Below are 60,948 nucleotides of genomic sequence, written 5' to 3' on the forward strand. Positions count from 1 at the left end.
CTGTTCCCTCAACCAATCCATGGCATGATATTATCTACCAGTTGGGATTCCGACACCGTCATACCGACTGCCAGCATTCCAATCAGTGAACATGCAGAGATAGGTAGTGAGCAGCTGGGGAGGGAGGTTAGGCTTTGGGGCAGTAGGGTTAGGTAGTCTAATGGTCTCTACCTGGTGTAGTATGTATAGGCGGGTCTACCTAGCATAATGTGTGTAAATGGCTCTAGCTGGCATAATGTCTATAAGCAAATTTACCTGGCATAATGTTTAAAAAGGACTCTACCTGTTATAAGTGACTCTACCTGGCATAATGTGTATTTGTGACACTACCTGGTATAATGCGTGTTATGAGCTCAACCTGGTGCATAATGTGTATAAGTGACTCTACCTGGCATAATGTGTATAAGTGACTACCTGGCATAATGTGTATACACAAAACTACCTGGTATAATGTGTGTTATGAGCTCTACCTGGCATAATGTGCATAAGTGACTCTACCTGGCATAATGTGTATACACAAAACTACCTGGTATAATGTGTGTTTTGAGCTCTACCTGGCATAATGTGCATAAGTGACTCTACCTGGCTTAATGTGTGTTATGGGCTCTACCAGGCATAATGTTTACAAAGGGCTTTACCTGGCATAATGTGTGTAATGGGCTCTATCAGATATAATGTGTACAAGGGGCAGTACCTGGCATAATGTGAATAAGTGTAGCTACTTGGCATAATGTGTACAAGGAGCAACGCACTACTCCTTAAATATCTATACAGATACAAGCGACCGGTCTAAGATGCCAAGATGCTAAGGATGCCAAACTGAGATTTTTATCTTGGGCCCACACCAACCAAAAAATAGGCCAATATGTGTGTTTTTTCCTGTTGGGGCCAAAGTGTTCTTAGTCAGTGCATCTGTGCATGCGTATGATGACTTTGTACAGAGTTACATTAAGGAAAGTAGAAACATTGAATTACTCACATTGAAGGCCATACTCGGATGATCTGCACCTACTGCAGCATAGGGCTGGTGAAACTGTAAGGAAGGCTGCAACTGCATTAAACTCAGAATCAGGCCCTATAAGAAAGGATTCTGCCACCCTTGACTCACCCCACCCCCTCAACTGACCCCGCCCCTATTAGAGCTGCATCCATCAATTTTCCAGGCTGGTTTTCCATCCCAATCCACCCCTGGATATCAGCACACGTTATGTGCCCTGTTACCGCTTCTCTCCACCATATTTAAATGAAAGTATATGCTTTCCATACAATAAAGGTGCCGCTGAGGAAGGGACTTCCCATTCACTTCAGTGAAACATGGCAGTGATGAAAATAAGCCTGGCATGCCATGCTTCATATGCATCGCAATTCCACTATATGCAGCAACAACATAGCGGCACACACGGTGGTGTAAATTCATCCCAGTCACCCCGGAGGCAAGATATATATTGCCCCCCCCCCGCACACACACACACACACACACGCACACACACACACACACACACACACACACAAAAGCTTATATAACCATATATAAAATATATATTTCTGTTCGACTTTGTAAACCACTTTGCCGAGGTGAATTATTTGCGAGTGCCGCCCGTCTGCCTGCTGTATTTGGACTCCCCTTCAAGGAGTATCCAGGGAAGGCACCGGGTACGTTTTCACGTTAAGGAGTGCTACCCTGCAGCCGTGTATATGTTCAGAAATATATATATATATATACAGTATAGAGTGAGAGAGGGAGAAAACCCATATATTTCAGAACCCAGCCACAGAAGCAATATCGTTAGCTTTCAAGTAACTGAGTTAAAAAGGCAGGGGAGGAGAGGTGCCCCCTTTAGAGCAAGAGCCCGGCGGCAGATGACTCCATTGCCTCCCAGAGTTCCACCACTGGGGACACATTTGCTGATACTGGTGCAGGATGCTGGAACCGCATCTAAAACAGCAGATAATCCCTTGTCTCACTGGAGCTTAGGTGTACTGTCTTCCACTGTGGCACCACATAACTAAGATACATTTATTTGCCCTTCATTGAATGAAGTTCAATGTACTATAGAAGCAAAGTAAGCCAGAGGTAGAGCTTAAGGCAAGGGTTCCAAACTCTGGACTGCTAGGATGCCTTTATGATTCCATGAACATGCATTGGTAGGTTAACTGGATTCTGGCAAAATGAACATATTGCAGGCATATGCATCAATTTTCATGGATGCTCAAGGGCCCGAGCACCCACTGAAATTGCTGAGCATCCATGGGCCCACCGCTCTGCGTCCTGCTACCGGGCCACCGCTGATTTCTGGCCATGGCACCTTTATTGTCAGATCCACCGCCCTGGAGATGCAAGACATTATTCAGGGATGGGAGGAGTGCATTCCTCACTGTGCATCTGTGAAATACTCCACGGGGACAGGTTAGCTCTTTAGATCACCCGGCGGCTGGAGCATGCACACTACACACATACAGATAGAGCCATCCTCATCTAAATTCCTTTAAAAGGCATAAGTGAGCCCGAGCTGTCAGACTTTATCCTATGCTAATCCCCTACTGTATTGTTATATGTATTGTATTGCAGCTGAGAACAATAGGCCTTGGCTCACCATGGCTATCCAGAGAAGGCTAGTTGAAGAAGGTTCCATCTGTAGAAGACTCTGCCCAGCGCCATTGCAGCTGATAGGGTCTGCCCGGCGCCATCGGTTTATTGCCTCCTTAGAGATGACAGCGTCTGCCCAGTGCCATCGGTACGTACATTGCATCCTACTAGTCTGTCAGGGAACAAGTTAATCTGGTAACATTTAAGGCAGATGACAGAACTTGTACCTGTTTCTGTATATGTGTCAAAACTCACAGCAATGAGATACCTTTAGACTGAAAGTTTAATAAATTGCCAGTTGCCTGATTGGCAGTTACTAAGAGAAGTGTGATGGTCTATGCATGAAAGGTTGTAAAAGGTGAGGTATTACTTTTAGTCATTTTCGGCTCTCACCATGCAGTTTAATGTGATTTTTCGCTCATATATTGTGGCATAATGTGATTTTTGGCTCGTTCCTTGGGAATTTTGGCTCATGCCATGTGGCATAATGTGAATTTTGGCTCATTACATGGGAATTTTGGACCTAATTCAGCTTCATTTGGAACGAGGCCAATTTGGGCAGACTCTAGCAACAAGCGGCTTTGGCGAGTTATACACTCACCAGGCCGTTCGTTGCAGGGAGGAAGGGCTGGAGGGGCAGTGACAGTGCTGGACCATGGGAACGGCCACCGCTTTATGGGTGTCCCCATGAAAATGCAGGGCGGAACGCATAGGTACGTGGGCGGGTCGATGCCTGCCGGGGTGGGCGGATGATATCACAGGATGTCAGTTGCCTGCCCCCTCTTCTTCATTGCACTCGTCAGTTTTCTCTGCCTTTTATTTTTTCATAATGTGTGGCATAATTTAAAGTACATTTTATAGAATGTTCCCTGGGATTGCACAAATACATTCCCCTGTACCCCTTGTGGGCCAATCCAACCCTGAGCAGTTGTAAACCCAATTGCTGGACCACACACCCTCCCCATAGGACATGCCCCTTTTTCATGAGGCCACACCTCTATTTAACAGGCTTGAGCTCCCACCAGCAAAAACATAAATTGGCTGATTGCAGGCCTGACCAACCAGTGGCTCTCCAGCTGTCAAGCAGCTACAAGTCCCAGCATGCCCTGCTACAATGTTGCTGTTGGGGATGCTAAAACTGTAGCAGTGTATGCTGGGATGTGTAGTTTTACAATAGCTGGAAAGGCACAGGTTGTCCAGGCTTGTACTAGTGTGTATGTGTGTGTACTCCTAGAAGGGTATTTAGACTGTAAGTTCCAATGGGACAGGGGCTAATATGAATGCTGTGTATTCCCTGAGCAGCATTGTGTCATTTTATTCCACCCTCAGCATGTTGCATTCATAGAAACAATGGTGAGACCCTCTTGAAGGAAAAATAATTGTAATTTGTACTCAGCAATGTAAGTAATTAGCTTGCCAAGGTCAGACTAAAATTCCCAGTGATTTTTATTGGTACCATTATTCTAATGTTTTTACAATATCTCATTGTTCTGATATCCCTTTTTAAATTATATTTAAACCCAAAAGGCCAATGATCTGTATAAAATACAGTCTGGAGACAAACAATTTTCCACAATTTATTTTGTGCACCAACACACAAAGAGCTACCATGTAACTTGTCCTGAGATTTTTGCTTCTGGGAGAGAAACACTGAATAAGTCATTAGGCCGTTGTCGGGATCCCAACTGGCTGGACTCAGACAGCGGGGCGAGCGCAACAAAGCCCCTTGCTGCGGCACGGTGGCTCTCTACGCTGGCCACCTATTTTATTCTCCCTCTATGGGGGGGGGGGGGGGTTGTGCGCACCACGACCGTGTGTGTGTGTGTGTGTTTGTGTGTCAGCGGGGAGGTCGGATGTAAACGCCAGGACACATAGAAGGGCAGCATAGCCCAAAATAAATATGACCGCCGTGGGCGCCGCATATAGGATGATGCGCTACTGCCTGGGGGGGGGGGTGTCAGCGGGGAGGTCGCTAGGGGGGGGGTTAACGCTACTGCCCGGGGGGGCGTTACTGACCAGGTTCTATTGCCACACTGAAGTCCGCTCGCGGCCGCGGCCTGGACACATAGAAGGACGGCATAACCCAAAATAAATATGGCCGCCGCATATAGGATGACGCCAGCACCGGCACTGATAGCACCGGCCCTGGCACGGTCGGCGGCCCAGGCAGGTGAAAATCTTGACCAGCCCACTGGGAAATGGCCCGGTTTCCCGGTGGGACAATCCGCCCCTGTCCACATTGACATGTATCAGAGCACTTTCTTCCTTTAATAAACAGACTTTTAAATCACATTCATTGACAGTAAGGGTTGGATTGGTGTATGACAGGAATGTAAGGGAAATACCCTGTGGGATGCACTCATCTTTTAACCACTTCAACAGCAGAAAGAGAAAAAAATTATTGTTGTATATGGTGCACAAATATATCAGGGTTGCCTACCCTCCCGGGCCCCCGAATTGCAAAGAGTGGTGTGGCCATGAGGACACGGTCACAGTGGCCATGCCCTCACACTGGATGATCCGCCGGCCACCCTGCCCCATCAGGGCCCCGCCCTGCCTCAATTAACTGCCTGTCAGAAAGTAGGCAACTATGAAATATATAAATTATAATAATTCCAAAGGCAGAGATTAAAAACAGCTAATTAAATTCCACTAAAGTGAAAAGATAGATTTAGAACATTGATAAAAATCTGCTGCACACAGATAATCCACATTAAACAAAGAGGAAGAGTAGTCTGGCTGAGTGTAGTCATAAACTGATGCACATTTTGCTGTAAAATTGCTTTTTCACTAACCTGACGACATTGCATGTTATGGTACTGGATTGCCGGTGTGTTAGATGAGGAAATCTGTTCTGCAGAAGTGCAGAATGGATCTTGACTGATTCCTGCCCCTTCTGCCAAGGCCAGCTCGAGGTACGTTGAGCACTGAGGGGTACATTTATTAAGCTCGGTGAAGTGATAAAGTGTCTGGTTTTTATTACTGGCCAATCAGCTCCTACCTGTCATTTTTCAAACCAAGACTGTAACTTCACAGTTAGGAGCTGATTGGCCGGTGATAAAAAACAGACACTTTGGGGGAAATTTACTAATATGAAAAACCTAGTTTTTCGTATTAGTATTTCCCCTACAACTGCATACGACTGTTTCAGTCGTATGCAAAGTCGTGTTCTGGAGGGGAATGTACAAAGCAGTCAGATACGACTGCTTTGTAACCCTCCGATGGTGTAACCATTCGTATTAGCTGGCCATATATACGGCCGCTAATACAAATTAGTAGAGGCAGTCTGCACGGATCAGTCAGATCCGTGCAGGCTGCAGTGTGTAAAAAAAATAGAAAATTAAATTAAAAAAAACAGCGTGGGGTCCCCCCCACAGCTGTAACCAACAAATAGGGGTTCCCCGATTTTTAACAACCAGCCCCAGGCTCCAGGTCCGGGGCTGGTTCCCAAAATACGGGGGACAAAATGACTAGGGGTCCCCCGTATTTTAAGAACCAGCCCCAGGCCTAACCAGCCAGCAGGGTAATGCCACAGCCGGGGGGAGACTTTTTATACAAGTCCCTCCGGCCAAAGCATTAACCCTCTAACCAGTCAGCCTGGCCAGGGGCCCTGGGGGAGTGGGGACCCCCCCAATAAAGGGGTCCCCCCCCTCCAGGACTTACCTGACCAGGCTTAAGCCTGGTGCTGTCCCCGGTGACCCTGGGCTGTGGTCACCGGGCTGATCTTGGTGTAAAAAAAAAGATGATTAAACTATTGTTTTAAACTGTAAAACTGTAATTCCCAGCAAGCCTCCCCTGCAAGCTGGGACTTGGAGAACCACAAGTCCCAGCCTGTGGGGCATTAAAGGGCCCGCTGGCACTTGTAGTTCCACAGTAAAAAAAATAGTTAAATAAATACACACTGACACCTGAAAAATAAAAGTTTAATACATACATTACACACACACTGATACTTACCTATCTTGATCCCGTAGGTAGGTCCCAGAGACTTGATCCGGTGCCTTGTCCTGGTTCCGGATTCATGTCGTCATTCTTCATCATGTCGATCTTCATGTCGGCGTCGGCGTCAGGTCCGGGTCCGAAGAAATCCATGGTGGACCTGTGGAAGGAAATCCAACTCACCCAGGTCCTAGATGGAAGTTCTTCTGGCTTGGTCCGACGTAGTCCAGGCCTTCCTTCTTCTTCCATCTTCTTGCTTCTTATTCACGCTGACGGCGACTCCAGCAAAGCTCCCCGACTGTCAGAGCCGCAGAGATCCTTCCTCCTCGGCGTCTGTACTAAGAATGAATTCTGGCCAATCAGAAGCCGCCTAGCGGCCAATCAGGGGCCAGGAAAGTCGGCTCCTGATTCAAAATCATGCCACATGCAACTAAAATGCATATTCAAAATTCGCCCTTACCTTACACAAGACACTGCAAAAACTCTAATCCATGCTCTCATCATCTCACGCATTGTTTATTGCAAAAGTCTCCTTATTGGCCTTCCCCAATACAGACTCTCACCACTACAGTCCATCATGAATGCAGCTGCGAGGCTAATCTTCCTAGCCAGACGTTCATCATCTGCAAAGCTACTCTGTCAGTCACTTCATTGGTTACCTGTATTCTACCGTGTTCAATATAAAATTATTTTACTTACACACAAAGCCATAATCCAAACTACACCAACATACATCTCTTCTCTTATCTCAAAATATCTTCCAACCCGACCTCTACGCTCCTTTCAAGATCTGTGTCTCTCATCCACACTCGGTACTCTCTCCCATTCCCGATTGCAGGACTTTCTTCGGGCTGCACCCACTCTGTGGAATGCTCTCCCAAGCACAATAAGACTCTAGTCCAGTCTCCAAACCTATAAGTGTTTCCTGAAAACTCATCTCTTCAGGCAAGCTTATCAAATTCCAGAACCAGTCACGGAACCTTGCATTCTGGTGGAATTGATACAATAAAGAATACAGTATCTATACTTATATATCAATGCTTATTTCCCTATAGATTGTAAGCTTGCGAGCAGGGCCCTCCTACCTTTTTGACTGTCTGTAAATACCCTGTTTGTTGTATAACTCTCTCCTTTTGTAAAGCGCAATGGAAAATGCTGCGCTATATAAGAAACTGTTAATAAATAAATAAACAAATATAAAGGAATGGGTCATTGTGCTAAAAGGGGTTATAGAGGGATGGGTCAGTATTTGTTTGGGTTAGAGAAGGCTGAATTTATAAGCCATAATGGGTTTTAGAGTGATGGGTCAGTGTGCTCTAATGCAGGCATGCCCAAACTGTGGATCTCCATCTGTTGTGAAACTACACATCCCAGCATGCCTTGCCATCATTTTAGCATTCCCTAATATCAAAACTGTGGCAAGGCATGATGGGACTTGTAGTTTCAAAACAGCTGGAGGGCCAAAGTTTGGCCATGCCTGCGCTAAGGGGTTAAAGTGGGATGTGTCAGTGTGTTATAATGGGTTATATAGAGATAATCAGTGTACTAAAAGAGTTTATAGAGAAGTGGATCCAGTGTGCTGTACGGTGTTATATAGGAATGGGTCATTGTGCTATAATGCGTTATTCAGAGACAGTCAGTAGCACTGGCTGTTCCGACATCTGGAGCTATCGATCTCAGCAGCTGCAGGTGTTGTTTTCCCATTCACCCCATAAGGGACAGCCGTGTCTCTGGCTGCAGTGGCTGCCGGCTCCAGGTTGCACGGGAGATCTCGTGGTTGTAGCAGGATCTCATGCATGCCCAGTGAGCCGGCCAGCGGGAGAGACACATCAAACTTAGCACTAGGCTAATGTTCTGTGCACTCTAGGAGGGATCGCCAGATGGGGGAGTTTTCTGCTGCACTCCCCAGATTTGGCATCTAAGGCGTGGTTCCCAAACTGTGTGCCGTGGCACCCTGGGGTGCCTTGGGGGGCTTGCAGGTGCACTGTGTTGGTGGTCCAGGACCAGTTCAAGTTTTTTATGTCCATTATAATAGTTAAATTGTGGACAAACAGAAGTGAATCCTGTCCATTACCACATAACTGACCCTAAAGCTGGGTACACATCTATACAATCCCTGTTTTCTTGCGACCGTTCGACTGACCGTAGATGCGTCAAACCATCCACAAACAACAGCCGATACGCGCATACACACCTGTACAATTTTACTTGCGACGTCCGATGTGCTCCCATCCAAACATTCGCAAGAAAAAGATTGTACCACCGTACACACTCTCTCGATTTGGGCTATTGACACGATATATATATAAACAAAATTATCATAATGGGCTGGGTTAAGGGCATACCAAAACAAAGAGACGTGAGTACAGAACCTTAACAAAAGTTGGGGTACGCGTCTACAGTCAGCCAGCAGGGTGACTATGGACAGATACGGCAAACTGCTATAAAGATGGGGAAAGCGTCTACAGTCAGCCGGCAGAGTGACTATGGACAGATACGGCAAACTGCTAAAAAGACGGGGGAAACCATTCTACAGTCAGCCGGCAGGGTGACTATGAACAGATATGCAAACTGCTATAAAGACGGGGGGAAAGTGTCTACAGTCAGTTTGCGGTATCTGTCCAAAGTCACCCTGCTGGCTGACTGTAGAATGCTTTCCCGTCTTTATAGCAGTTTGCCGTATCTGTCCATAGTCACCCTGCCAGCTGACTGTAGACGCTTCCCCCGTCTTGGGGTGCATGTATATTATTATTATTTCTTTAAATACACATGGGGAGAGGTGAACGCTTCTTGTGCTGTAGGAGAGATCATGCAGCTATGGAACGCCCACATGGGCATTCCAGCTTTGGCAGTATAGTCACAAGAACGGCCAGCATATCGGTCGAACGTGCGTACACACTCCACTTTTGTTCCGATATGGGCCCGTCCTGTCGGATGAAAATTAAACAGCACTGAACCTTCGACCGACCGAGTATGGACGGACAAGACCGTTTTTGGCTGTTTATTGATCGTACAGAGTGAGTCGGGACAGCGTACACACCTATAAAATTGAACAGTCGTCCGACCCAGAATGGAAGAACAGCCCGACGATTGTATATATGTGTACCCAGCTTAAGGATGAGATATAAATACAATTTATTTAACTTAATATTTGTTTCTGACTTTCTCAATAAGAAACCTTTAGCCCAGGGTTGCCGCGAAAACATTTCTGATGCTTCGGGTGCCGTGATTGGGAACCCCTGATCTAATGTACTGATCTCACCGCTACTGCTTCCTGCTCTTCTCTTCCTGTCCCATAGACGGATCTGCCCCACATACAGTACTGTATTTGCAAAGTCCTGATTTAGATCTAATACATCGCTGTCATCTCTGTGTTATTTCAAGCGAAACATGTCTTCATCTAAACATAATGTCAGTGTGATAGATTACATTAATTAGAAAATTAATACTTTGCAATAACAAAACACTTACATAAATGTGTAAAAGTTTATTTAATATCCCAATGCACTTCTTAAGACTACAATTTCTTCTGGAATGCATAGAAAGAACATTTGTTCTAAATAAATAACAGTAAATTCTACTATTATGTTTATCTTAACAAGATCTAAATTTAGTAACAATCTAAATAGTAATAAAACTCTCTATCAACTGATGCACTCTACACTTCATTCACACAAACTTAATCTATATATAAGACATAAAGCAGGCATGTCCAACTATGGCCCTTCAGCTGTTGTGAAACTACAAGTCCCATCATGCCTTGTCACAGTTTTGCTATTAGGGAATGCTAAAACTATTGCAAAGTATGCTGGGATATGTAGTTTCACAACAGCTGCAGGGCCATAGTTTGGACATGCCTGACATAAAGACTGGACAACTGAATTGGCATTAAAGATGTCAGCTTTTTAGTTGAAGGGATTTAAAATTTTAACTTAAAATTGGCAATAGTACCCCTTATGAGGACAACAACTCACAAGAGAAAGGCCATCTGCATGGCATGGGCCATCTCAGGTGAACCAAAACAAATACCTTTTTCCCTAAGAACCACAGCCACCATAATACCAGAGCAAACCCAAAATCTGAGAGTCGGCTCCTGATTGGCCGCCTAGCGGCCAATAGAATCATTCTATGGAGAGGCGCGGAAGATGAAAGATCTCTGCGCCTCTCACAGTCCGAAGCGGGGAGCTGCTGGAGTCGCCGGCAGGTCACAGAAGATGACAGGACTACGTCAGATCAAGAGGACAGATCTTCACAGGAGGACCTGGGTGAGTTGGATTTCCTTCCACAGGTCCCCATGGATTTCTTCGGATCCGGATGGAAGCCGACAGACGCCGCCGACATGGACATCGACATGGAGCCGAATGCCGACATGGATCTGGACCAGGACAAGGCACCGGACCAAGACCCAGGGACTTACCTACGGGCTCAAGATAGGTAAGTATCAGTATGTATGGGCTTTGGATGTATTAAAGTTTTATTTTTATTGTGTGTCAGTGTGTGTTTATTTCACTATTTTTTTTTACTGTGGAACTACAAGTGCCAGCGGGCCCTTTAATGCCCCACAGGCTGGGACTTGTGGTTCTCCAAGTCCCAGCTTGCGGGGGAGGCTTGCTGGGACTCATAGTTCCACAGTAAAAAACAATAGTTTTTTATTCAATTTTTTTACACTCAAATCAGCTCGATGTCCACCGCCCAGGGGCATCGAGGACAGCACCAGGCTTCAGCCTGGTCAGGTAAGTCCTGGAGGGGGGACCCCTTAATTGGGGGGGTCCCCACTCCCCCAGGGCCCCTGGCCAGGCTATAACAATAGAAGAGAAAAAAGGTGAATCAGTTTGACTGGGATGCACTCCTGTTCCACAGTAATAAAATATTATTTTTACCTATAAAAGGTGTACACTTTATTTGTTAACGTATTTGATTGTTTTTTATTAAACTTTATTAAGAATTAGTAGGTCATCATTCTGTAATGGTGCTGGATAATACAGTTTGTCAATGATATGAGACCTTCTCCCCTGGCCAGGCTGACTGGTCAGTAGGGATGAATGCTTTTGCCGCAGGACCTTATATAATAAGTGTCCCCCGGCTGTGGCATTACCCTGCTTGCTGGTTTGGCCTGTGGCTGGTTCTTAAAATACAGGAGACCCCTAGTCATGTTGTCCCCCATATTTTGGGAACCAGCCCCAGACCTGGAGCCTGGAGCTGGTTTTAAAAAATCGGGGAACCCCTATTTGTCGGGTTTCCTGATTTTTTAATACCGGCCCGGCTCTTTCAGCCTGGTGCTGGTTACAGCTGTGGGGGAGACCCCACGCCGTTTTTAAAAAAATATATATTTATTTTTTAGTTGTTTTTTTTTTACACCTTGCAGCCTGCACAGATCTGACTGATCCGTGCAGACTGCCTACACTAATTCGTATTAGCGGCCGTATATACGGCCGTTAATACGAATTAATATGACATCGGAGGGTTACAAAGCAGTCGTATTTGACTGCTTTGTAAATTCCCCTCCGGAACACGACTTTGCATACGACGTATGCAGTCGTATTCATTCGTAGCAAGAATACGAATACAATTTTTTGTTTTCGTATTCTTAGTAAATTTCGCTCAATATACCAAATTACTCCAACATACATTTGTTCACTTATCTTTAAATATCTCTCATCATGACCTCTTCAAAAGATCTACGTCACTCATCCACACTCATTAATTGCTGTCATTCATAATTGCAGGACTTTCTTTGGGTTGCTCCCACTCTGTGGAACCCCCCCCCCCCGCCCCCCAAGCATAATAAGACACTCCTTTAGACTCCAAACCTTCAATCATTCCCTACAATTCACCTGTTAGCTTATCAGATTCTGAAACCTTCATAAACTTTCCTATTCAATTATATCCTCACTGTACAGTACAAACATATCCTCACTTTTTTCACTTTTTTACTTTCCCATCATCTTGGCACTAGGCCAATACTGATGTTTGACCATATCATACAGTGCAGCAAGAACCTTAGCAACCTGGTAGACCATTATGCAATAGATAGCACCTATCCTTATGTATCCCTATAGATTATAACCTTGCGAGCAGGGCCTTAATATCTCTATGACTGTCTGTAAGTATCCATTTTGTTTTATCACTGTTTCCAATTGAATGCAAACTCGAATTTGCTGTGCTATATAAGAAAATGTTAATAAATACATAATACAGGGTTGCCGACTTGTAATCTTCTCCCGGAGAGGAGACTTTCAGCAGGAGTTCGGGGGGTGGGGCATGAGCGTGGCATCGAGGGGCTAAATGACGCGATTATGACACTTTAGCCCTGCCCCCTCCATGGAGATCGGCAAATCAGGTTAAATGCAGCATTTAGGGGGGAGGATGCCGCAAACAGGGGGGGGGGGGGGGGGGGGAGCGGCGGTCCCCCAGAATCCTGGAGGGTTGCCCACCTTTCCGGGGGTCGGGAGGGGGACCCGATTTTCGGAACCGTCCCGGCCATTCCGGGAGGGTAGGCAACCCTGATAATCAGAATTCTTATTATGTTATTATTATTATTTCCCAAATTTGCAATAAGCTGTTATGTTTAAAACTTTAGTACATAATATATATTTACTGTTTAACACGACAGACACTGGACATCACTGCAAATATTTTACACAGACAATATTCCTAAACTCAACTGGGGGAAATAAGTTTAAGATTTTATATAATGATGTTTTGGGGCATTTCTAGAAAGAATCGGGTACTTGTTTCCTAGCACGGCGCCCACGATATTAAGTCGTACGACATAGAATTGCATCGCATGCCATACACTCGATGCAATGCGATTTAAAATTTTACTAAGCCCCTATACCAGGGGTTCCCAATCTTTTTTGAATCACGGCACCCTAGAGTATCAGATTTTTTTTTCACGGCACCCCTATGCCAAAACAAAATTAATTAGATTGGGTTTATATACGATTCCTAGGGTCAGTTATGTGGTAAAGGGCAGGATTTGCTTCTGTTTGTACACATTTTATGATTGCAGCCACCTGCACTGGTTTTGCTCATAAATAATTAACCATTAATCATTTGAGTTGGTCCTGGACCACCAACCCAGGGCACCCCTGCATGTGTCCCGAGGCACCCCAGGGAGCCACGGCACACAGTTTGGGAACCACTGCCCTATACGATTTTTAATTAAATAAGCACCTTAACGGGGGCTTACAATGTTAAATGCACCCCCACGCCACCCCCACTATCAACGTCAACCCGAAGCGTGGTGAGCGAGCAAGGGGCGGCGGTACGCGTCCTCCGACCTTTTCATACCCCCACTATCCACGTTGGCGTAGAGTTGATTTTATATAGTGTGGTGAGCGCAGCGAGCCACCGAGCCCGAAGCGTGGCGAGCTTCGTATACCATTGTATATGCCATACAATGGCATACAATGCGATGGTATATTTAAAATTGTATAACATCGGCTGCCATCGCGTAACATCTATGGAAGTCGAGTTACACACACGCCATTTTAGGATAGTATGGCCGGCATTTTGGTTCGCAGAGTTGCGCAAATAAAGTTTCCATACCCGAGTATGTGTGACAAAGTGGACCAGAAGAGTAGCCATACTATCACACATAAATTCATAAATACATACTGACACTAAGTAAAATGTAGTTAAAGGTTTAGAGCGCCACACATAGCTTAGTTAGCTCTGCATACATCTGTCTGTATCATGTTTAGTATCGTTCCGTCCCGTTCATTGTGCGAAGTATTCCGGTCATTGCGAATATTTCGCAATATACACGAGTCGATAGTTATGGACATAATCCATATTCCAGGGACAGTTTCTGTTAAAAGAATGTAACAAAGAAATCCAGATGAAACCAGTTCTTATCACTGCTGACGCCGAAACCACCAAACAAAGGACTCTTAAAGTTCACTCCCCTGGACCTAGCCAAACCAGTGTATCATCTTACCCCCCAATCACAGCTGACCTGACATTCGACCTCTGACCAATGAGAACAGCCTTTGACCTCCCCTTTCTGACCCTATAAGATAGGCAACCCAGAGCAGCCAAAGTCTCTTCGGCACATCTACCTTTCCCTGACTTACCACCGGACTATAGTTCATCCCTGAACGATAGTGAGCTCTGACCGGACTACACTTCGCATATTTGATGAGAACGGTAACGGTTGCATTAACGGTATTTATCCTTATTGTATTGGTTGGCTGATTGTGTCTTGTATCTGTTTTCTTTCCCCCTAGCTGAGTCTGTTTAGTATTCATTGTTAGTATATTGTATTACTTGTTATACCTGTTTATTCTTATTTCTGTAACCCCCCTTTGTCCATTAGGGACTTAAATACAACCTTTTTACGGAGTCCTTATCTCCTTATTTCTATACAGTGGTCGTGTCTGTTTATTCGCATAATAGCGATAAGGTATATTACGGACACTGTCCGATAAGGTATATTCGCAGATTAGAGACAAAGTACTGCGAAGGAATTTCTGTTTAAGGTATTGGTTCTTGGTGTACATAATACAATAAAAGGTACGCTACGCTGCGCTACGCTGCGCTACGCTTTGTTCGCACGTAGTTAGGTATAAAGGGTACGTTGGTTGCGGACTTATTACGTAACCAGCGCTTTTCACTTATTGTCTCTCTGGTCATATTTAATCGTCATTAACAATTGAGGGCTCGTCCGTCCGCTCCACAGTCCAGAACTCAGTACCAGGCGTGCGACTCGACCTATACCAGCAAAAGGGTGGAAGTATTTATTTGTTTCCATTGCTGGATAGGCCGAGTCCGCGGCGGTGCGGGGTTCGGGAAGTGCTAGCGCTGAACCCGGAGTACAATAAGTGAAAGCCACGTGTTTTAAAGTATATCATACCTAAGTGTTTAGTAAACTGTACTTCTGCCTGCCACAAGTAGTTTAACGGGGTATAGTGTCTTGGGTTGCTTGTTTATTACAGTATAAGTACCACGTGCGATAAGGTTCGCACACGTGGAGTCTGTGTTTATTATAGTACATAGAGGATCCCCTCTGTGCAAAACTATAACTTTTATTGTTAGTTACTGCAAAACCAGAGACTCCGCCACGTGGCGACAAGCCCTGGGCCTTTTGCAGTAACGTAAAGCGTCTATTGTGTATTACGCAAGGTGCGCGCGCACGTGCCCATATCGGGAAATTTTCGCATCTTTGTACGTGATTTACGGATTAAGTGCGGGATTTATTTCGCATCTTGATACGTAACTTTCGGACGGAGTTAAGGGATTTATTCCACATTTAGGCGCAATTACTGCGTATAGCGAAACCCGAGTGCAACCTTGCAAATACACTATAGAACACGTGGGTGGCCGATTCATCGGCGGCCTGTGAACAGCGCATGTACACACGTGGCTGTTCATTGGTACTGCACATGCAGCACACATAGGAACTCAAAGGTGAACAGTATTAAACCACTAGCCTTATTTAAAACAGTATAGTAATATACTGTGGATGGGGCGGTGATTTAATAAAGAGAAAAATAAGTTTTTTTTCTTTTGTTCATTTTTTCATAAGCAAGCAACTCAAGCATTATTTTAATAGATTCCTATAGCGTATTATAAGGGATTTATACCTGCATAAGTATCTAGTGAAAAGCTACCGGCCTGGGAAGATTTTCTGTACAGAAATATTTCAAATATATGCATAAGACCAAGGTGTAACCAGCGCCCAGTGTGAAAAATAACTGAGGCGAACGGGTGTGTGACGACACGACTCAAGCGCAGTGTAGTCCAGTGTAGGACAGTCCAGGTAGGACAGGGTTCACGTGACGACGTGCCCATAGGAACTGCCCCTTCAGTGGAATTAATTCCGCTAGGAGGGTACAAGAAGATACATCGGAACGCACTTGTTTCCGATTAGCTACTTTAGAAATCCAATTTTTGGGGGTATAGGAAAACAAGTTTGTTATACCCTGGAAAAATTGTGCCGCACCAAGCAAGTTGGCTAGAAGTTCGCTGCTAGTTGAAAGACTTGGTGATTGAGTATCGTACCTCGTATCCTTCGCACCTGCTTGACTGTGGGATGTTCTAGGAAGCTGTAGAAGTGAGTGTTTGGGGAGCTCTCAGATAATTAATAACCCACCGATATCTATTAAGCTGTGAACGTTTATTCCTGTAATTATGGGTAATAACGGGTCACGCTGTGATAACGTGCATGTTAGGGAGGAAGCAAGCCGGCCAAAAGGATCGGCTGCTTTTATTATGTGCAGGAAGCACGGTGAACTCGCAGTTGTTTACCAAAATAAATGGAGAAAAATGACACAAGGCAGCAAGTTAGAATTTCCCAGTGTTGGTAGCTTCGATCCGGAAATCTTATCGGCAGTAAAAGATGAAATATGCCTACTCTCCAGTCGTAAGGAGAGAGTGAAGCATATAGATATTCTTAAATTGTGGCAGAAGGAAGGACAGGAACAATGGGGAAGCAGAGGTCTGGCAATACCTGACACAATTAGCCAAAATATAAATGCAACCGCTGCCATAATAGAATCAGCTCCCCCACCCCCATATGTGCCGAAGGGGATAATGACTCATAAGAAAGGTATAAGTAATAATGTATCCGTTGCTAACCTGTACCCTGTCTTATCCCCTTACAAGGAAACCCGAGAGGAAAACGAGCAGCTGTTGGCACTGGCCGTCTCTCATGCAATTAATATGATTGAGGGAAAAGCTCAACCCGCTGTTGAGGCCCCATCACAGGAGGAGGAGACGGCTGATGCCAACAGCATAGTATTGGACTCAGGTAATGATGCACCACACAGCGCAGACACAAATGACTCCCAAGCAGGTCCCAGTAATGCGAATGTGGTACAAACATATCCTATGCGCACACTGGAGGTTCCCTATGGTAAGGCAGACAGAGAGGGTGTGATACCTACCAGAAAGATGACCATGCTAAACCCATGGACACGGTTAGAGCTGCGGTCCATCATTACAGATTTCCCTGACCCAAGGAAAGATCTGGCATTGTGCCGGAAATTTGTAAGGGATCTAGGAAACTCTGATGAGCCCACCAACAAGGATTGGAGAATCATGTTGAGGGCCTGTCTCCCCACTCACATTGACATCCCGAAATTCATTCAGGATAGTGGATTGAAAGTGGACAAGGAGATAAATGATGAGATCAACCAGGAAAATATACGCCTGATTAACTTACAGTTGGGAGTATATTTTCCTGCGGCAGTAGAATATAGCAAGATTTTCACCATCAAACAGAAAGATGGCGAAACTGCTGCTGATTATTTTACAAAGGCCTTACTGGAGGTATCAAAGTACACTGGTGTCTCCGAGCCTAAGGACGACCCCCACCTGAGGGAGATGATTGTCTCTGTGCTGGTGGAAGGGCTTAGGGAAAACCTGAGAGCCAGAGTCCAAACTTCTTTTCCAAATTGGCGTGGAATGACAGTGGATGCCCTACGGGAATCTGCTGTGGACCACGACCGCAACATTAAGAAGCACAGGGAACTGCAAACTGACAAACTAATGATGGTTAGCATCCAAGCCCTTACTAATGCCCCAAATAAAGCTGCATACCAACGAAACACCAGGGACACAGGTAGAAAACCAATTATCTGTTACAACTGCAATGGGGAAGGTCACTACTCAGCTCATTGTAGGTTAGGAAACCCCAGGAATTATCAGACACATAAGCGAGAATGGGAATCTCACAAAGGTGAGACACAGAGATACCCAGCCCCTAGACAATGGGAGGAGACAGACAGGTCACGCAACATGCCTCCTCCCCATCTGATGGCTGACACTGTGCTAAGGGCAACCCAGGTCAGACAATAGGAAACAGGTCATACCTGTATCCTACTGCCAGTTAGATTAACTCAACACCTTAGAGAGGAACCTCAGGTGAAGGTTGATATAGCTGGAGTAAGGCAAACCTTTTTGGTTGATACAGGGGCGGCCAGATCTGTTCTCAACACTCCTCTTCATTTGGGTTTCACTAACCAATCAGTAGCGGCAATTGGGGTAACAGGAAAAATACAACATTACCCACTGACGAAACCAGCGGAGGTTACAATCGGGCCTCTGCATACCAAACACTCTTTTCTGTTGGCTGCAGCGGCCCCGACTAACCTCCTAGGTAGAGATTTACTATGTAAAATGGGATGTGTCATCTATTGCACTCCCGATGGGGTATTCCTAGACACTCCTAAAAATCTTACACAAGAAGTGCAAGATATGCTGGACAGTCCTCAGAGGCTAATGTTGTATTCCACTGTTGTAGAATCAAATCCATCTAGGGTAGCTGAAATTACAGCACAAATACCGGGTTCCCTTTGGACTAAAGATGGACAAGACGCTGGGCTAATGGCAAATGTAGCTCCAGTAGAAATCCGCTTAAAAGAAGGCAGGATAGCCCCAAAAATACCGCAGTACCCTTTAAAACCTGAAGTTGAGCTAGGAGTATTCCCAGTGATCCAACGATTGCTCCAACAGGAAATCCTAGTTAGAACTTCCAGCACGGCCAATAGTCCCATCTTTCCTGTAAAAAAGAGCGGGGGGAGGGGCTACAGACTAGTGCAGGATTTAAGAGGGGTAAACAAAGTAGTTGAGAGCCAATTCCCCGTAGTGCCAAACCCAGCTGTCATCCTAATGCAAATCCCACCTCACTGTACTCATTTCACAGTCATTGATTTGTGTTCAGCGTTCTTCTCCGTCCCTTTGCACCCTGACAGCCAGTATCTGTTCGCCTTTACTTACAGAGGAGTACAGTATACCTGGACACGACTCCCCCAAGGATTCATAGACAGCCCCAGCATCTTCTCCCAGGCCTTGCATGATTGTTTACAATCCTTTCAACCCATGAGTGGTTCGATACTGATACAATATGTTGATGACTTATTGTTGTGTTCTGAGTCACTGGAGTCATCAGTGGATGACACTAGACAGCTGCTGATGCATCTCTCAGAGACAGGACATAAAGTATCAAAGGATAAGCTGCAATTATGCCAGACCAGGGTTAAGTATCTGGGCCACTGCCTTACCCAAGGGCTGAGACACCTCACCGACGACAGAATCCAAGCGATTCAGAACATGGTACTGCCACAGACCCAGCATCAGATCCGTACGTTCCTAGGCATGTGTGGATACTGTCGCAATTGGATCCCAGGATTCTCTATTCTGGCATTACCACTGCAAGAGACGGTTTCCTCAACTAAGCCAGATCGGGTCTCTCATACTGAGGAATCTGAGCTGGCTTTCGAGGAACTAAAGGTGAGCCTAACAAAGGCCCCAGCAATTGGGAATGCCGGATTATGGGAAACCCTTCGAACTGTACGGAACTGAATCAGGTGGGTGTGCGGCAGGAGTACTTGTACAAAAACATGGTGATGCCAACCGACCAATAGCGTACTACAGTGGCCAGCTGGACACAGTAGCACGCTCACTCCCAACTTGCTTACGAAGTGTGGCTGCAATAGCACAACTAGTAAGTAAGAGTGAGGACGTAGTGTTGGGACACGATTTAACTGTTCATGCTCCCCATGCTGTCTCTGCCCTCCTAAATTCTGCCCAAACACGTCATGTGTCCTCAGCACGGTTCACTAAGTGGGAACTGGCGCTGATGGCCCCAGTAAATATTACCATCAAAAGATGCAACACACTAAACCCAGCCACATTCCTTCCTCATGTGCCCTCCAAGGCACAAAGGGTGGAGGGTGATGGGAATGTTGCTGAATATGGTAAAGCAGAGTTTAGTGAGGGTGAGGACAAACATGATTGCATGACCTACCTGAATCAGACCTTCACAGCACGTCCTGACATAAGCGACAGCCCATTAAGTGAGGTAGACATAACCTTATTCACAGATGGTAGCTGTCATAGACAGACGGACACGGGAGAGCTGTGCACAGGCTACGCAGTAGTAGATGGAGAAGGTATTGTGGAAGCTGAACCCTTGGGACCACCTCACTCAGCACAAGTAGCGGAACTGGTGGCACTGACCAGAGCATGTGAACTGGCCCAAGGAAAATCAGTCAACATATATACCGACTCCAGATATGCTTTCGGAGTAGTCCATGATTTTGGAGCCCTATGGCGCCTCCGAAATTTTATGATGGCGGCTGGCACACCAGTGGCGCATGCGACATATATTAGGAGACTTCTGGGAGCTATTCAGCTTCCAGACAGAGTGGCTGTTATCAAGTGCAAAGCTCACACATCAGAGAAAGACCCGGTGTCGCTTGGTAACAGCCGCGCTGATGAGGCAGCGAAAAGGGCCGCATGCCCTGTAAATATTTTCACCCATCCTACCAACCTTTGTACACTGAACATGGTATCCACATCCAAACTGATAGACATGCAGAATTTGTGTTCCCCACAGGAAAGAGCAGTATGGAAGTCGAAGGGATGTGGCCAAGAGTCCACCGGACTTTGGAGAGATGGACACGGGAAACCAGTGGCCCCCAAGGCATACCTTCCTAGTCTAGCCGAGGCGGCCCATGGGCTGACACATCTTGGGAAGGAAGGTATGTGCAGGTTGGTAAAGGCCTACTGGTGTGCACCAGGGTTCGCTTCTCAAGCAGGTAGAGTGGCAATGTCATGCCTCACCTGCTTGAGGAAGAACGTTGGAAAAGCCATCCCAACAGAGCCATCCCACATCCCTCCTACAGAAGGCCCTTTCCAGGTAATACAAATCGACTTCATACAGTTACCACCCTGTAGAAATTTGAAATATGTATTGGTTTGTGTTGACATGTCTTCCAGCTGGGTGGAGGCTTTCCCCGCTGCCTCCAACACTGCTACTTTTACAGCAAAGAAAATATGTCAGGAGTTTGTCTGTAGGTATGGTATCCCAAAGGTCATTGAGAGTGACAGAGGCACTCATTTCACAGGAGAGGTCTTCCAAATCATGTGTAAACTCCTGGGGATTAATAGTAAACTTCATACTCCATATCGTCCCCAGGCGAGCGCCAAAGTTGAGAGAATGAATGGTACTATTAAGAACAAATTGGGTAAAGTGATGGCTGAAACAGGGTTGTTATGGCCAGAGGAACTGCCTATTGTGTTGTATAGCATTAGGACCACTCCCAGGACTCCGCTCAACTTGTCCCCCTTCGAGATATTGTTTGGTCGGCAGCCACACATCATGATAGACCCACAGGATGATCTAAAATGTAACAATGAGCTAACTGTACAGTATATCCTAAAGCTAAACAAACAGCTAAGGGAGCAACAAAAGCAGCTGAAGTTACTGAACCCTGATATGCCTACCGAGAATTGTCATAATCTTAAACCAGGAGACTTTGTTATGATCCGAAATTTTTTACGCTCAGGTTGTTTGATAGACCGTTGGGAAGGACCGTACCAAGTTTTGTTGACCAGCACTACATCAATTAAAGTCGCAGAGAGAGAGACTTGGATACATTCGTCCCACTGCAAGAAAGCCAGTAACCCAGAGTCCCAGTGTGCAGAGAGCGAGAGAGAAGAAGTATCGCTAGAAGCATTGTTTCGGGAACACTGAGAAGCAGCCAAGGTCGAGCAACCTGAGCGAACAAAGGTCTAAGAGCAGAGCAAAATCAAAGTCCCCTGGTAGAGATGATGGAAGGACTCCAAGCAAAAGGTTCACAGTTATGCATATATGTCTTTGTTTTCTTTCTGTGTTCTTTTATTCACCCAAAGATACTCGGTGGCTGCCACAGTCTAGAGCGATCGGAGCGGAGTTCTGACAGTGTAATAATGGACCCAGATATGGGTGAGGTAGAATCCCTAAACCAGCTTGAAACTTTGCCCTTGACAGGAGAAGGTAAAAGGTATGAGGGAAATGTAGTTCAAGGGCTATGTGATGAGTTATTGTCTGGTGAGTACTGTGTCTGTAGATATTATCAACCTAAAATGGAAGAAGAATGCATCCAGCAATGTCAGTCGACAAGTAAGGCAACTACAGGCCGACATCCTTTGAGTGATTACCACTCACTAGTGGGTAAGGTCTTAAACCAAACAGAATGCTGGGTGTGTTCACAAGTGTTACATAAAAGGAGTAGTGTAGGCCTAGTCCCATACCCGCTTAATATTTCAGAGATAAGCGTATTAAACAAGGGGAGGCCATTGGATAAGAGATACCTGTATACCAGGTCCCCTAGTCTTAGATTACACCCATACCAAGTGGATAAATCCCTGGTATGTATGAACTTCTCGAGTTCCAGAGCGATTGGTACTTGGGAAGTGACATGGCATAACCAGACAATAACTTACTCCCAGCGTCCAGATGGAGAGCCTATTGACAAGGAATTGTTGTTAAAAATCCGAACCAGTGGGAGACATTATAAATATGTTTACACGGTGAAGAAAAGTAAAATGATGGCCGGCAGAGTATCAGCCGGCTACTGTAATGTAACCCTACAGCCAGAAATCTGTAAGGAACAAGTCAGGGAACAGGGGACGGGGATGTTCTTATGGATAATGTGTGACAAGATCATGAAATACTCTGTCCCTTATTTTCTCCCTGACGATGTTTATTATATTTGTGGTAGGAGGGCGTACAAATGGCTCTCCATGAACTACGTTGGTATTTGTTACTTAGGCAGAGTGTTACCTGAAGTGATGACCCTCACACATGATGAGATGATGAGCATACACAAAGGTATTTCTCCTCCTTACACTCATACCCATTATGACCAAATCCATAAAAGGGATTTAACCATTAGGAAAGAACCCCTAGCTTCCGAAATGATACACGAGTCGTTCGGTATCCAACTCCTCATTGCTTTAGATATCACCCATACCGCCAGAGGAGTCATAAATTTTAAATATATACAAGCATTAGCCAGCTTGGTAGATAACATCACTGAGATTTATGATGACACTTTTAGATACACTGGGAAGGAGTTGCAAGCATATAAAAGAGAGCTAGTCCAACATCGGATGGTGCTGAACTATCTGACAGCTATGACAGGAGGATATTGTGTCACCCTCTCTACACAGTTTGGGGTGAAATGTTGTACATATATCACCAACAATACTGAAGACCCAGAAGAAATCATCGATCATCGGATGGATGAGATTCTTCAGCTTAAATGGGAATTTAGAAGGGAACATAATATCAGCCTGGCAGAAATAGGTAACAAAGTTAGTGAATGGACCTCCTGGTTGAATCCAATGCACTGGTTCTCTGGTTTAGGAGAATGGGCGCAGGGGATCATAGCTAGCATAGGAAAACTCCTTCTGTGTATCGGTGGTGCCATCATAGTCTTTGTGCTATTGTTCAAATGTTTAAAGGTGGTGACCCGGGGAAAGACAAAACGTACCGAAATCATGAGTGTAAGAACGAGAGATACCGAGGAAGACCAGGGTTTGGTATATGACCCTAGAATCGAAACCACCTCCCTTTAAAGAAACCATATTTGTGAACGTGTATATGTTGTAACCACCCTTGTTTTTATTTTTATCCCAAAATTGTACATTATCCTTCGTGACCCTGAGTAGATTGTTCGATAAATGCGGCCCATCGTTTATCCGTGATCCCGGATCGGCCAAGAGCAGATGGTTTACTCCCCTTATATGTTTAATTCATGGATCCCAATTTCTTTGTTAGGATTATGAATTTCTGTATTATCGTGTGAAATGTTTTGTATTGTAACAGTTTTATATTTACTGTTAAAGGGTGGACTATGGAAGTCGAGTTACACACACGCCATTTTAGGATAGTATGGCCGCCATTTTGGTTCGCAGAGTTGCGCAAATAAAGTTTCCATACCCGAGTATGTGTGACAAAGTGGACCAGAAGAGTAGCCATACTATCACACATAAATTCATAAATACATACTGACACTAAGTAAAATGTAGTTAAAGGTTTAGAGCGCCACACATAGCTTAGTTAGCTCTGCATACATCTGTCTGTATCATGTTTAGTATCGTTCCGTTCCGTTCATTGTGCGAAGTATTCCGGTCATTGCGAATATTTCGCAATATACACGAGTCGATAGTTATGGACATAATCCATATTCCAGGGACAGTTTCTGTTAAAAGAATGTAACAAAGAAATCCAGATGAAACCAGTTCTTATCACTGCTGACGCCGAAACCACCAAACAAAGGACTCTTAAAGTTCACTCCCCTGGACCTAGCCAAACCAGTGTATCATCTTACCCCCCAATCACAGCTGACCTGACATTCGACCTCTGACCAATGAGAACGGCCTTTGACCTCCCCTTTCTGACCCTATAAGATAGGCGACCCAGAGCAGCCAAAGTCTCTTCGGCACATCTACCTTTCCCTGACTTACCACCGGACTATAGTTCATCCCTGAACGATAGTGAGCTCTGACCGGACTACACTTCGCATATTTGATGAGAACGGTAACGGTTGCATTAACGGTATTTATCCTTATTGTATTGGTTGGCTGATTGTGTCTTGTATCTGTTTTCTTTCCCCCTAGCTGAGTCTGTTTAGTATTCATTGTTAGTATATTGTATTACTTGTTATACCTGTTTATTCTTATTTCTGTAACCCCCCTTTGTCCATTAGGGACTTTAATACAACCTTTTTACGGAGTCCTTATCTCCTTATTTCTATACAGTGGTCGTGTCTGTTTATTCGCATAATAGCGATAAGGTATATTACGGACACTGTCCGATAAGGTATATTCGCAGATTAGAGACAAAGTACTGCGAAGGAATCTCTGTTTAAGGTATTGGTTCTTGGTGTACATAATACAATAAAAGGTACGCTACGCTGCGCTACGCTTTGTTCGCACGTAGTTAGGTATAAAGGGTACGTTGGTTGCGGACTTATTACGTAACCAGCGCTTTTCACTTATTGTCTCTCTGGTCATATTTAATCGTCATTAACACATCGCATCGCATACCATCGTATGCCTTATGGTCTGCGATGCGATGGGCGCCGTGCTAGGAAACAAGTACCGAATCTTGTTGAAATAACCACATTTAGAATCACTTTGAGAAAGACATTACTGTTGCATTGTGATTGATAAAGCTATTTTGACTGATTGAACAGCTCACCGCAATGCATTCAACCTTGAACTTTAGGGGAGGATTAGACCATTACCCAATCACTGTAGTTCCTTAAATGCTTTCAAATCTATAGTCACAGCCTGTAAATTTCAAACATATGATTAGAACAGTGGCACGTACCATAAATTCTGTATTGTAGCACAAAATCTTAGTCCAGAACATCAGAGGGGATTTGAGGTGATTACACATTTGATCCAATTTGAGTTTATATGTTATTCCCATTTGCTGATGATGAGGTTGAAATCATTTCAGCAAATATCTCTTCTATGTTCAATATCTATACCTTGTGGGTCTGATTCAGATTCAAAGGCAGTGGGAAAAAAATCACGCATCATACCAATGGGACGTAAGGTATATTGCACATGCAAATGCAGTACGAGTCCTATGAGACCGGAAGACTGACACAGGATAGGTTACTGAGTGTTTATCTACCAGACAGAGGCAACAATTCATCCCAATTGCCAGGAGGTAAGTTGGACTTTGATACCCGCCCTAAAAAAAAAGGGCACCAGTTATGCTGTGTGAGAAGGGATGGTGGGTGAGGCTCAGACTCACAAACATTCAGAAAAAGCATTCACCGATGCATCCCATCTCACAGTCCAGCTGCAGGTGCACCTTCGCTTGCTGCAGTACAGATTGAGTGGTAACAGGTGGGAACCATACTGTCATCTATTGCTGGTGTTAAGAGTGGCTCCTGGGATAGAACAAATTAACAATGCAGAGTTTGCTATGGAGTTTAACACTGAAATAAAAGTTATTTTATTGATCAAAAAACGGCTATCTCCTATACTATAACCACCAAAGGTTAGGACCCAACCTAGTTTAAACTAAAGGTTAAGAATTTATGTTATTCCTAAAGGTGTTATCAGTTCACCGGAGAAGGTCACATGACACACAAATATATCCCCTGCCTTATATTACATTATTTCATAAACCTTCCATATACCAAATGGAGGATTCTACATATATGCATAAATATAAAACTTTACTATCTTTCCCAAACTCAGCGTATAGGAATTTTTGAGCATTTAAAATAACCTAATTATATCAAACAACTAAATCTTAACAGGAAGTGATGTCACTCCTTTCCCATATAAATAGTGATCAGATTTTCAAGGCTTAGCTTAAGACCATTACTGTGCAAATGAGCTATAGGTTAAGTGTTATATTGTCAATTTAAATATGTGTGTATTTGTATTGTTAATGTATAAAAGATAGGTATATCAACTATATAAAAATATATGTTGAATAATTACCAGGTGGATAGCCTGTCACCACCTCTTGTTGGGAGACAAGTCAGCAGTTCGAGACCTATTTGGTCTGTTTAATTAGTTCCACATTTTTTTCACTTTCTTAACAATAATACCCCTTTCTCACTGCAAGGCAAATTCATGGGTCTAGCATGTCCACCTGGTAATTTGCCTTTTAACACAAGTTTTTGAACGGGTCAAATTTTGAACGGGTCAAACCATGTCGAAATTCCCGGGTCTCCAACCCTTCTTTTTACCCGTGTTTGAGATCCGTGTATGCAGGCACAGGTTGACCGTTCACACTGCCAAAAAAACGTGTTTAAAGGCAAATTACCGGGAGTTTGCCTTAGCAGTGAGAACGGGGTCTGGTGCTGCAATAAAATACCGGGTAAAAGCTGTGTTGTTCAGTGTGAACACGGCATTAGAGAAAGAATTATAGTATTAAATTTAACTAATGAAGTTATTTTGACACCTTGTAGGATCACACCTAAACGATTTCCAACCTGGATGATATAATAATATACTCTAACAGGGATTGGTAATTTATTTCTATCACGTTGGTATGTATATTCTTACCCTTTCTTTAGAATAAACTTTACCATGTCGCATTCAATTGGAACTTATCTATATATATTTCTATGCTCTATACGTCTATGCCTTTTATTAAGAAATGAATCCACTACGGAACAGAATCATAAGTGACCTACTTCCATTGTTATCATAGGTATGTACATTGACCTATCCCTCAATTATTGAATATGGTTATCAAAAAAGTGGAAATTCCTTTTTAATAATTGTATATATTTTGTAGGCCCCAAACCAAATTATTTCTAAAACTCAAGGATCAGACATTCCGATATAAATATTTTCTTCACTAGAAGGTACTCATTTTTCTTATTCTTCTTATATTCTCACACCCATAAAAATATGTTTCTCACCTTCATCACCTTCTCCACCTCTTCCTTAATTCTGGCTGTTCAGAAATAATGTAAAAGTGCTGATTCGCAGCAATAGAGGAACACACTGGTCTTGATACTACCCACGATATTTTTGCTCAAGCTAGGCAGGGCCTTCTGATAAGTCTCCTCTTGATAACATGGTTTTGCCACCTAATCCTATTACTACGTTTGATACCAGTTATCAGTGTATGAAATCACAATCACTGGACTTGATTATGCGGTACTCTTTACCTAGAAGGGCGCCCACGATTTTGATCGTGGGCATCGTAAGGGAAAAAAATCGCGTCGGTCGCATCGCATGCGACCAAAAAATCGCATGCGATGCGACCGACGCGATGACCGCGATTTCCCATAGGGAACAATGTTAAATGTCCCAATTGACCCAATTTCCCATAGGGAACAATGTTAAATGTCCCAATTGACCCAATTTTCCATAGGGAACAATGTTAAATGGCCCACAGAGTCCAAATAGGCACCCTGAAGTGTGAAATGGCCCCCCCAATTGTTAACGCTACCCCACGATCAACGTCAACCCGAAGTGTGGCGGGCGCTGCGAGCCCGCGAGGGGCGGCGGTACGGGTCCTACGACCTTTTCATACCCCCACTATCCACGTCGGCGTGGAGTTGAGAATAGAAAGTGTGGCGAGCGCAGCGAGCCACCGAGCCCGAAGCGTGGCGAGCACAGCGAGCCCCGCGAGGGGACGCAGACAGCTTTGAAGCCCGCGAGGGGACGCGTATACCTGTGAAGGTGTCCGCGTCCCCTCGCGGGACTCGCTGCACTCGCCACGCTTCGGGCTCGTGGCTCACTGCGCTCGCCACACTTTCTATTCTCAACTCCACGCCGACGTGGATAGTGGGGGTATGAAAAGGTCGTAGGATGCGTACCGCTGCGCTCGCCACGCTTCGGGTTGACGTTGATCGTGGGGTGGCGTTAACAATTGGGGGGGCCATTTCACACTTTAGGGTGCCTATTTGGCCTCTGTGGGCCATTTTACATTGTTCCCTATGGAAAATCGGGTCAATTGGGACATTTAACATTGTTCCCTATGGAAAATCGGGTCAATTGGGACATTTAACATTGTTCCCTATGGGAAATTGCGGTCATCGCGTCGGTCGCATCGGATGCGATATTTTAGTACATGCGATGCCCGCGATGGCCGCGATGGGCACCCTTCTAGGTAAAGAGTACCGATTATGCTGCAAAATAAATGTATATGATTGTTTTTTTTAAAAGAAGATTTTATTAAAAATGTATAACGTTCTATCCAGCTAATTGTTGTAGTTTTACTTACAAGGTTTTTTTTGAGCCGGTGGTGGAACATTTATAGGCGCACTCTATATACTGTAAACAGGGGGGACTTATAGAGTTGCAGCCTTCATATTCATGGCGCAGGGAAAGGGTCATTGGGTGGCCAGGCAGCGAGAAAGCTGCAGTAGTGTTGCAGACAACATAATGCATGATTGTGATTACCCTGCATTCACCAATCTTCAGGTCTAAAGACATAAAATGTTTCCTGTTCTCAAGCATAGGGCCTAATTCAGACCTAATCTCAGGACAATTTAGTTTTCAAAAAGAAAAAAATATGTGCACTCCCAGTGGGGCAAACGTAATATGTGCACCAATGTCTCCCCTAATGCATAATGTTTAGGTGTCGTCAACTGGGCTGCTGGTTATTATCTTGCTATCATCAGGGGCGAATTTAGGAGTCAGGCCGCCCCTAGGCACAACATTTTTGGCCGCCCCCCCCCCCCCCCCCCCCCTCTATTTTAATATAATCATTATTAAGGTATAAGTTTTTTTTTTATATATATATATATATATATGTGCCACTGACTGCATGCCGTGCGATGCGAGTCCCGATACGATCTGATCGCATCGGGACTCGCATAGCACGGCAAAGCTACCCGTGTGTACACACCATAATACATCATAAAACGGGGAAGTATAAAGCCACCAGCATCTAGTCTTATAGTCCTATCTACTATCCAGTTTTGTGTTGTTTTATACAGCATGCACTGGGTGTGTTTGTGTTTATTGTATTTTTTGTATTCCAGATGGCAATGTGTTACAAGCATTGAAACTTCGAACTAGTGATACAGTGAGCGTTGTATATGTGTGTATATATATATATATGTATATATGTATATATATATATATATATATATACATATATATATATATATATATATGCATACACACACACACACACACACACACACACATACACATCAACCACTGTAATCACAACATTGCACATAACATTATCCTCAGGCTAAGCAGACCTTGCATCAGATCCTTATGTGTTTACTTACATTGAAATTAATTCACATAATATGGTAAAATAAAGCAATTATATAATATACACCTGTATCCATCCACCTCCCTTTAATGCCTCATGTCACACCTATTTCTATTTCTTCCAGCTTTCATAGCTTTTATTCTTTCATACATCTCTCACCCATTGCACCTCTCCCTTTCTCCTTTCTCCTTCCCCCTGACTGCCCTACACCTCTCCTCTCCTCCCCCTCCTCTAATGTACCTCTCAATTCCTCTTGATCTCTACACTGAATGTCTAACTACAGTACCTGACTTTCAGCTACACCTTGCTGGAACATCTGTAAGAAGATCCACCTGGGCTGTACACGGGTACAATCAGCCAGCAGGGGCGAGTCATTTTTTTCATGCTTTGCTCCAGGCAGTGGCAGATTAAGCCTTTGGGGGGCCCGGGGTACTTTAGAGCGGGGGGCCCCCTTGCACTTGTCATTACTGGCCGCACACTGCATGGGCGAATATTATACTGTCAAAACACAGAGTAAAGGCAGAATAAACTTGGTCAATGGTTACCTGCAGGGGATATATATTATAAGGGCACGGTAGTGCCCTTATATTAAGGCTGAATCCAACGAACGGATTTTTCCCATAGGGAACTTTTCGGATGGGGGCATGGTGTTTGAGGGACTGCACCTCAAAAGTGACTGGGCGTACTGAGCTGAAATTTGGCACGTACGCGTAGAATCGTCAACCGGTGCTGCGTGCCAAATTTCAGGGCGAAATATTAAAAAATGACCAATTGGGAGCGATCTAAACTTCCAACTGTCAGTTTTTTTCTGACACTCCAGAAATGACAACTTGTCACCCATGTTAGTCTATGAGTGTTTTTTTGGGAAGGCATAACTCAGGGTAGAGGAACAATTGAGACTTGGGGTTTGTTTTATTAGGTAGATATTGTCCCAGTGGAGTGCCTTTTGGGGTTGAGGATTTTCAGATAGGTACAGTTTTTTTATAATTTAGTGAAACATGCCCCATTATAGAGATAGGAGCTCCAACTTGTTGCGCATGCGCAGTACATAGTTGCCAGCAGCAGGGGGAGTACACAGACAGGCAATCAATACGTTGTGCGCTCGAGACAGGAGCAGTAAAGTTTTCCCGCCCAATAGGACTTGATATAAGGGGCGCAGAGGAGGTCGTGCAGAGTGCAGACAGAGCAAGGTCTGCTGAGGAGAGAAGTGGGCGCAGGAGCGGCGCTGCGTGGGTAAGTACCTCAGGCTCACACAGCGTGGGTTACCGGTGCCTGTGTGTGGGGGCAGTGGCGTCCCTACCCAGGTGCGGGGGGTGCGGGCCGCACCGGGTGTCACCAGTCTCTAGGGTGACACCCAGTGCTCTGAGTCTCGGGCCCCGGCCCTGGCTTAGTCAGTCACTCTCAGTGACAGACAGCCAGGGCAGCGAGCGGCGCATAGACCGGGAGGGGGGAGGGAGCCGGGACTACAAGTCCCAGCACTCTAGCAGCAGCACCTGACCCGGGCCGCACAGCGCAGTGCACACACACAGTGGGGGGAGAGGGGGGCGGGTCGGCATAGCATGATGCGCACTGCGCATCATGCTATGCCGACCCGCCCCGCTCTCCCCCTGTTGTGTGTGCGGTGCGGTGCGCCGGGCGAATTGCGAGGGGCGGCTGGCGGCGGCGTAGAGCGGGTGCCTCACTCCTACTGTGTGGGGATTGCCACCCCAGGGGACGGAGGGAGGCACCTTGTTTGGGCGCGCACAGCGCAGCAGGACCACTGACACTGAAGGGGGGAGAGGGCGGGCGCGAGCGGCGCATAGACCGGGAGGGGGGAGGGAGCCGGGACTACAAGTCCCAGCATTCTCAGCACCAGCACGTCTATCTAGCAGCAGCACCTGACCCGGGCCGCGTGTGTGTGTCCTCACTGTCCCCGTGTGTGTGTCCTCACTGTCCCTGTGTGTGTATCCATGTGTGTGCGTGCCCCTCACTGTCCCCATGTGTGTGCGTGCCCCTCACTGTCCCCATGTGTGTGCGTGCCCCTCACTGTCCCCATGTGTGTGCGTGCCCCTCACTGTCCCCATGTGTGTGCGTGCCCCTCACTGTCCCCATGTGTGTGCGTGCCCCTCACTGTCCCCATGTGTGTGCGTGCCCCTCACTGTCCCCATGTGTGTGCGTGCCCCTCACTGTCCCCATGTGTGTGCGTGCCCCTCACTGTCCCCATGTGTGTGCGTGCCCCTCACTGTCCCCATGTGTGTGCGTGCCCCTCACTGTCCCCATGTGTGTGCGTGCCCCTCACTGTCCCCATGTGTGTGCGTGCCCCTCACTGTCCCCATGTGTGTGCGTGCCCCTCACTGTCCCCATGTGTGTGCGTGCCCCTCACCGTCCCCATGTGTGTGCGTGCCCCTCACCGTCCCCATGTGTGTGCGTGCCCCTCACCGTCCCCATGTGTGTGCGTGCCCCTCACTGTCCCGTGTGCGTGCCCCTCACTGTCCCGTGTGCGTGCCCCTCACTGTCCGGTGTGTGTGCCCCTCACTGTCCGGTGAGTGTGTGCCCCTCACTGTCCGGTGTGTGTGTGCCCCTCACTGTCCGGTGTGTGTGTGCCCCTCACTGTCCGGTGTGTGTGTGCCCCTCACTGTCCGGTGTGTGTGTGCCCCTCACTGTCCGGTGTGTGTGTGCCCCCCCCTCACTGTCCCGATGTGTGTGTGCGTCCCCCTCACTGTCCCGATGTGTGTGCGTGTCCCCCTCACTGTCCCGATGTGTGTGCGTGTCCCCCTCACTGTTTCGATGTGTGTGCGTGTCCCCCTCACTGTCCCGATGTGTGTGCGTGTCCCCCTCACTGTCCCGATGTGTGTGTGTGTCCGTCCCCTCACTGTCCCTGTGTGTGTGTGTGTCCCAGTGCACCCATGTGTACGTTGTCCCCCCCCCCCAGTGCACCCGTGTGTACGTTGTCCCCCCCCCCAGTGCACCCGTGTGTACGTTGTCCCCCCCCCCCCCAGTGCACCCGTGTGTACGTTGTCCCCCCCTAGTGCACCCGTGTGTACGTTGTCCCCCCCCCCAGTGCACCCGTGTGTACGTTGTCCCCCCCCCCAGTGCACCCGTGTGTACGTTGTCCCCCCCCCCAGTGCACCCGTGTGTACGTTGTCCCCCCCCCAGTGCACCCGTGTGTACGTTGTCCCCCCCCCCCAGTGCACCCGTGTGTACGTTGTCCCTCCCCCCAGTGCACCCGTGTGTACGTTGTCCCCCCCCCAGTGCCCCCGTGTGTACGTTGTGCCCCCGTGTGTACGCTTATGAGTAATGTGCAGGTACTCTCCGTGCGGGACAGAAAGGGTTACACAGTATGTCTGCGTCCCAGAGCTCCTGGTATATGTATAATATATATGTTTGTCAGTGTACCCCTTGTATATGTACAATATATATATGTTTGTGTCATTGTGTCCCTGCTATGTATGAGTGCATGGGTTTGTCTGTGTACCCCTGGCATGTATGTGGGTGTCTGTGTACCCCTGGCATGTATGTGGGTGTGTCTGTGTACCCCTGGCATGTATGTGGGTGTGTCTGTGTGCCCCTGGTGTGTATATGTGCGTGGGTGTCCCCCCCCCCCCCCCCGTTTGTACCCTGTGTCCCCCCCCCCCCCCCCCGTGTACGCTGTGTGTCCCCCCGTGTGTGCGCTGTGCCCCCCTCCTATGTGTGCGCTGTGCCCCCCTCCTATGTGTGCGCTGTGCCCCCTCCTATGTGTACGCTGTACGCCCCCCCCCCCTTGTGTGTATGCTGTGTCCCCCTTTCTTCATTGTCTCTACTTCTGCACAGGACACGTGTGCTGCTCTGTGCCGTTCCAGTCCCGGCGCTGGCTGCTGGAGGAGAACAGAAGAGGAGAACCGTGCGGTGTCAGCAGCAGAAGGTTATGAAGCTCAGGAGAGTGCACTGAAGAGCGGAGGAGGGGAAAGAAGACTGCAGGGAACCTGGAAGCAGAGGTCCGGACAGGATGAATGAAGAGTTGCGGAGAGGTGAATCATCCAGAGTGTCCCCCAAAAGCAGCCTCCTTTGAAGCACAGTGGGCCAGGTTAGTAGCTACTACATACACCCTAACCATACACCTCCCCCCGCTGTGCCCCTCCCCGTGTGTACGATTTGCCCCCCCCCTGTGTGTAAGATTTGCCCCCACCCCCCCTGTGTGTATGCTGTGCCCCCCCTGTGTGTATGCTGTGCCCCCCCTGTGTGTATGCTGTGCCCCCCCTGTGTGTATGCTGTGCCCCCCCTGTGTGTATGCTGTGCCCCCCCTGTGTGTATGCTGTGCCCCCCCTGTGTGTATGCTGTCCCCCCCCTGTGTGTATGCTGTCCCCCCCCAGTGCACCCGTGTGTAGTACGTTGTCCCCCCCCCCAGTGCACCCGTGTGTAGTACGTTGCCCCCCCCCAGTGCACCCGTGTGTACGTTTCCCCCCCCCCCAGTGCACCCGTGTGTACGTTGTCTCCCCCCCCCCAGTGCACCCGTGTGTACGTGGTCCCCCCCCCCCAGTGCACCCGTGTGTACGTTGTCCCCCCCCCCCCGTGCACCCGTGTGTACGTTGTCCCCCCCCCCCAGTGCACCCGTGTGTACGTTGTCCCCCCCCCAGTGCACCCGTGTGTACGTTGTCCCCCCCCCCAGTGCACCCGTGTGTACGTTGTCCCCCCCCCCCAGTGCACCCGTGTGTACGTTGTCCACCCCCCCAGTTCACCCGTGTGTACGTTGTCCACCCCCCCAGTGCACCCGTGTGTACGTTGTCCCCCCCCCCAGTGCACCCGTGTGTACGTTGTCCCCCCCCAGTGCACCCGTGTGTACGTTGTCCCCCCCCAGTGCACCCGTGTGTACGTTGTCCCCCCCCAGTGCACCCGTGTGTACGTTGTCCCCCCCCAGTGCACCCGTGTGTACGTTGTCCCCCCCCAGTGCACCCGTGTGTACGTTGTCCCCCCCCAGTGCACCCGTGTGTACGTTGTCCCCCCCCAGTGCACCCGTGTGTACGTTGTCCCCCCCCAGTGCACCCGTGTGTACGTTGTCCCCCCCCAGTGCACCCGTGTGTACGTTGTCCCCCCCCAGTGCACCCGTGTGTACGTTGTCCCCCCCCCCAGTGCACCCGTGTGTACGTTGTCCCCCCCCCCCCAGTGCACCCGTGTGTACGTTGTCCCCCCCCCCAGTGCACCCGTGTGTACGTTGTCCCCCCCCCCCAGTGCACCCGTGTGTACGTTGTCCCTCCCCCCAGTGCACCCGTGTGTACGTTGTCCCTCCCCCCAGTGCACCCGTGTGTACGTTGTCCCCCCCCCCAGTGCCCCCGTGTGTACGTTGTGCCCCCGTGTGTACGCTTATGAGTAATGTGCAGGTACTCTCCGTGCGGGACAGAAAGGGTTACACAGTATGTCTGCGTCCCAGAGCTCCTGGTATATGTATAATATATATGTTTGTCAGTGTACCCCTTGTATATGTACAATATATATATGTTTGTGTCATTGTGTCCCTGCTATGTATGAGTGCATGGGTTTGTCTGTGTACCCCTGGCATGTATGTGGGTGTCTGTGTACCCCTGGCATGTATGTGGGTGTGTCTGTGTACCCCTGGCATGTATGTGGGTGTGTCTGTGTGCCCCTGGTGTGTATATGTGCGTGGGTGTCCCCCCCCCCCCCGTTTGTACCCTGTGTCCCCCCCCCCCGTGTACGCTGTGTGTCCCCCCGTGTGTACGCTGTGCCCCCCTCCTATGTGTGCGCTGTGCCCCCCCTCCTATGTGTGCGCTGTGCCCCCTCCTATGTGTACGCTGTACGCCCCCCCCCCTTGTGTGTATGCTGTGTCCCCCTTTCTTCATTGTCTCTACTTCTGCACAGGACACGTGTGCTGCTCTGTGCCGTTCCAGTCCCGGCGCTGGCTGCTGGAGGAGAGCAGAAGAGGAGAACCGTGCGGTGTCAGCAGCAGAAGGTTATGAAGCTCAGGAGAGTGCACTGAAGAGCGGAGGAGGGGAAAGAAGACTGCAGGGAACCTGGAAGCAGAGGTCCGGACAGGATGAATGAAGAGTTGCGGAGAGGTGAATCATCCAGAGTGTCCCCCAAAAGCAGCCTCCTTTGAAGCACAGTGGGCCAGGTTAGTAGCTACTACATACACCCTAACCATACACCTCCCCCCGCTGTGCCCCTCCCCGTGTGTACGATTTGCCCCCCCCCCCTGTGTGTAAGATTTGCCCCCACCCCCCCTGTGTGTATGCTGTGCCCCCCCTGTGTGTATGCTGTGCCCCCCCTGTGTGTATGCTGTGCCCCCCCTGTGTGTATGCTGTGCCCCCCCTGTGTGTATGCTGTGCCCCCCCTGTGTGTATGCTGTCCCCCCCCAGTGCACCCGTGTGTAGTACGTTGTCCCCCCCCCCAGTGCACCCGTGTGTAGTACGTTGTCCCCCCCCCCAGTGCACCCGTGTGTACGTTTCCCCCCCCCAGTGCACCCGTGTGTACGTTGTCCCCCCCCCCCCCAGTGCACCAGTGTGTACGTTGTCCCCCCCCCCCCAGTGCACCCGTGTGTACGTTGTCCCCCCCCCCCCAGTGCACCCGTCTGTACGTTGTCCCCCCCCCAGTGCACCCGTGTGTACGTTGTCCTCCCCCCCCCCCCCAGTGCACCCGTGTGTACGTTGTCCCCCCCCAGTGCACCCGTGTGTACGTTGTCCCCCCCCCAGTTCACCCGTGTGTACGTTGTCCACCCCCCCAGTGCACCCGTGTGTACGTTGTCCCCCCCCCCAGTGCACCCGTGTGTACGTTGTCCCCCCCAGTGCACCCGTGTGTACGTTGTCCCCCCCCAGTGCACCCGTGTGTACGTTGTCCCCCCCCAGTGCACCCGTGTGTACGTTGTCCCCCCCCAGTGCACCCGTGTGTACGTTGTCCCCCCCCCAGTGCACCCGTGTGTACGTTGTCCCCCCCCCAGTGCACCCGTGTGTACGTTGTCCCCCCCCCAGTGCACCCGTGTGTACGTTGTCCCCCCCCAGTGCACCCGTGTGTACGTTGTCCCCCCCCAGTGCACCCGTGTGTACGTTGTCCCCCCCCAGTGCACCCGTGTGTACGTTGTCCCCCCCCAGTGCACCCGTGTGTACGTTGTCCCCCCCCCAGTGCACCCGTGTGTACGTTGTCCCCCCCCAGTGCACCCGTGTGTACGTTGTCCCCCCCCAGTGCACCCGTGTGTACGTTGTCCCCCCCCAGTGCACCCGTGTGTACGTTGTCCCCCCCCCCCAGTGCACCCGTGTGTACGTTGCCCCCCCCCCCAGTGCACCCGTGTGTACGTTGTCCCCCCCCCCCCAGTGCACCCCTGTGTACGTTGTCCCCCCCCCCCAGTGCACCCGTGTGTACGTTGTCCCCCCCCCCCCAGTGCACCCGTGTGTACGTTGTCCCCCCCCCAGTGCACCCGTGTGTACGTTGTCCCCCCCCCAGTGCACCCGTGTGTACGTTGTCCCCCCCCCAGTGCACCCGTGTGTACGTTGTCCCCCCCCAGTGCACCCGTGTGTACGTTGTCCCCCCCCCCCCAGTGCACCTGTGTGTACGTTGTCCCCCCCCCCCAGTGCACCCGTGTGTACGTTGTCCCCCCCCCCAGTGCACCCGTGTGTACGTTGTCCCCCCCCCCAGTGCACCCGTGTGTACGTTGTCCCCCCCCCCCAGTGCACCCGTGTGTACGTTGTCCCCCCCCCCCAGTGCACCCGTGTGTACGTTGTCCCCCCCCAGTGCACCCGTGTGTACGTTGTCCCCCCCCCCCAGTGCACCCGTGTGTACGTTGTCCCCCCCCAGTGCACCCGTGTGTACGTTGTCCCCCCCCAGTGCACCCGTGTGTACGTTGTCCCCCCCCCCCAGTGCACCCGTGTGTACGTTGTCCCCCCCCCGCACCCGTGTGTACGTTGTCCCCCCCCAGTGCACCCGTGTGTACGTTGTCCCCCCCCCCCCAGTGCACCCGTGTGTACGTTGTGTCCCCCCCCCAGTGCACCCGTGTGTACGTTGTCCCCCCCCCAGTGCACCCGTGTGTACGTTGTCCCCCCCCCAGTGCACCCGTGTGTACGTTGTCCCCCCCCAGTGCACCCGTGTGTACGTTGTCCCCCCCCAGTGCACCCGTGTGTACGTTGTCCCCCCCCAGTGCACCCGTGTGTACGTTGTCCCCCCCCCAGTGCACCCGTGTGTACGTTGTCCACCCCCCAGTGCACCCGTGTGTACGTTGTCCCCCCCCAGTGCACCCGTGTGTACGTTGTCCCCCCCCAGTGCACCCGTGTGTACGTTGTCCCCCCCCAGTGCACCCGTGTGTACGTTGTCCCCCCCCCCCCAGTGCACCCGTGTGTACGTTGTCCCCCCCCCCCAGTGCACCCGTGTGTACGTTGTCCCCCCCCCCAGTGCACCCGTGTGTACGTTGTCCCCCCCCCCAGTGCACCCGTGTGTACGTTGTCCCCCCCCCCCCCCCAGTGCACCCGTGTACGTTGTCCCCCCCCCCAGTGCACCCGTGTGTACGTTGTCCCCCCCCCCCCAGTGCACCCGTGTGTACGTTGTCCCCCCCCCCCAGTGCACCCGTGTGTACGTTGTCCCCCCCCCCAGTGCACCCGTGTGTACGTTGTCCCCCCCCAGTGCACCCGTGTGTACGTTGTCCCCCCCCAGTGCACCCGTGTGTACGTTGTCCACCCCCCCAGTGCACCCGTGTGTACGTTGTCCCCCCCCCCCAGTGCACCCGTGTGTACGTTGTCCCCCCCCAGTGCACCCGTGTGTACGTTGTCCCCCCCCAGTGCACCCGTGTGTACGTTGTCCCCCCCCAGTGCACCCGTGTGTACGTTGTCCCCCCCCAGTGCACCCGTGTGTACGTTGTCCCCCCCCAGTGCACCCGTGTGTACGTTGTCCCCCCCCAGTGCACCCGTGTGTACGTTGTCCCCCCCCAGTGCACCCGTGTGTACGTTGTCCCCCCCCAGTGCACCCGTGTGTACGTTGTCCCCCCCCCCCCCAGTGCACCCGTGTGTACGTTGTCCCCCCCCCCAGTGCACCCGTGTGTACTTTGTCCCCCCCCCCAGTGCACCCGTGTGTACGTTGTCCCCCCCCCCAGTGCACCCGTGTGTACGTTGTCCCCCCCCCCCCCCAGTGCACCCGTGTACGTTGTCCCCCCCCCAGTGCACCCGTGTGTACGTTGTGTCCCCCCCCCAGTGCACCCGTGTGTACGTTGTCCCCCCCCCCCCAGTGCACCCGTGTGTACGTTGTCCCCCCCCCCCAGTGCACCCGTGTGTACGTTGTCCCCCCCCAGTGCACCCGTGTGTACGTTGTCCCCCCCCAGTGCACCCGTGTGTACGTTGTCCACCCCCCCAGTGCACCCGTGTGTACGTTGTCCCCCCCCCCCAGTGCACCCGTGTGTACGTTGTCCCCCCCCAGTGCACCCGTGTGTACGTTGTCCCCCCCCAGTGCACCCGTGTGTACGTTGTCCCCCCCCAGTGCACCCGTGTGTACGTTGTCCCCCCCCAGTGCACCCGTGTGTACGTTGTCCCCCCCCAGTGCACCCGTGTGTACGTTGTCCCCCCCCAGTGCACCCGTGTGTACGTTGTCCCCCCCCAGTGCACCCGTGTGTACGTTGTCCCCCCCCAGTGCACCCGTGTGTACGTTGTCCCCCCCCCCCCCAGTGCACCCGTGTGTACGTTGTCCCCCCCCCCCGCACCCGTGTGTACGTTGTCCCCCCCCAGTGCACCCGTGTGTACGTTGTCCACCCCCCCAGTGCACCCGTGTGTACGTTGTCCCCCCCCCCAGTGCACCCGTGTGCACGTTGTCCCCGTCCCCCCAGGGCACCCGTGTGCACGTTGTCCCCGTCCCCCCAGGGCACCCGTGTGCACGTTGTCCCCGTCCCCCCAGTGCACCCGTGTGCACGTTGTCCCCGTCCCCCCAGTGCACCCGTGTGCACGTTGTCCCCGTCCCCCCAGTGCACCCGTGTGCACGTTGTCCCCGTCCCCCCAGTGCACCCGTGTGCACGTTGTCCCCGTCCCCCCAGTGCACCCGTGTGTACGTTGTCCCCCCCCCTCCAGTGCACCCGTGTGTACGTTGTCCCCCCCCCTCCAGTGCACCCGTGTGTACGTTGTCCCCCCCCTCCAGTGCACCCGTGTGTACGTTGTCCCCCCCCCCAGTGCACCCGTGTGTACGTTGTCCCCCCCCCCCCAGTGCACCCGTGTGTACGTTGTCCCCCCCCCCAGTGCACCCGTGTGTACGTTGTCCCCCCCCCCAGTGCACCCGTGTGTACGTTGTCCCCCCCCCCAGTGCACCCGTGTGTACGTTGTCCCCCCCCCCCAGTGCATCCGTGTGTACGTTGTCCCCCCCCCCAGTGCACCCGTGTGTACGTTGTCCCCCCCCCAGTGCACCCGTGTGTACGTTGTCCCCCCCCCCCCAGTGCACCCGTGTGTACGTTGTCCCCCCCCCCAGTGCACCCGTGTGTACGTTGTCCCCCCCAGTGCACCCGTGTGTACGTTGTCCCCCCCCAGTGCACCCGTGTGTACGTTGTCCCCCCCCAGTGCACCCGTGTGTACGTTGTCCCCCCCCAGTGCACCCGTGTGTACGTTGTCCCCCCCCAGTGCACCCGTGTGTACGTTGTCCCCCCCCAGTGCACCCGTGTGTACGTTGTCCCCCCCCAGTGCACCCGTGTGTACGTTGTCCCCCCCCAGTGCACCCGTGTGTACGTTGTCCCCCCCCCCCCCAGTGCACCCGTGTGTACGTTGTCCCCCCCCCCCCGCACCCGTGTGTACGTTGTCCCCCCCCCAGTGCACCCATGTGTACGTTGTCCACCCCCCCAGTGCACCCGTGTGTACGTTGTCCCCCCCCCCAGTGCACCCGTGTGTACGTTGTCCCCCCCCCCCAGTGCACCCGTGTGTACGTTGTCCCCCCCCAGTGCACCCGTGTGTACGTTGTCCCCCCCCAGTGCACCCGTGTGTACGTTGTCCCCCCCCAGTGCACCCGTGTGTACGTTGTCCCCCCCCCCAGTGCACCCGTGTGTACGTTGTCCCCCCCCCCCAGTGCACCCGTGTGTACGTTGTCCCCCCCCAGTGCACCCGTGTGTACGTTGTCCCCCCCCAGTGCACCCGTGTGTACGTTGTCCCCCCCCCAGTGCACCCGTGTGTACGTTGTCCCCCCCCAGTGCACCCGTGTGTACGTTGTCCCCCCCCAGTGCACCCGTGTGTACGTTGTCCCCCCCCAGTGCACCCGTGTACGTTGTCCCCCCCCCCCCCCCAGTGCACCCGTGTACGTTGTCCCCCCCCCCCAGTGCACCCGTGTGTACGTTGTCCCCCCCCCCCCAGTGCACCCGTGTGTACGTTGTCCCCCCCCCCCAGTGCACCCGTGTGTACGTTGTCCCCCCCCCCCAGTGCACCCGTGTGTACGTTGTCCCCCCCCCCAGTGCACCCGTGTGTACGTTGTCCCCCCCCAGTGCACCCGTGTGTACGTTGTCCCCCCCCCCAGTGCACCCGTGTGTACGTTGTCCCCCCCCCCAGTGCACCCGTGTGTACGTTGTCCACCCCCCCAGTGCCCCCCTGTGTACGCTGTCCGCCCCCCTGTGTATGCTGTTCGCCCCCAGTGCCCCCTGTGTACGCTGTTAGCCCCCCAGTGCCCCCGTGTGTACGCTGTTAGCCCCCGTGTGTACGCTGTTAGCCCCCGTGTGTACGCTGTTAGCCCCCGTGTGTACGCTGTTAGCCCCCGTGTGTACGCTGTTAGCCCCCGTGTGTACGCTGTTAGCCCCCGTGTGTACGCTGTTAGCCCCCGTGTGTACGCTGTTAGCCCCCGTGTGTACGCTGTTAGCCCCCGTGTGTACGCTGTTAGCCCCCGTGTGTACGCTGTTAGCCCCCGTGTGTACGCTGTTAGCCCCCGTGTGTACGCTGCCCCCGTGCCCCCCGTGTGTGTACGCTGTCTCCCCCCCATGTACACTGTTCCCGCCCCCCGTGTGTATGTTGTTCCCGCCCCCCGTGTGTACGCTGTGCCCCCGTGTGTACGCTGTCCGCCCCCCTGTGTACGCTGTCCGCCCCCCTGTGTACGCTGTCCGCCCCCCTGTGTACGCTGTCCGCCCCCCTGTGTACGCTGTCCGCCCCCCTGTGTACGCTGTCCGCCCCCCTGTGTACGCTGTCCGCCCCCCTGTGTACGCTGTCCGCCCCCCTGTGTACGCTGTCCGCCCCCCTGTGTACGCTGTCCGCCCCCCTGTGTACGCTGTCCGCCCCCCTGTGTACGCTGTCCGCCCCCCTGTGTACGCTGTCCGCCCCCCTGTGTACGCTGTCCGCCCCCCTGTGTACGCTGTCCGCCCCCCTGTGTACGCTGTCCGCCCCCCTGTGTACGCTGTCCGCCCCCCTGTGTACGCTGTCCGCCCCCCTGTGTACGCTGTCCGCCCCCCAGTGCCCCCCTGTGTACGCTGTTAGCCCCCCAGTGCCCCCGTGTGTACGCTGTTAGCCCCCGTGTGTACGCTGTTAGCCCCCGTGTGTACGCTGTTAGCCCCCGTGTGTACGCTGTTAACCCCCGTGTGTACGCTGTTAACCCCCGTGTGTACGCTGTTAGCCCCCGTGTGTACGCTGTTAGCCCCCGTGTGTACGCTGTTAGCCCCCGTGTGTACGCTGTTAGCCCCCGTGTGTACGCTGTTAGCCCCCGTGTGTACGCTGTTAGCCCCCGTGTGTACGCTGTTAGCCCCCGTGTGTACGCTGTTAGCCCCCGTGTGTACGCTGTTAGCCCCCGTGTGTACGCTGTTAGCCCCCCAGTGCCCCTGTGTGTACGCTGTTCGCCCCCCCCCCCCCCCAGTGCCCCCGTGTGTACGCTGTTCGCCCCCCCCCCCAGTGCCCCCGTGTGTACGCTGTTAACCCCCGTGTGTACGCTGTTAACCCCCGTGTGTACGCTGTTAGCCCCCGTGTGTACCCCCCGTGTGTACGCTGTTAGCCCCCGTGTGTACGCTGTTAGCCCCCGTGTGTACGCTGTTAGCCCCCGTGTGTACGCTGTTAGCCCCCCAGTGCCCCTGTGTGTACGCTGTTGGCCCCCCCCCCCAGTGCCCCCGTGGGTACGCTGTTCGCCCCCCAGTGCCCCCGTGGGTACGCTGTTCGCCCCCCAGTGCCCCCGTGGGTACGCTGTTAGCCCCCGTGGGTACGCTGTTAGCCCCCGTGTGTACGCTGTTAGCCCCCGTGTGTACGCTGTTAGCCCCGTGTGTACGCTGTTAGCCCCCGTGTGTACGCTGTTAGCCCCCGTGTGTACGCTGTTAGCCCCCCAGTGCCCCTGTGTGTACGCTGTTCGCCCCCCCCCCCCAGTGCCCCCGTGTGTACGCTGTTCGCCCCCCCCCCCCAGTGCCCCCGTGTGTACGCTGTTAACCCCCGTGTGTACGCTGTTAACCCCCGTGTGTACGCTGTTAGCCCCCGTGTGTACGCTGTTAGCCCCCGTGTGTACGCTGTTAGCCCCCGTGTGTACGCTGTTAGCCCCCGTGTGTACGCTGTTAGCCCCCCAGTGCCCCTGTGTGTACGCTGTTCGCCCCCCCCCCAGTGCCCCCGTGGGTACGCTGTTCGCCCCCCAGTGCCCCCGTGGGTACGCTGTTTGCCCCCGTATGTACGCTGTTCGCCCCCTGTGTGTACGCTGTGCCCCCTCCCGTATACGCTGTGCCCCCCCTCCGTGTGTACGCTGTGCCCCCCTTCGTGTGAACACTGTGCCCTTTAATATTAAACCACCCCATGGTACCGCCGGGACTGAGACGCTTCCACAGCCTGCGGACCAGATTGAAGCGCTTCCTTGAGATGCCTCCGCCACCGGGAAAGCAGAAAGAAGCCACCCTGGTCATCAGAGGAGCAGCTGCACCCAGGTAAATACGTCCCCCCACTGTCCCTGTGTGTACCCTGTCCCCCAGTGCCCCCGTGTGTACGCTGTCCCCCCAGTGCCCCCCCGTGTGAATGCTGTGCCCCCCGTGTGCACTGTGCCCCCCATGTGTACGCTGTCCCCCCAGTGCCCCCGTGTGTACTCTGTGTCCCCCCCCAGTGCACTTCCGTGTGTACGCTGTCCCCTCAGTGCCCCGTGTATATGCTGTCCCACCAGTGCCCCCCCCCATGTGTACGCTGTCCCCCAGTGCCGCCCCCCGTGTGTACGCTATCTCTCCAGTGCCCCCCTGTGTGTATGCTGTCCCCCCAGTACCCCCCCGTGTGTACGCTGTGCCCCCCGTGTGTACGCTGTCCACCCAGTGCCCCCCGTGTGTACGCTGTCCCCCCAGTGCCCCCCGTGTGTACGCTGTGCCCCCCGTGTGTACGCTGTGCCCCCCGTGTGTACGCTGTCCCCCCAGTGCCCCCCATGTGTACGCTGTCCCCCCAGTGCCCCCCCCCCCCGTGTGTACGCTGTCCCCCCAGTGCCCCCCCCTGTGTGTGCGCTGTCCCCCCAGTGCCCCCCCCCCCGTGTGTACGATTTCACCCCAGTGCCCCCCCCCGTGTGTACGCTTTCACCCCAGTGCCCCCCCCGTGTGTACGCTTTCCCCCCAGTGCCCCCCCATGTGTACGCTTTCCCCTGCCAGTGCCCCCCGTGTGTATGCTGTGCCCCCATGTGTACGCTGCCCCCCCAGTGCCCCCTGTGTGTATGCTGTCCCCCCAGTGCCCCCCGTGTGTATAAGCTGACCCCCCAGTGCCCCCCGTGTGTATAAGCTGTCCCCCCAGTGCCCCCCGTGTGTATAAGCTGTCCCCCCAGTGCCCCCCCGTGTGTCCACTGTCCCCCCAAGGCCCCCCCGTGTGTACGCTGTGCCCCCGTGTGTACGCTGTCCCCCTCCAGTGCCCCCCGTGTGTATGCTGCCCCCCAGTGCCCCCCGTGTGTACGCTGTCCCCCAACCCCCCCCCCCAGTGCTCCCCCATGTGTACACTGTACCCCCCCGTGTACGCTGTCCCGCCCCCAGTGCGTACGCAGTCCCGCCCCCCCCCATTGGCCCCCGTGTGTACACTGCCCCCCCCCCAGTGCCCCCCGTGTGTACGCATTGTTGATGTTGTTGTTGTTGTTGTTATATTTCCTGCCCAGACTCTGTCCTCACCATGCTGCCGCCGGGACTCGTCGGGACCAGGTTCAGGCACTTCCACAGCCTGCGGCCTAACAGTCTGGTGAAGCCCAGGCCAGACTGTCTGGTGAAGCCCCGCCATCCAGAAGACAGAAAGCAGCCACCCGGGCCATCAGAGGAGCAGCTGCACCCAGGTAAATCCATCCCCCCACTGTCCCTGTGTGTACCCTGTCCCCTATCCCCACTATCCCTGTGCACACCCTGTCCCCCCCACTGTCCCTGTATGTACCCTGTCCCCCCCCCCCCACTGCCCGGCGTGTGTACGCTGTCCCCCCCAGTGCCCGCCGTTTGTATGCTGTCTCCCCAGTGCCCTCCGTGTGTACTCTGTCCCCCCCTGTACTGCAGCTGCACTCAGGTAACTCCCATCTCCCCACTGTCCCTGTATGTACCCTGTCCCCCCAGTGCCCCTCAGTGTACGCTTCCCCCCCAGTGCACCCGTGTGTACGCTGTCCCCACCAGTGCCCCCCATATGAACAGTCCCCCCGTGTGTACGCTGTCACCCCCGTGTGTACGCTGTCCCCCCCAGGTGTATGCTGTCCCCCTAGTGCCCCCCTGTGTTTATGCTGTCCTCCTCAGTCCCCTCCCCCCGTGTGTATGCTGTCCCCCCCCAGTGCACCCCCGTGTGTATGCTGTCCCCTCCCAGTGCCCCCCCTCCGTGTGTATGCTGTCCCCCCCAGTGCCCCCCCATGTGTAGGCTGTCCCCCCCCAGTGCCCCCCCCCCTGTGTGTACGCTGCCCCCCCAGTGCCCCCCCTGTGTGTACGCTGCCCCCCCCAGTGCCTCCCCCCTGTGTGTACGCTGCCCCCCCAGTGCCCCCCCACGTGTGTGCTGTCCTCCCCCCCCCAGTGCCCCCCCGTGTGTACGCTGTCCCCTTCCCCAGTGCCCACCCCCGTGTGTACGCTGTCCCGCAGTGCCCCCCGTATGCCCCCCTGTGTTTACGCTGTCCTCCTCAGTCCCCTCCCCCCGTGTGTATGCTGTCCCACCCAGTGCACCCCGTGTGTATGCTGTCCCCCCCAGTGCCCCCCCTCCGTGTGTATGCTGTCCCCCCAGTACCCCCCCATGTGTAGGCTGTCCCCCCAGTGCCCCCCCCCTGTGTGTACGCTGTCCCCCCCCCCAGTGCCCCCCCCTGTGTGTACGCTGCCCCCCCAGTGTCTCCCCCCTGTGTGTACGCTGCCCCCCCAGTGCCCCCCGTGTGTGCTGTCCTTCCCCCCCAGTGCCCCCCCCGTGTGTACGCTGTCCCCTTCCCCAGTGCCCCCCCGTGTGTACGCTGTCCCGCAGTGCCCCCCGTGTGTATGCTGCCCCCCGTGTGCTTCCCCCCAGTGCCCCTGTGTGCTGCCCCCCCAGTGCCCCTGTGTGTATGCTGCCCCCCCAGTGCCCCCGTGGTGTATGCTGCCCCGTGCCCCCGTGTGTATGCTGCCCCCCCAGTGCCCCTGTGTGTACGCTGTACCCTGTGCCCCCCGTGTGTATGCTGCCCCCACCATTGCCCCCATGTGTACGCTGTACCCCCGTGTGTACCCTGCCCCCCCATTGCCCCCCGTGTGTACGATGTCCACCCCCAGTGCCCCCCGTGTGTACGCTGTCGCCCCCCCCATAGTGCCCCCCGTGTGTACGCGGTCGTCTCCCCAGTGCCTCCCCCGTGTGTTCGCTCCCCCCCCAGTGCCCCCCGTGTGTACGCTGTCCCCCCCTAGTGCCCCCCGTGTGTATGCTGCCCCCCCAGTGCCCCTGTGTATGCTGCCCCTGTGCGTATGCGGCCCCCAAGTGACCCCGTGTGTACGTTGTACCCTGTGCCCCCTTGTGTATGCTGTCCCCCCATGTGTACGCTGTACCTGTGCCCCCCGTGTGTATGCTGTCCCCCCATGTGTACGCTGTACCCTGTGCCCCCGTGTGTATGCTGTCCCCCCCAGTAGCCCCCGTGTGCACACTGTCGTCGTCCCCGGTGCCCCTTGTGTGTATGCTGTTGCCCCTGTGTGTGTATGCCGTGCCCCGTGTGTATACGCAGTCCCTCCCCCAGTGCCCCCCATGTGTACGCAGTCCCTTCCCCAGTGCCCCCCCATGTGTATGCAGTCCCTCCCCCAGTGCCCCCCCATGTGTACGCAGTCCCTCCCCCAGTGCCCCCCCCATGTGTACGCAGTGCCCCCCATGTGTACGCAGTCCCTCCCCCAGTGCCCCCCCATGTGTACACAGTCCCCCATGTGTACGCAGTGCCCCCCGTGTGTACGCAGTCCCCCCAGTGCCCCCCGTGTGTACGCAGTCCCCCCAGTGCCCCCCGTGTGTACGCTGTGCCCCCCCCCCAGTGCTCCTTGTGCGTAAGCTCTGCCCCCCTATGTGTACCCCGTATGTACATTGTCCTCCTTCAATGCCCTACAGTAAAGCTTCTACTCTCTGGGTGTCATGCTCATTGCCAGGGGTTTCTTGGGATGGATGTCTTGCCTGTTGACAGGGGTTTCATGCACTGGGACGGGTGTCATACTCAATGCCAGGGTTTTTTTATTCTTGTGGCCAGGGGTAATGCTCATTGCCAGGGGTGTGTTATCATTAAACATTTAAAAAATCTAATTGTATTCTTTCACTGAAATTTAAAATTTCAAAAAAAATAAATAAATAAATTGAAAAAAAACTATGAAATTCCAAAGACAAAAAACCTTACGGTTTCACATGTCCCATTAAGGCTTCTTACACATGATCTGCCATTTCTGAAACCTGTTGTAACTCTTCCACTCAAACGCCAAAAAGCAATGAAATTACGATCATTAAGGCTGACGCCTTAATGGACGTGTTCCTTGCGCAATACAGATATGGTTCGCCATCACAGCCTGTGGGTAAGTGCAGATTCAGCACTCTCACAGAGTGAGATTGCTGTCACTCACACAATGGTGGAGCTGCTAATTCACAGATTTGTGTGCTCATTGGAATACACACATGCAGTCTATGCAACTGAAGGTCTGAACAGTCATGTGGCGCACTCATCCTAATAAGTACCTGCAATCATCTAAAACGGTCTAGCCCTCTGAGTTACTATAGTGTTCATTCTAGCACCCGCCATCTTTGAAAACTCATGCAGTTCCTCTTCCCTGCCTGGGGTGTAGCTGTCTGCTGTAGTGCTTCTAGTGTGATCTGTATATCAGCACTGCAAACCAGACCTGTGCTAGAAACACTACAGCAGATAGCAACACCCCAGACAGGGTAGAGGAACTGCATGGGTTTTCAAAGATAGCGGGTGCTAGAATAAACACTATTACTAGAACTATCCCACTGCGGGTCCAACATCATGCACACTCACTACATATATCCATTTCATTTAGTATTCACATGCAGTTACCAGAAACATCTTTCATAATTGCAAAAACTATAATACTCCCAACTACTATGCATCTACTCTTTCTTCTCCCGTACGCCTTCATGCTGCTCTGTCTTCCCCGATACCTACTGCTGTGTGGATTCCCTCATCCACAACAATGTGTCTATTCCCATCTGCCCTGCCCTGTCTTTCCACACAGATGCCACTGTTTCCTTCTATATGTGCCACTGGCTTCCCCTCTATTAGCGATACTCTGTCTCCCCCTCCATCCATGCTGCTCTGCCCGCCTCATCCATGACAGTTTCCTTCCATCTGTACTGCTGTCTCCCCTCTCCATCTACGCTGTTCTTTTTTCCCTTTATCCCCTTTGCTCCGAACCCCCTCCCCCATCAGTGCTGTCTTTCCTCCAACTGCTCCTCTGTTTCCCACCCAATCGCATCACTCTGCCTTACCTTCCCCAATCTGTGCCACTGTTTTCCACCCATCTGCTTCGTTAGTCCCCCATCAGTGCTGCTTCCCCATTATCTACACATTTCTATTTGTCCCCATCCACATGACACTGTCTCCTCCCCTAATCAACACCACTTTTACCCCATCCGCTCAGCTCTCTTTTGCTCAGACCTTCAGTTGCATAGACTGCATGTGTGTATTCCAATGAGCACACAAATCTGTGAATTAGCAGCTCCACCATTGTGTGAGTGACAGCAATCTCACTCTGTGAGAGTGCTGAATCTGCACTTACCCACAGGCTGTGATGGCGAACCATATCTGTATTGCGCAAGGAACACGTCCATTAAGGCGTCAGCCTTAATGATCGTAATTTCATTGCTTTTTGGCGTTTGAGTGGAAGAGTTACAACAGGTTTCAGAAATGGCAGATCATGTGTAAGAAGCCTTAATGGGACATGTGAAACCGTAAGGTTTTTTGTCTTTGGAATATATATATATATATACACACACACACACCACATGAAAAGCCTGTGTTTGTCCCTCTGCCCCTTACTCTGGAGGAGACCTCACAGTCCTAGTGCTGCCTCTGATTAAAAACCCTCCTATGACTAAGCTGCTGCTGCTGTTCTCCATGGACCTGAGAAGCATGTAATGAGCTCCACCAATCAGAGCTCAGCACAAACTTCTCAGCCTCTGTCCTCTGGTGCAAAGTGTCATGGGACTTAGTCAACTCCCAGAAATGCACTGCACACTTGTGCAATCAGTGTGCCTTGGCTCCCGATGCTCAGCACCATAAATCATTGTCACATTGGCAGATAGGTGAAGCTGCAGCACTACCCCACCCATGCACAAAACATTTAGCTAAAAAAAAAAAAACATAACTTAAACATTTTATTTTTAAAAAATACATGACAACCACAGGGGGCCCCTAGCTAGAGGGGGGCCCAGGGGCACTGACCCCTTGCGCCTCCATTATAATCCGGCCCTGGCTCCAGGGCACCTCCGGGGGCGGGGGTGTGTGGATTGGGATGTTTGGGTGGCACTGGCGCCTGTTCCCCCATCTCTGCCGCTCCATGTTACGTCAGAGTTCGGCAGCAGCAGGAGGCATCCTTCACTTACATCACGGCAGTCCGCACCTCCGTTGCGCAGCATAATGTGTATTTTGGACAGATGGGAGAAGGGACTGCTTCTGCTTCTCATGTTTAGCAGCCCTGCTCCAGCGGCCATTTAAAGCTCCCCGCTGCGCTGACACTCTGGGCTGAGCTACCCGATTGGAGCTGAGAGCTCTGATCGCGGTAGCAAGCCAAAAGCTGGAACTGCGCTGCATGCCGCCCTTGATTAGTGCCGCCCTGAGGCCCGTGCCTCACGGGCCTAGGCACAAATCCGGCCCTGGCTATCATGAAAATCTGCCTATTTTTGTGTGGAAGACTTGAGCTGGAGTCTCATTCACATCAGTGTTGTACTGGCCCTGCTGGTTACTAATCTATTTAATATTGCTTTTGTTAATAATTTTGTACATATCATGCCTAAAAGCAGTGGACTAAAGCCCGCATTCTGATTGACCTTCAAAGCTGTGAAATTTGCAGCTTTGCAGGTCATATAAACGCTGCATGCCGCCCACCACCCGCACAAACGCCCCCAGCACGCCGATTTCCCCGCACGCATGTGAAGGGATGTTTAGCACCTCCGCTTGCGTGCGGGGGTGAAATCATTTGATGGTCGTCGACCATCTAATGATTTCTCTAGAGCTCACAGATCTAAGACACCTCTTGAGGACTAAAATATATTGTTTCCTACCTCTGTCCATTTCTCAAGACATATGCACTCTAGCACCTGAGATCCTTATAAGACCCTTAAGGAGTACTATAAGCCTCCTCCTAATGGGATTTCTTAATTATTATATATTATCAATTTGTCCATGCTGTCCAGGTGCTAACTCCCAGGTTCTTGGCACCTAACTGACTAAAACTAAAAATGCCTCTTCAATCACTCCATTCATTTGGCAGATTGTTCTCTACAAATTTAAATCTATTTTTTTTTCATAGCTTTTTGCTTGATATCACTAGGCCCCATGTTGAAACAAGACATACTGTAAAATAAATAGACACGCACTCAACCTATATTGCTCATGATACCAATATTTTGCTTTAGAAATCTGCCTTGTGTTATTATGGCTGTTATCAATCAAGGCTTAGTTGGGTGTGGCTGAGAAACCAGCCCTAGTGGAGATTTTCCCATCTGTACTGGAGAGAATTTTAGGCATTTTATTTAGTGTAGGAACTTCCAGCCATTGGGATCCCTTAACAACTTTCTTATATCAGGGTTGCCTACCTGCCCCTCTCCTTCAGGGAGAGAATGCTCTGTTCCTGGACCTCCCTGGTAGTATGATTGCCATCACCTGTGGTGAAACACCTTTCTTATCAATTACCTAGCTCACCTCAGGTGATTGCAATCATACATTAAGAGGGAAGTCCAGGAACAGAGCACTTTCTCCCTTAAGGAGAGGGTGAGGTAGGCAACTCTTGCTTATACAGTAGCTAAAATATTTTGATCAAACAAAGAACAAAGGGGTCTATGTACTAAGCCTTGGAGACAGGGCCATCTTAACAGCATTATGGGCCCTTGGGCAATGCAGTACAGTGGGGCCCATACCTACACAAAACTCACAGGAATAAAAATGTAAGCAAAACAATGAAGCTTATATTTAAAGGCGCCCGCAACAAAATCAATGTTTAAACATTAAGAAAAATGTCGTACAGCAAATATTAATCCACATAAACTTTTGGACAATATAACAAGACTTGAATTTGAAAAACAAGTCATTCAGCCTGAAAACGTTCCCCTATCTTCTCTTCCAATATCTTCCCTTCTGTCTATTTGTCCATCGTGGTGGTGGCTCCTCTCTTGGGACTCCTCCCATGATGACATCACGTCTGAGATTCAGTGTGACCACTGGAGAAGGGGAGAACCCTATAAAGGTTGACATGCATTAGGTCGACCAGTGGATGTCGACAAGCCTTATGTCGACACTTGAAATAGGTTGACTAGGCTAAAATCAACAGATTTGGAAGGTTGACACAAGCATTAGATGGTATGCTCGACAGTCAAAAGGTCAACATGGGTTTTTCATGTTTTTTCTTAGTCGTCATGTGCCAACAGGCGGTATTTCATGCCCTACCATCCACTAGGGCTTGGGGGGAGAATAGAATAGTGCCCAAAGCATGGCGAGCGCAGGCTTACACATTGATGTGCCCATATGGACTATGTCGACATTTTGGATAAAAAAAAAAAAACTCGATCTTACTACTGTCGCCCTAATGCTTGTGTCGACCTTCCAACCCTGTCAACCTTAGCCATGTTGATCTATTTCAGTAATCGATCCAATGCATGTTGACATAAATTGTGTCGACCCAATGACCCATACCCAAGGAGGAGAGGGGGTGGGGGGATGCCGACCAATGCTGGCATACGCTAACAGAATTATCGTAAGCAACATTTTTTTTATTTGCCCTGCCTTAGGCTGCTCTGGGGCCCCTGCTTGTAGGGCCCCCAGAGAGTAGCCTAGCATGCCAAGTGGGAAAAATGCTTGAAGAGAGATAAAGTGGATGGCGATAAAGTACTAGACTCCAAGGCTTGGTACATAGATCCCAAAATCACTAAGCTTTGATTTGCGAGATAAACCCACATTTGCAGTATATTATTCCATTTATAGTTGTCAGTATCTACACGATTCATCATCTTTTGGGATCAGGGTCACCCCTGAGGCACCTGAAATATATTACGATTCTCTGGGTTTCATTTTAATTTTTTTCTAAACCAATAATACAGATGGAGCGTCCCCCTTCCTTGCAGGGGCTGGCGGTAGATTCGCCAGCCCCCGCCATCACTGAATGAGCGGCACTACATCTGTATGTATTCATTCACAAAAATCTGGTTTTACCAAGAATATCAGCTGTGACCTAAATATCCCCTTGTTGGATGGAAAGTACCACTCTTTTAATCCTTATCCATCTGCTCTTGTTGTCTTGACTTAGGTATATTTCTGATTGATATACATATTAACTATTAAACCTTGTAAAAGCATCAGCATTCTGCAAGGCCTACTTATCAATAGTTCTCCATATGTGACAATAGCAGCATATTTATGAAGATGAGATAAAGCAGTGGGTAATTAAGCACTCATAATCATGTTTTAATACTAATGATTTTTAAGGTTTTTTTTCCATGATAATCTCTAACCAAAAGAAGGGTGCATTGTGTCTATTTAAGTCCAGAAATGTATATTTTGTTAATAAAAATTCTAAATAGTCCTCGTGGTGATATTAAAAATGGGAGTTAATACCACAATCAATGTCATTCATCTTATTAAATCACATATGGTGTCCTGGTATTCTGCCCCCCCTTGCTTAGAACACCTATAACATTATACCACTGTCTTATTTATATTTCATGAGAGGTCATTTAAACGTTAAAATCTGTTCAGAAATGCAGGCAGAATAGATGGGTCGATTTAACATTGCACAGATTTATCCTTGTTACTTTGAAGATGAGACAGTCATCTATAATAAATAACCTTTGGCTCCTATCGATGGTAAGTAGAAAGTGAATCTGAATGCACATTAAGTTAGCAGGAATGAATTTATATTGCATTTGATTAATCTGATATTTGAGAAGACCAAAGAAAAGTACCAGACATGCTTAATCTATTTGATATATGAAAGGTCTTGTGTCGGAGTTAGTAACCTGATAAAGACTTAGGAGCTTTGGGTTTGATTCCAAGAGATGTACGCTAATGCAATTACAGCAGTGAATTTGTACGCAGCAGCCGTGCGAAAATGTGCAAATGTTGCAGCCGCCAGAATTTGTATTGTGATGCCAACTATGTAAATCTCAGAAGCTGTGTACAAAGATGTACCATCGGATGAAGATAATTCAATGATAGAAGTTCTGAGAAGCCCTATTCTAGCCCATCATGCCTGCATGAAGTAAGATGCCAGAGCTCTGTAACCACATATGGAATCTCATTCGCAGCCTCAAACATGCCCGAAACGATGACGACATGCCAGTATTTCTGCTGCCACTTCCTCGTCATCTCCCTAAAACGTCCCCAGACTATCAATCACACTGCAAGTAAATCCTCACAGGGGCCGTTATCATGGCACATGCGCAGTGCAACTTAAATTCTTGGGCAGTGGCAAAAAAATCACTCAACTATGTACAACATCATCAATGCCTCCATGACTGCATCAGGTCCTATGTTACTACTATATGCGCATTAGGCACAGCCATGCTCACAATATATTGTCTGCATAATAATAAAATTATGGACTCAAAACATGAAAGCGATGCCTTACATACTGTAAACACCTATATCAAGCTCCAACATACCGAGTTCGGCACCACTAGTCGTGGCTAGCAAAAGGCAATGGGTAGGGTATCCTCCATGCCCTCCGCTGCTGGTGACCTCTCCTGGCTCCCTCTCTGACTGCTGCAGCACACATTGCGTGCTGCTCTATGTAAAATTTAGAGGGTCAGGAGCTTCAAAATGGGTACTGCACTTTGGCTCCCAATATCATGCGCCGTCTATGAAAGGAAGTACCTGGGAGCATTTCTTGTCTACATTTCCATGGATTTTGTGACTGACTTCAATACCATCACGGTGGTAGTGGACATTTTCTCCAAGGTTCCTAAAGTTAGCAAAATCTTCATAAGAGAGATCTTCGGATTGCTCCAGTTCCCTAAAGATATTGGGGGAAATTTACTAAGAATATGAACATGATATATCATATTCGTATTCTTAATACGAATGAATACGATTGCATACGGCTGTTTCAGCTATATGCAAATTCGTGTTCCAGAGGGTTATTTACAAAGCAGTCAAATATGACTGCTTTGTAAACCTCTGCTGACGTATTAATTCATATTAGCGGCCATATATACGGCCGCTAATACAAATTCTTACAGGCAATCTGCATGGATCAGTCAGATCCGTGCAGGCTGCAATGTGTAAAAAAAAAAAAATTAGAAAATAAATAATTAAATAAAAAAAACGTCGTGGGCCCCCACTTACAGCCGAAACCAGTACCAGGCTGAAAGAGCCGGGGCTGGTAATAAAAAATCAGGAAACCCGACAAATAGGGGTTCCCCGATTTTTTAAAACCAGCCCCCGGCTCCAGGGCCGGGCTGGTTTCCAAAATACGGGGGACAAAATGACTAGGGGTCCCCCGTATTTTAAGAACCAGCCCCAGGCCCAACCAGCCAGCAGGGTAATGTCACAACCGGGGGACACTTATTATATAAGGTCCCATGGCCATTAAACCTAAAGGTACTTATGTAGTATCTGGGCTGCCGATTTCTAAATCGGGTACATCGCATCGCATCGCATGCGACCATCGGATGCGATGCGATGCGATGACCCGATTTTTCCATAGGAATCAATGTTAAAATGGACTGAGTCCATTTTAACATGGAATACAATGGGAAAAAGGGGTCCTTTTCATACCCCTACTATCCAAGTGGGCATGGAGTTGGATATAATCCTGTGGCGAGCGTAGCGAGCCACCGAGCCCGAAGCGTGGCGAGCGGACACAGAATACCGTCCCCTCGCGGGGCTCGCTTCGCTCGCCACGCTTCGGGCTCGGTGGCTCGCTACGCTCGCCACAGGTTTATATCCAACTCCATGCTCACTTGGATAGTAGGGGTATGAAAAGGACCCCTTTTTCCAATTGAATTCCATGTTAAAATGGACTCAGTCCATTTTAACATTGATTCCTATGGAAAAATCGGGTCATCGCATCCGATGGTCGCATGCGATGCAATGCGATGCGATATCGCATCGCATCTGATTGTATGCCTTAACTTAAGGCATACAATCAAAAAATCGGCAGCCCAGATACTACATAAGTACCAACCTACCAACCAGTCAGCCTGGCCAGGGGTCCTGGGGAAGTGGGGACCCCCCCAATAAAGGGGTCCCCCCCTCCAGGACTTACCTGACCAGCCCTGTACCCAGAGACCTACCTACTGGCTCAAGATAGGTATGAAAGGGCTTTGGATGCATTAAAGTTTTATTTTTCATGTGTCTGTGTGTGTTTATTTTACTATTTTTAATACTGTAGAACTACAAGTGCCAGCGGGCCCTTTAATGCCCCGCATGCTGGGACTTGTGGTTCTCCAAGTCCCAGCATGCGGGGGAGGCTTGCTGGGACTCATAGTTCCACAGTATTAAACAATAGTTTATTCTTTTTTTTTTACACCAGTTCATCAGCCCGGTGACCACAGCCCAGGGTCACCGGGGACAGCACCAGGCTTCAGCCTAGTCAGGTAAGTCCTTGAGGGGGGGACCCCTTTATTGGGGGGGTCCCCACTTCCCCAGGACCTCTGGCCAGGCTGACTTGTCGGTAGGGTTAATGTTTTGGCCGCGGGACCTTATATAATAAGTGTCCCCCAGCTGTGACATTACCCTGCTGGCTGGTTGGGCCTGGGGCTGGTTTTTAAAATACGGGGGACCCCTAGTCATTTTGTCCCCCGTATTTTGGGAACCAGCCCCGGCCCTGGAGCCTGGGACTGGTTTGAAAAAATCGAGGAACCCCTATTTGTCGGGTTTCCTGATTTTTTATTACCAGCCCCGGCTCTTTCAGCCTGGTGCTGGTTTCGGCCGTGGGGGGGACCTCACGCTGTTTTTTATTATTTATTTATTTCTCTATTTTTTTTACACTGAAACCTACACGGATCTGGCTGATCTGTGCAGGGTTATGCAAAATACAAAAGGAAAATAAAGTGTATTTTCCTGGCGTATTTGCCCGACCATTCGCGGCCGTTTTACGCCAATTAGCGGCCGTATTTTCAATATGGCCACTTAGTAAATCAGGAATCACGTTTCTTTTGAATGGTGATTCCTGTCGTATTCTATCGATGGGGTATTCATTCGTATTTGTAAATACAAATACGAATGTCCCATCAATACGAATACGAAAAATCGTTTTTTTTCTATGAAAATACAATTTTTTTTCACGAATTCATCTTAGTAAATTTTCCCCATTATCTCTGAACATGGGGTGCAATTTACTTACAGATTCGGAAGGTCATTATGTATGTGCTTTGGTATTAACTTGAGCTTCTCAACAGTCTGCCTTTCCCTGAGTAATCCTCAGATGGAGCAAGTGAATCAGGTTTTGGAGAAGTTTATCCAAACGTGCGTGCCAGCCAGTCAAGATGATTGGGTCTCATTATTGAAATGGGCTGTGACATCAGGTCACTCCCCATTCTTAACACTATACAGACTTAATAACCCTAGAATCAGAAATTAAAGAGAATGAATCCAAGATGCAGATACACAAAGAAAAAGAGGACTTCAGGATCAATGAAAAGGTCCTGAACCTGAAAATAGAACGAGCAGAAAGTGAAGTCAAGAACAATAAGGAGAAGTTTTTAAGGGACAAGAATGACTATGAGAATGACAGAATTAAGAACTGGTCCAGAAACACCAGACAACCTCTCATTTCACAACCTCCTTACAGGAAACAGTCAGAAACCACCAGAAAGGAAGTCTGGAACTTGAGCTGGGAAAAAAGAAGAACCCACCCTGTGTATACCAATAACCCACCGGGGAATACATCTACAACCGGTAATGAAGCATCCAATAAGAATTTTTTATCCCCGGGTCCCAGCACCAAAATGAAAGAGAAACTAACACAGAGAGTTACAGAGAAAGCAACACACGCATCCCCCCTAAAAAGACAACTGGAAGAAGACGAGGGTGCAGGGGAGGGAGGAAACCAAAGCTCACAGAAGAGACGGAACCTCCAAAAAAACTATTACCAACCATGGTGTCTTCAACCTGTCACAACGTCAACTCACCGAACCGGAACTCTCACTTCTTAGTAAAGGTTTGTCCTTTGCGCCCACGAAAGCCCTCAACAAATTCGATACCTTCATAGACCTCAACAAATTCGTCAGACATCTCACTCTGAAACGACACTTTCTAAGGAAAGAAGAAGATCCATCTGACCACCCCACCAATATTTCAAGATCTGGTTTAAGGAACAAATCCAAGTTTTATCCGCTTGAATCCAAGGGACAGTATATCGGAACATTCTATGAACTGGTTAAACAAGAACTCTGTGGAAATAAGGAACTTCAACCTATTGGTAAAAACCTTACAAAAAAAGAGAAAGAGGCTCTTGAGACACTCCAAAAAGATGAGAGCATCGTTATCAAAGCAGCAGATAAGGGAGGGGGCATTGTAATCATGGACAGAACAGCATACGTAATGGAAGCCGAACGACTTTTGAGTGACACCGTATCGTATGTACAACTCCAGAAAGACCCAAAGGACAACTACATCGAAGAACTAAGACCCTTACTACTACAAGGTCTAAGGGAGAACATTCTCACCAAAGAAGAATTCCAGTATCTCCTACACATGAATCCTACCACTCCAGTATTTTACTTTCTCCCAAAAGTACACAAATCTATGGACAACCCACCAGGAAGACTAATTGTGGCAGGGATTGATTCATTGACATCCCATCTATCAGAATATGCGGACATTTTTTTACGACCACACGTGAACAACTTGCCATCCTACCTGAAAGATACAACTTCAGTTCTGAGCCTCATGGAGGATTTCACATGGAAGGAGGGATACATGTGGGCGACGATAGACGTGCAATCCCTTTACACCTGTATCCAGCATCATCTGGGCATTGAAGCATGCAATGAATTCCTCGAAGAAGATTCTTCACTATCAACAGCACATAGGAAGTTCATCTGTGACGTCATGAATTTTATCCTGAAACATAACTATTTTAAATTTTTAAACCGTTTTTATTTGCAGATATGTGGAACTGCAATGGGCACAATATTTGCCCCAAGTTTTGCAAACTTGTTGATGGGATATTGGGAGAGAAGGTACATTTATAACAACCACCCGTACAAACAAAACATCATTTTTTTCAAAAGATATATAGATGACATTTTAATAGTTTGGGATGGTTCTGAACAGAGATTTTATGAGTTTTTAAAATATATTGGAGAAAACGACTTAAACCTGGCTTTCACATCAAACATAAGTGACAAAGAGATCGAATTTCTGGACTTGGTACTGACGGGCACAGGTAATAATGTGATAACAAGGAACTTTGTGAAGAAGGTAGACACCAACAGTTATGTGCATTATGAGAGTGGACACTTATTGAAATGGAAGGATAACATTCCATACTCCCAATACCACAAGATAACCCGCAACTGCAAGAAGGAAGAGGATAGAGATGCACAACTGGAAGCTATCACAGACAGATTCAGGGAGAAGAAGTACCCAACCCATGTATTGGAGAGGGCCAATAAAAGAGCGAGGGCTTTGGACAGGAAAAAACTACTGGAATACAAGTCCAAAGTGAGCAGAGAACCAGATGTCAAATTCATCACAACTTACAACCATCATGAAGGAATCATTAAGGAAGCACTCATTAAACACTGGAACATTCTACAAATGGATCCCATACTCAAAGACTCATTACCCATTAAACCACAGATCGTATACCGGAAACAAAAAAACCTGAAGGACCTCCTAGCCCCCAGCATGCTTAGAGATGAATCGTCCAAACCCAGTGGCCTACCCAAATGCACTGGCAGTTACAAATGTGGCCACTGCATCATCTGCAAGTACCTTCACCCCAGCAGAAAGAATTTCTTCAACAAGGACAAATCCAAAGAATTCAAGACCAAAAGCTTCATCAACTGCAATACAACATCAGTAATTTACATGTTGGAATGTCCATGCGAACTACGTTACGTAGGTAAAACCAAAAGAGCACTGAAAATCCGTATACAAGAACATGTAAGGAACATTAAGAATAAAGTACAGACACATGCGGTCTCCCAACACTTCAGCACTCACCATAACTCAGACCCCGAAAAATTGACTTTTAGAGGCATTGAACTTGTTACCCTTGGAGAGAGATGGGGTGATCTATCGAACCTTCTCTCACGTCGAGAGATGTACTGGATCTTCGAGCTGAATACGCTACACCCAGAAGGCTTCAATGAGAGCTATGAGATAGCACCCTTCATATAAAAGACAAAAAGAAGATTATCTCCAGCGGTCAGTAGTTCACTACAAAATCTCCGCTGAGCAGTACCAGAATGGGTCACCTTCTGAGAAGTCCAGCAACAGCACCTCTGTGCTAATTCTACCTACTAGACCTCCCCCTTTCAAACTTATAATTGCCGACACATTAGGTTGTCATCATCGACACCATAGAGGAGAAACTGGGTACATGCATTGATCTCCAACCAAACAACTATACAGCCATACCTCACTGGGACGCCCAATTACATCCGAACTTGGAAGCTAAGCAGTGATGGGCCTGATTAGTACTGGGTAGGGGGACCTCCCAGGAATATCGGGTGCTGTATCATAACATCGGCGGAGGTTTTTTGTATGTGCGGTTCCTTTGTGGTATCAATAAATAATAATATTCACCACTTGTCTCTGCTAATTATTCGTATAGTTTTATACTATTAGACATGCTTTCAATTTTGTATCCATCACTATATATTCCCTTTGAGTATAAATATTAATTAATTTACACACCTCCACATCACACATATTTCTATAGGGTTCTGTTTATTTATTTATTTATATATTTATTTGCTTTCCTACTGATAGTGGTTAATTTTCATATTTACAACGTTTAATAATGACTGTGCATCTGCAAAATATGAATTTATTTATTCTTGCCAATTTCTGGTTCTCATATAATTTGAGAATCACTTACAGAAAAACTGAATCCACTACACACGGGCTCACACTGTTTCAGAATATGAAAAAAACTACTATGAACATCCGGGCATCCAGTAAGGACTGGTGACATAATGTGATCACCATGGAAACCCCCGCAGTACTAACATATGGGAATATCGCAAAGTGAAGTTTTCAGAGTGACACAGAATGCCAGAGACGCAGTGTATTCGCACAGACCAGGACAACTAAAGACTGAGCGCGCATGCGCACGTAGCTCCCTAACTACCGGACTGAGAGACTTCACTAACCAGGCGCACATGCGCGGTGAAGCCACAAGGACGCCGGATGTGTGGCGGAAGTGGGGCGGATGTGATGTCACGCTCCAAACCTCCTTCAGCTAGTTTTATACTTTCCAACACTCGTTTTTGAA

The 60,948-nt window shown here is 50.0% G+C and overlaps 1 long non-coding RNA gene and 1 pseudogene across 1 annotated transcript; both read left to right on the plus strand.

The window, feature by feature from the left end:
* The first annotated feature begins 33,820 nt into the window (after window positions 1-33,820).
* Window positions 33,821-45,286, plus strand: LOC146031056 (uncharacterized). The gene is made up of 3 exons (XR_014456539.1): window positions 33,821-34,068; window positions 35,856-36,108; window positions 44,991-45,286. It is a non-coding gene; the product is annotated as an uncharacterized LOC146031056 (long non-coding RNA).
* Window positions 45,287-60,075: 14,789 nt separating this feature from the next.
* LOC146037537 (5S ribosomal RNA) lies at window positions 60,076-60,193 on the plus strand (annotated as a pseudogene).
* The last annotated feature ends 755 nt before the right edge of the window (window positions 60,194-60,948 follow it).

Source organism: Crinia signifera, chromosome 1 (genome assembly GCF_055691185.1).
Source record: "Crinia signifera chromosome 1, ASM5569118v1, whole genome shotgun sequence".
NCBI lineage: Eukaryota > Metazoa > Chordata > Amphibia > Anura > Myobatrachidae > Crinia > Crinia signifera.